This window comes from Pteropus medius, unplaced genomic scaffold (genome assembly GCF_902729225.1).
Source record: "Pteropus medius unplaced genomic scaffold, Ma_sr-lr_union100, whole genome shotgun sequence".
Lineage (NCBI taxonomy): Eukaryota > Metazoa > Chordata > Mammalia > Chiroptera > Pteropodidae > Pteropus > Pteropus medius.
In genome coordinates, this window is record NW_024349140.1 from 417,720 (window position 1) to 489,808 (window position 72,089).

General features: G+C 40.9%; 1 protein-coding gene and 2 pseudogenes across 1 annotated transcript; 2 read left to right on the top strand and 1 right to left on the bottom strand.

The window, feature by feature from the left end:
* Window positions 1–6,987: 6,987 nt before the first annotated feature.
* Window positions 6,988–48,382, bottom strand: LOC120616947 (zinc finger protein 709-like). The gene is given in 5 exon segments (XM_039880496.1): window positions 6,988–9,716; window positions 9,718–10,618; window positions 11,023–11,083; window positions 11,281–11,407; window positions 48,059–48,382. Coding segments are annotated over 5 exon segments (2,238 nt in total). The 5' UTR covers window positions 48,368–48,382; the 3' UTR covers window positions 6,988–8,876.
* On the top strand, window positions 15,527–15,999 carry LOC120616956 (protein max-like; annotated as a pseudogene).
* On the top strand, window positions 45,097–45,215 carry LOC120616973 (uncharacterized; annotated as a pseudogene).
* Window positions 48,383–72,089: the final 23,707 nt, after the last annotated feature.

Here is a 72,089-nt window from a genome sequence, read left to right on the forward strand (position 1 = left end):
AAAAGAACAAAGCTCCAGAAGAAAATCTTAAACAAAATGGAGACAAGAAATCTACCCAATGCAGAGTTTAAAATACTTGCTATAAGGATGCTCGATGAACTTAGGGGAAGAGTAGATAAACTCAGTGAGAACTTCAATAAAGAGAGAAAAAAAACATAAAATTGGAGATAGAAACATTAAAAAAAACAGCTAGAAATGAAAAATACTATATTTGAGATGAAGAGTACGTTAGAGGGAATCAACAGAATGGATGAAGCAGAGGGTCAAATCAGTGACACAGAAAATGAGGTTACAGAGGACATCCAATCAGAACAGCAACAATAAAAGAGAGTCCAAAAAAAAAATGAAGATAGTTTAAGGAGCCTCTGGAGCAACATCAAGCATAACAACATTTGCATTACAGGGGTACTAGAAGGAGAAGAGAGAAAGCCTATCTGAAGAAATAATGACTGAAAACTTTCCTAACCTGGTAAAGGAAATAGACATACAACCCCAAGAAGTTCAGAGAGTCCCAAACAAGATGAAGCCAAAGAGGCCCACACCAACACACATCATAATTAAAATGCCAAAGGTTAAAGACAAACAGAGAATCTTAAAAGCAGCAAGAGAAAAATAATCAGTTACCTACAAAGGAGCTCCCATAAGACTGTGAGCCGATTTCTCAACAGACACTTTGCAAGCCAGAAGGACTTGGCACAAAATATTAAAAGTGATGAAAACATAGGACCAGCAACTAAAATTACTTTACCTTTTGACAGCAAAATTATAATTTAGAATTGAAGGACTGATAAAGAGCTTCCCAGACAAGAAAAAACTAAAGTTCATCACCACCAAGCCAGTATTATAGGAAATCTTGGAGAGACTCCTTTAAGAAGAAGAAAAAAAATATGTATCAAAAATATGAATAAATAATAGCAATAACTATATATCAACCAAGAAATATTTCAAATGAAAAAGAATTAAATGTTCCAATCAAAAGATAGAGTGCCTGAATGGATAAGAAAACAAGACCCTTACATAGGCTGCCTAGAAGAGACTCACTTCAGATTAAAAGACACACAGAGACAGAATGTAAAGGGATGAAAAAAGATATTTCATGATAGATCTAGAGGGTATTGTGCCAAGTGGAGTAAGTCAGATAGAGAAAGGCAAATGCTATATGATTTCACATATATGTGGAAGCTAAAGAATAAAATTAAAAACACTCTCATAGATACAGAGAATATTTTGAGGGTGACCAGATGAAAAGGGGGTTAGGGGGATTAGTTAAAAAGGGATAAGGGATTAGAAGTAGAAATTGGCAATTACAAAATAGCATAGAGATATAAAGTATACAATATGGAATATAGCCAATAATATTGTAGTAACCATGTACAGTGTCAGAGGGGCACTATATTTGTTAGGTGATCACTTTGTGAGTTATATAGATGTCTAATTACTATTTTGCACACTTGAAACTAATATAATATTATATGTCAACTATAACTAGTTGAAACATAAAAATATTATTATAAAAAAGAAGCAAATATTCCCAATTAATGCTATTTATGTAAAATGCTAAGTAACAAATTTCTTTAAGTTCCCTCCAGGCCATTTTTATCAAAAGAAAAAAAAAAGAGTCTCAAAAACATGAATAAAGAATGGTAATAACTACATTCCTATCAACAAGTACTTCAAATGGAAAAGAATTAAGTGCTCCAACCAAAAGATAGGGTGGCTGAATGGATAAGAAAACAAGACTCCCACATATGCTGCCTACAAGAGACTCACTTCAGATTAAAAGACACACACAGACTAAAAGGAAGGGGATGGAAAAAGATATTGCTTTGATGGACCTAGAGGGTATTGCACTGAATGAAATGGGTCAGATAGAGAAAGACAATTATCGCATTATTTCACGTACATGTGGAATCTAAAGAATAAAATAAACAAGAATAAAAATGGTAATAAATTCATAGATACAGAGAATATTTTGAGAGCTACTAGATGGGAGGGGGCTTGAGGGAGATGGCAAAAAAGGGCAAAAGGATTAAGAAATACAAATGGATAGATACAAAATAGATATGAAGATATAAAGTGTAGCATAAGGAAAATAGTTAATAATGTTGTAATAAACATGTAAGGGGGAAGAAGGGTACTAGATTTAGTGGGATGGTCACTTTGTGAGTTATATAGATCTCTAATCATTATGCTGTGCAACTAAAATGAACATATTATTGTATGCCAACTATAATTGAAAAACAACTTCATTGAATTGAATAATGTAAATACAAACAACTAATTGTCTATGATATTTTAATAAAGCCAGGGGAAAAAAAGTTTTCTTATGTCTAACTGTTGAAATTAAAGTTCATGAGCCACATTTTAATTAACCTTCCTCTATGTGTTGGGCGGGGGGCAGGGAAAGAATGACTAAAGCAGTTTTTCAGGCTGAAAGCAAAGAACTCCCAATGGAAATTCATATCCACATAAAGAAACAAAAACACTTGTATAAGTTATTATGTAATTATGAAAGAATCAATATATATTTTCTCCTTTCTTCTCTTAACTGATGTTAAAGGAATTGTATAAAATAGTAGGTATGTAATGTGCTCTTGGGATTATAATATATAGAAATATATTATATAGAAATATATTATATAGAAATATATTATATAGAAATATATAATATATAGAAATATAATATATAGAAATGTAAAATATGTGCGCTATGTTTGCCATTAAAAGCAAAAAGGACAACGAGAGCAAAGCTGTATTGGGCTAAAGAAATAACTACACATGGTAAATAAGTGTAGTGATATATTATTGGGTTATATCATAAATAGATATAATCTGCATAATAACACAAAACCTGCTAAGGGGAGTAGAGCTATATCAAAGTAACCTTTCCCTTTATCATTAGAATTAGGCTAGTATAAACCTGAGGCTCATTTTTCCAAATTAAGAAGTATATGTTAAACAGAGCAACTTCTAAAAAATGTTTAAATATAAAGTGAAAAAGTCATTTAAAATTTAAAATGCTACACTTAATTCAAAAGAAAGATAATGGAGTAGGGAACTAAAAGCAATATGAGAATTATAGAAAAAAGTAAAATGGCATGTATAATTGCAGCTGTGTCAATATACTATGCATCTGACACAAAAAAGAAATGGGACATGTGTCAACTCTACAAGCTGCTTACGCATTGTGGGCCAGGCAGGGTGAGCAGGCACCTGAAGCTGATAAGAGTCATATATCAGAAATGAGGTCGGTGTCTTTATTAAAGTTCTCTCCTGAGGTTTGTTCACTAAATAAGCCATATCTCATTTAAGTGAATTTAAATATTAACTGAGTAACCATGCCAACTGACCAGTGCAGTTCCATTGACTGGTGTAATTCAAACCCACATTGCTCAAAGGTCAACTGGCAGTTGAGAATCTGCATATGCAGAGGGTCAACTAAGTTATATGTGGATTTTCAACTGTGCAGGAATTGGTGCCCCAAGCCACCATGTTATTCAGGAGTCACCTGTAGTGATTTACATGGTGCACAAACCCTGGGAAGACCTGGGGTTGGGATATAATAGTGGTGGGAGGGTGCTCTACTACAATATACCAGAGACCTATAGGAGTGACCATTCTGACAGAAATGTTTCATATAGGAAGGCTCTATTTATAAAGTGCCAATAAGCCTGATGATCAGAACAACGTAATAGGCCCCAAAGACTGAGAGTTAAATGTAACTAATGCTTCCATCAGCAGAAAGATCTCTGTAAAAGAAGGCACGGTTGGTCTAAATAAGCCACTAGGTAATGCTGTGAGTGTTGTAGTCTGGGATTATAAGAGAGAAACTAGTTTCGTTGCATTCCGTTTTCAAGAGTCCAATGACTTATTATTGAGTTGATTGATAATATCAATAATTTCTAGTATGTCTTGGCGAATCCTTGCATTTTGGCTTCAGCAGGGTCAAGTATGATAGGATAAGTAGTTTGTCTATGTGATTTTCTGCCATAATCCGATCATAGCAAGCAGCCCAGCAGAGGGGGTAAGGGGCCCTACAATGTCAATTTGCCACAAGCGATAGGGACCCGTTCCTTGGCCTGGTATGTGTATTGATTACATTATCAGTGGGGCATTTTTTTTTTTTTTTTTAAATCAGGTGTATTAGTCAGTCACTACGTTAGCCATGGCAGAGGAGGTTAGTCCCATGAATTTTGCCTTAACCTTTAAGTTAGAGGCTTCTAAAGGGTTTCATATTACATGGGACCTCAGGATCAAGGTTAATACCATCAGGTCTGAGGTGCCATTATGTGTCTCAGAAATTTGAGTCAATTTATCACCCTGAACAATGAAATGAGCTTCTGCAAATTGGTTTAATATCTGCAAAGGAAGGAGTGACCTTATTTGAACTTGGGTATTGTGAGGCAAGATAATCTCTAGTTCTTTAGGCCAAATGGGATGACTCTGGATAAAAAGTTATTGGTGGAGCAAGACAGCTAGATCAATGTCCTGGAAAAAGAAACTAACAATGAACAGAAAATTCTCTAGTGCTAACATACTTGCCTAGTGTTTCACTAACGGATCTAATGCTTGGGTCCTCTCTTTGATCAGGAATGGCCTGTTTGAATTAGAAACAGAATGGAAGATCTCTGCAGTGGACTCTATCAGACGTGGTTATGACACACTATCCATAAAAATATGAACTCCTTGGTTATTCATATGCTCCAAAGTGACTCCTCAAGTGGCCAATATGTCTAGAAATGTGACTTTTTCTATAGAATGGATTACATCAATCAGAGAAAAGGGGAACATACTTCCTCCTGTAGTATAGATATACCAGAGGAACCACTTTGGTCTCTATCCTGTTCCAATGTCAGTTCAATGTCAGCCTTGGGTTAGAAAGCCTGAGGGGTCCTGCATTCATGACCAGGGCAAAATAGGAAGCTGGCTGTGAAGGTTCACCAGCTCAGAGCCTAGATAGGCCTCCATTTAAAAAGGATTCTGTCAGTTCCAGCAGTGGATGCTCTGTGTGCTACACTAGCTAAGAATAGTTTCTAGTACAAGAATACGTTAGGCAATTTATGCCCACCATGGGAGATTTAGAGACTTTTCAATGCATAAAACACTGATAAAGTATCTATGAGCAAATAGGTGTGGGAAAACAGATCATAATGGAGGGACTGTTATTTTGACAAATTCTCGAACCATGTTTCCCCCGTTCAAAATCTATTTTTAAATGTGTGAATGTCAGCAAGCATATCTAATAAATATGCAAAATCTGGGATTGCTGCAACCGAGGGAAACGTGCTCATGACATAGATTCTATATCTGCTTCTGTCACCTTCTCAGCACACAGGCCCCTAGTATTGCCTTAGAGAAATTTTCTAGAGTTGGATATGCGTGGATTTCTAAAGAAGTTTCCAAAGAAACAGACACAAGTAGGCTTTAGTTGGGAAAACAAAGAGCTGGAAATGGTCTGTGCAGGAAATGGAAGGAATGATGCTGACACCCATGACTGAGGACATCCCCAGGCAGATCCCACTTGGGATGCACATTTATGTTTCAGAATCACAGTACGTTCAGGGATCTGAGTAAGCTGACTTTAACTCAAAGACACATTCTAGGATCCTTCTCATTTCAATCCTAGATATGTGTGTAAAGACAGGTGCAGCCCTAGAGGGAGTTTTCTCAGAGACAGGGCTGCAAAAAAGGCCTGTTGTGGCCTGTGTCTTCCTCCCCAGTCGTTCAATTCATCCTAATGAGGATCCCACAGTGCTGAAAGGAATCGAACATATAAAAATCAAGGTTCAGGTGAGTTAAATATTATCCTAGCATATAAAAGTGAATGTCATGCATTTTCTAACATATATACATGTATGTATAATGTATTTGTAATTATATATAAACATAATTAAATATACACATACAAATATATATAAATATAATTATTTTAGGTGTACTTTTGAGTCTTCACAAATGTGTAGTAATACTACCATCAAAAGATGAAAAATATTTTATCATCCTAAAGACCACTCCTTTGGTGCCCACTAAAATGAAACCTCTCCTATACATAAGTTACCACTATAAAAAATGAATGATTGAATTTCTGTGCTCTTTATAAAAACTTGTAGCTATTACTTTTGCTTCCCACTCTTTCACATGTGCTAAAAATAAGCATATAAAAACAAAACCTGTGAACAGCAAAATAGGCTACAGGTTCTGTGGATGATGGCCACAAAATACTTTCAGCCAGTCCTGTGATAAAAAGACATTGAAATTTCATCCTATCTGTTTATACTAAACTGCTAATTTTAAACTAAATTGCTGAAAATTTTACCCTTTCTACTGCTCACCTCAATTATTCATTGGATGACTGCTTCTAAATATTCATAGCATTTTGCTGTTTCCATCTTTAGTTTATTCTTTGAGTAGATTGATATCTATGCAAGCCAAAGAGATATCAATCTACTCAAAGAATAAACTCAGGATGGGCCATAATGGTGCAGATGAACATAGGTGTTTTCCTAAATGGGGAGGACTCTATGGTGTAATGGGGTATACATCGTGTCACTCAGTGTGTACAGCAGCAAAATACTATATAAATGGCAAATACTGTAACATTTAAAATTTTTAAGTGAAAATCCTCTCAAATGACATAAACACAAAATGACACAACAAATATCTGTGGCCCAAACCATGAGAAAGTTTCAAGTCTCAAATGACTGTCCAATGTCATAAGTATATAGTCTATAAACAAAATGTTTAACAATTTCAAAAATGAAGATAAACGATATCTAGATCTTTATGTGGACTCTTTCCTGTTAATCACAGACATGCGGGACTTTCTATATTGTTGTGTTGTATTTATTTCGCCCAAGCAGTTCCTAAAACAGTGTTTAGGATGTATTACATGGTAGAAATTCAAGTAATTGATAATGACATTGTCACTCACTGAGACTCCTACCTTCATAGCAAAGATATATACACACACTAGCCTATTAACTCATGGTTTTTTTTTTTTTACATGTCATCATAGCTTTTATTTACATCTTATAACAAAGCTTTACCATTTATTTTTTCCCCAAAAAATATAAGCACCAGGGCTGTAAGAACTTGTTTGATGTATCTATGTCCAAATCCAACGGTGCCTTGATTATTTGTGCTAAATTGGTTGACTGTAAAGTGCATGGCAATGAGAGATTTTGAATCATTATCTTAAAGAGTATAGTTGCTGAGCAAGAAAGGTTTGATTGGACCAGTGGTCCTGTCTTTCTTCCTTGCTAGGCTTCTGTTCTCTCATAATTAATCTATACTTAGAGGCCTCAGTGGAGCCATGAAGTATTAAAAATATTATTACATATGTTAAATATATATGTAGTATATTAAGTCAATTTGTTTTTAACCGAGGTGTTTTATGGTAAATGGTGTCTAATACAGTATAGGAAATACATCAGTGTTTAGACAGTAAATAGAAAAGGCAAAAGCTGTTGCAGAGGACTGGGAGCTGGGTTTGCACTCATTGTAAGACCAAGTCTTATCCTGCAGAAGAGACAATGTCACACACCTCCTTCATCAAAGGCAGTCACTGACCATGATGCATCAAGACATTTACAAGGTATTTTGTGCACATATTTCTAAAAACAGTAAAGGACATAGTTCCAAATCATAACAATGACCAAAAGTCTCCTCTTCACAATAATATCAATGACTGGAGCTTTTTACAAATTTAGTTTAGCTCCACTATATTGATTTTACCTTCTAGAAAACAATGACTAGGATTACCGATGACAGAATGAAGTTTACCTTCTCACAGCATTCATTATAGAAAAAGGTCCTGCTTCTTTGAATAGCAATTAAATCCTCTAACAGAAGTCAAAATCCTTTAAAATGTCCTTTTGGATACCTGTTACTCTTATACCTCAGGATTTTGACTTCTGTTAGAGGATTTGTGGTCATTCTTATTAGAATTTATTGCAACACTGTAATACAGATGTGACTCTGTGGGTCACTGGCAAGAGAGCATTTAAAAAAAAAGAAAAAAACACCATGATTTAAGTTTTTGGTACTAAGAACAAAGAAAAAATTAGTTTCAGGACAAAAATTGTAACTATGAGAGATTAAAATAAACACAGTATTTTTAGGATTTTACAGCTTTAAAAAGTTAATGAAACATTTTTATGTTTTATTAAAAGCAACTACAGAAGTATTAGTTTGACCCCCAAAAATGCACATAGTTTTAATCACATACAAGTGAAAACATTTGAGGGATTACATTCAGCCAAAAGTAATAGGAATTCACCTGAGGACCTAACAGTCTTCAAACTGTAAAGAGACAAATTTTTTTGAAAATGAAAAATGTAGAGACAATATTAACCGATTTAATGAAGTCACTACCTATTAATGTTATTTGTTGAAAGACAACTTGCAGAATAATTTAGCCCCAGGATTTATTTCTAACGGTAGTTCTAGTTGATGCTTGAACAGCACGAATTTGAAATGCACGGGTCCACTTTTATGCGGAATTTAAAACGTGGACCTGTGCAGTATTAAACTTGTACTGTACAAGAGTCAAATATATTTTCGATCTTTGGCTTGATATTCATTTATGCAGAGGGCTGGCTTAAGTTATAAACAAATTTTCGACTGCGTGGGCAGTAGGCGCCCCTAACCCCTGTGTTTTTCAAGGGTCTACTGTAGTAGAAATCCCATGTCCAACTACACACTTAAGGGAAGAAACCCCGTAAATACAACTTATTTACAATTTTAACAATCCTTTAATCTTGAAAGTTTTCTAGAACATTAATTACATCAATCCTTCCCATATTATTTACATTTTTTTTCTTTTCAGTGGGAGTTTTCACATGTATGGATATGAGCCAATCGAAGTCTTTCTCACACTATTTGCATTTAAGAGGTTTAATCCAGTGAGTCCTTTCATGCCTTCGAAAGGAATAGGGATGACTGAAGGCTTTCCCACATTCTTCACATTTATATGGTTTCTCCGCAGTGTGCACTCTCATCATGTGTATTCGAAAAATTTTGTTACAAATGAAGGCTTTTCCACATTCCTTACATTCATAGGGTTTTTCTCCAGTGTGGGTCCTTTCATGTCTTTGTAAGGAACTGTGATCTCTGTAGGCCTTACTGCATTGTTTACATTCATAGGGTTTCTCTCCAGTGTGAGTTCTTTCATGTCGTTGATACAAACTAAGGCAAGTGAATGCTTTCTCACATTCCTTACACTGATAAGGTGTATTTCCAGTATGCATTTTCATGTGTCTTTGAATGGTGGTGCGACAAATGAAGGCTTTACCGCAATGTTTACATTCATAGGGTTTCTCTCCTGTGTGAGTCCTTTCATGTGTTTGTAAGGAACGATAATATCTAAAGGCTTTTCCACACTCCTTACATTCATAGGGTTTCTCTGAAGTGTGAGTTCTTTCATGTATTCGAAGATTACTAGAAGTATTAAATACTTTACTACATTTTCCACATGCATAAGGTTTCTCTCCAGTGTGAGATTTTTTGTGTATTTTTAAGAAACTGTTACATCTGAATGCATTTCCACATTCCTTACATTCATAGGGTTTCTCACCTGTGTGTATTCTTTCATGTATTTGTAAGGAACTATAATATCTCAAGGCTTTTCCACATTGCTTACATTCATAGGGTTTCTCTCCTGTGTGTGTCCTTTCATGGGTTTGTAAGGAACTGCAAAATCTGAAAGCTTTTCCACATTTCCTTACATTCATAGGGTTTCTCTGATGTGTGAATTCTTTCATGTTTTCGAAGACAACTGGGAGCACTGAATGCTTTATTACATTTTTTACACTCATAGGGTTTCTCTCCAGTGTGAGACCTTTCATGTATTTGTAAGGAACTATAATATCTGAATGCTTTTCCACATTCCTTACATTCATAGGGTTTCTCTCCTGTGTGAGTCATTTCGTGTGGTTGTAAGGAACTGTATGATCTGAAGGCTTTTCCACATTCCTTACATTCATAGGGTTTCTCTTCAGTGTGAGTTCTTTCATGTATTTGAAGATGACTGGGATATCTGAATGCTTTACTACATTTTTTACATTCATAGGGCTTCTCTCCAGGATGATTTCTTTCATGTCTTTGAAAACTTTTATAATATCGGAAGGCTTTTCCACATTGTTTACATTGATAGGGCTGCACTCCACTGTGGGTTCTTTCACACATTTGAAGTGAAGTTGAAGAACTAAAAGTTTTCCCACAAACCTTACATTTATAAGGAGCATCTACAGTATGTGTTATGTGTCTTTGAGGGCTTTTGAGCCACAGTAAACCTTTTCCACATTCCTCACATTTATACAATTTTTCTCCATTGGAATTTCTTTCATGTTTTTCAAAACACTGCAGGTAACTGAAGGCTCTCCCACATACATTACATTTATATGGCTTCTCTCCATATTTCTGATACTCAGAGGGCTTGTGTCCAGTGTGACATCTGATGTCTCTATTATAAGATGAATGATGCATGAAGACTTTCTCACACACACTGTATTCCTGTGGTTTTACTCCAGAAAGAGTTTTCTTCTTCAGAATAAGGCTGAAGTTCTCTCCACACTGACTATCTTCTTTCCCTTCACAGAGTCTCTCTACCCTATGACTTCTGTAAAAAACAAAAAGTACATTATAAATGATTTCTTCATTAAAGATTTTATATTTATTAGAATAATATTTGAAGTACATTTTTATGATTTACAGCAAAGTATAGGTTTTCTGCCTCATCCAAACTGTTGGGAATTGAATACACTGAAAGCTCTGAAAGACAATTTTAGCCTTGCTATTATCAAAACAACGACTTCATATATAGGCTTCATTAATGCTATTTCCATGTAAATTATTTTGCAAACATTTTGCATCTATGTCATATATAAGAAAGTAATTTGGTGAAAATTTTCTGTGATGTAATTAATTTGAAGCGGGGGTAGTTTTGGCTGATTCTTTTTAAAATTTTGTAGCATAATAGGTTTCTCACCTGAGACACTACTTTCTATTTTGAGTGTTACTCACCTACATATTCTCTCCTGGTTTTTGTACTGATCATCAATGTCATGATCTTCCCATTTTTTACCTAAAATGTAGACAAAGAAATATGATTCCAAAGTATTAAAAACTGTAGAAAAAGTATTAGATTCTACAATGAGCTGTGACCATGCCTAGTTTATTTACCAATATCCTCTTTTTCCACATTGCACGTCAGAACAATGTTTAAGGGTAAGAAACACTTGTTTTTTAATAAAGCAAGTGAAGGTAATTTGTCATCCTTACCTACTGAGGCCAGGTTTCTGAAGGTTTCCTGCATCACATCTCTATACAATTTCTTCTGTGAAGGATCCAGTAAAGACCACTCCTCCAGACTGAAGTTCACAGACACATCCTCAAAGGTCACTGAGTCCTAAAACACCACAAATATGTGTACAATAAAATTCACAAGACTGTACTGAACATCTATACTCCATTTATAGGAAGGTTACATATAACTCTCATTTCCAAACATTTAGCCTATGACCTGATCATCAGAAACTTACACTCTGTCCACAATTACGTCCTCATAAATTTAACACCATAATGTAACACATGGAAATTATTTGTACATTTTTACCATAATCACACTATATTTTATGTAATTCCTCTAAAGAAGGGATTCACAGCATGTTGGGAATAGACAGAAATGCAATGTAAATTAAACAAATATGATCATTTTAAGATGACCAATTCCATGTGAAAAAAGTTTTTTTCATCTTCTTCCTTATTACTCACCATTTACAGTACTCCATAAGGCAAAGGGTCAAATCTGCATGAGGTTACAGTGAATACATACTAAATACTAGACGCTATTTGTTCTATTACCATCACCAAACATGAAAGTCCAGAAGGCCTATGTAATGTCAGTTTTAGCAAGGTCCAGCTGGCCACTTCATCCTAAAGTTCTCCAAACCATTAAAAAGTCATCAGATGCAGCTGGCTGAATGACAAGGTTCTTATAGACAAGCACTTTTTCTTTCTGGAATATTTATTACTGACTCATTTCATTCTATATCTGTCCAATATGATGGGCTAGAAAGTTGCCATCAGGCGCTAGTTATCTATGGGGATATGTTCTGAGATATGTATTGTTAGGTAATTTCATCATTGTAAGAACACGTAGAATGTTCTTTAACAAACCTAGATGGTATAGCTTACCATATACATAGGCTATATTATATACCTATTTCTTCTAGGCTACAAATCTGTACAGCATGTTACTGTATTGAATACAATAGTATTTGTGTATATATACAATGCCTTCTCCAGGTTAATAGAGACTCAGATATAGCAGGCACCTGCGCCTGCACCTGGGTGGGGGTAGGGCTCAACAAAGGATTTGTGGCCTCCGCCAGCACTCCTGTGGGAAAAAGCTGCCCCCTCCAGCCATTGTCCTAAAGCCAAACAACTCAGTTCCTCCCCATATGTCCCTGGAGCCTTTTGAGCTGCTGCCCCAGAGCTGGAATTCAAAGCAAGTTGGTCAGCAGGACCACTTTCAAGGACGTGAATCCATAAAATCTAGTGATGGTCAACTACCCTTCCCCCATTATAGAAGCTACTGAACTTTTGAATGAGAAGATTCTAGGACATCCCGTTCACTTTTCGTATTTGAAGATGGGGAAACTAAGACCAAGATGATGCGTCTACAAGCCAAGGACACTAAGGATTATTGGCAACCACCAAAAGCCAGGAGGGACGTATGCAACAGATTCTCCCTCAAACTTCCAAGATGAACCATCCCTGCCAACGTCTTGACTTTGGATCTCTGGACTCCAGAATCCTGAGAGAATAAATTTCTGTTGTTTAAAACAACAAGAACAACAACAACAACAACAACAACTTCCCTTCTTCTTTCATTTCCAAGCTCCCCTGTGGAGTAAAGGAGCATGATAGCTCAACCTCTGAGCATAAAAATCCCTCAGCTGATTAATGACACCACACACTGCCAATAAGGTATGAAAATGTTTATTACTTCCATAATTGAGGTCCCGGGAGGGTGAGCAGGCCTCTCACGAAGGGATGAAATAGCTTAAAAAAGCAAAGAAAAGTGCATGAACTTGTTGGGCTAGGGTAAGAGTTTACACACAGGGTCGGAGCATGTGTAGATTCAATCTCTTGCTACCACAAAGGAGAGAGCACTAAGGCTTTCTTATCACTTGTACAGATGTGGGGCAGGGCAAAGAGGAAGGATGAGGCTTTAAAGCTGTCGGCAGTCAATCATCAAAAACTAAAGTCAGGGGTTTCCAATGCCTGGTTTGGAATTTAAGTAACTTTGAAGCTGTCATTTCCGACACTACAATAAAAAAAGCAAAAAACTTGAAATAAATTTCCCTTTTTAGATATATCACATAATTTAGGTCACAGGGTGATTTTGTGTCTCCAAAATTTGGAAAGAGTAAACAGACACGGTATTTTGAAATATGCACCCCCAATATCCTGTCCTTAACATAGTCTATGCTTAAAAAATATATATCTCAGTAAAATTTAATGCAAAGACAAAAAAAGATATAATATCCAAGCCCTACGCCAACCTTCTTTAAACAGAAAACTTAAATACATACCATGGGAAAACCTGAAGGAAAAGAAAGAAAAGGAACAGGAGAAATCAGTGAAGTAACAACCACTCAGATTTTCCTAAAATTATTGACAGACAGCACACTGTAGATCCAGGAAGCTCAGAGAACACTAAAATGAAAATAACAAAAATGCACGACCAAATATCTCATATTCAATGTAGACAAAAATCAAAGACAAAAATAATATATTGAAAGAAGCCAGAGGGGAAAATAACTTAGTTATAGAGAAATAAAGATTAGAATTAAATCAGAGTTTCTATCAGAAATCATGCAATCAAGAGGAAAGCACAATACAATATTTCAGGTTTTAAAAGAAAAACACCACTCTCCTATAATGCCGTGTCAAGCAAAACTGTCCTTTAAAAAAAAAAGGAAAGTAGGACTTTCTTAGACAAAACTGAGGGAATCTGTCACAAGTATACCTACTTTGAAAGAAATGTTCAAAAATGATGAAGGTGGCGGATTAGAAAAAGAATAAAGGTAAAATAACTTTTGTTTCTTATCAAATTAATGTAACAGATGACACTTTGCTTAGAATAATATAACCAATGACGTATTTGGCAATTATATGCTTATAAATAAGTGAAATAAGTAACAGCATTGTCACAGGGACACAGAAGAGACAACTGGGAAGTGTGTTATAAGCTACTTGCACCATCAGTGAAATGGTATAGTGTTACTTGACAGAGGAGGTGACTTAATTGTAAATGTATACTGAAAACTCAATGGCGAGCACCAAAAAAGTTTTAAAAAATATGTGTAATTGATTGCTAACAGCGTAGAAAGTAAAAGAATCAGGGAAAATGCTCAATTAAAGCCAAATAAGGCAGAAAAAAGGTGGAAAGCAAAAAAGGAAATAAACAAAGGCAACAAATAGAAACATATAAAAGTATTGGTAGATATTAGTCCAATAGAAAACATTCTGGGACATAAAACACACTTTAACAATTAAAAAGAACAGAAATCATACAGAATATTCTCTTACATCACACAGGCATTAACCTAAAAATCAGTAACAGAAAGATAGTTGGAAAACCCCCAAATACGTGGACATTCAACAACACACTTCTAAATAATCTATTAAATCTATGAAGTCTCAAGATAATTTTTTTAAAATTTTGAACTACATGAAATAAAAATAAGACTTATCAAATGTTGTGGGCTGCAAACAGTAATGCCCAAAGGAAAATTTATATCATCAAACAAATACACTAAAAAAAAGTAATCTGAAATCATTAATGCAGGCATCCAACTTAAGAAAAAATAAAAAGCTAATTAAACCCAAAATAAGCAAAATAATGGAAATAAAAATTAGAAATCAAGGTAATTATAGGAAATCAATGAAGAAAATTAAAACAAAAAGCTGGTTCTTTGACAAGAGTAATAAAATTGGTAAACAACTAGTCAACATAACTAAGAAGAAACCAAGACAAAAAACACAGCCCAAGGCCATCATGTGCGACTCCAGGACGCATGAGAGGTGGTCAGAGAACCCTTCTGATAAAGGAGTCTCTGGGGACACTACCAGGTGTGTCTGCAGTGTGGCGATTTAAACAGCCTAGAGGCTTCTATGGTAGGCTGGCCCATTCAAGGTGGGGCAATTTGTAAGAAACGGCATAAATATGTTCAAGTAAAATTTGTAAACAAGGAATATGTTACCTCTTGAACACTCAAAGAATCCAGTATTGTGGGTGCTAAGAGGGCCTATAGCTATTTCTTCATGGTGTCAGGAAGGCTGTGTGGCCTTTATTAAAATAATTTTTAAGAAAGAACCAAGGCGAGTAAGGTCTTTCTCGCCCGTGTTGTTGGGGTGGGGGGGGCGGGGGGGAACTCAGATTGTTGTCGCTGACTTCCCCTCTCCCCGCCACCCTTCCCCACCGCCGTTGCAGTGGCCGCTCCCTGGGCTGCAGGAAATGAGCGGGAACGATGACATCGAGGTGGATAGCGACGCTGACAAATGGGCTCATCATAACGCACTGGAACGAAAACGTAGGGACCACATCGAAGACAGCTTTCACAGTTTGCGGGCATCGGTCCCATCACTCCAAGGAGAGAAAGCATCCCGGGCCCAAATCGTAGACAAAGCCAGAGTACACCCAGTACACGCGAAGGAAAAGCCGCACACGCCAGCAAGACACTGACGCCCGCAAGCAGCAGAGCGCTCTTCCCGAGCAGCAAGTCGGTGCGTGCCCAAGGCGAGGGCGAGCGCCCACCTGCAGACCCACTACGCTCCTCCAGCCGCAGCCTCTACGCCAGCGCCCAGGGCAGCGCCCTCCCCGCCTTCCATGGGGGCTCAGGGCTCCATTCGGGGTCGCAGCCCGACGAGCTCCAAGGCAAGAAGAGGCTCCAGATGGCAGCTAAGCTCCGTGGGGCAGGCCAGCAGTAAAACCTGTCTCCTCCATGGTTTCATCCTTTCGGCGGATCCTTAGAACCCTCAGAACCATTTAAGAGACTATCTTTTTTCCCTTGTTTTTTTTTCAATTTTTATTTTACATAGAAGCTCTCGGAAAATAGCTCTCCTTCTCCTTCTCCATTCCCACTTTTTAAATTTTTTTTTGACGTTTCCTTTCAGGGATTCCCTGTCCCCATCAGGAATTTTTAAACCAAAACACCCCAACTTGGCAGCTTTTTCTGTGGAGGACAGACAGCCGGGACCTCTGAGCACATGGTGTCCTGAGCACCCACAGCTCCTCCAGCCCTGCGGGGCACAGGCCCAGGGTACTCCTGTCCCTCCAGGCCTCTCCTCCCCCGCCACCCTCACCTGTTCCATAGATTTTGTGAATCTGTGGGCTGCTCTACTTTGAGAAGAGGATGGGTTAAGAAGTAATCATAATTACCCCCTCTTCCTAAAAAGCTATTTTTTGCTCCTATTGAAAAGGCCAGACCCCCACCAAAGAAGTTTGTGGTATGAAAGAAAGTGGGGACCGATTTACAGAGCAGAGTCTTTGGCCTGTTTCACTCCTGTTTCTCTCAGCCAGCCTTAGAGAAGGCCACGTGACACTCGTGTGGTACGTGTGGGGGACAGCAGCAGTGAAATGGTAGCTGCCAGAGGGTGCTGGGGGGTGGGACAAGGAGGGAGGATGGGCTGGGGTAGAGGTTTCATATAGAGAGCCAGTGATGATATTTTGATATTTATTTCCTACTACTGAAATTGAATCCAAGTTAATTGTCCCTATTTCTGATGTCAATATTGCAAAGCAACAGATTCATAAAGTAATGATCAAATCTTCCTTTCTCTCCATGTGCATTTTTAAGAAATAGAGCCGACTGACTTTGTGTGTAATTTACCAGGTACTAAATCCACACCCCAGTGCGGCCCCTTCCCCACCCTCGCCCCACTCCCTTCCCGGATGTCTCAGAACCCATCCCCATTGTGTGATTCAGCCCTGGTTCTGGCTGCGGTCAGCAGATCCCAGTGAAGGGTCTTGTGTGTTTAGGCCTCATTTTTTTGTCTTTTTCCAACACTGTTCTCGGCATTTGCTGATTTCTAGTGTATACTCTGTAGTCTTAGTCTGTGTTTGATTCCAGCCCATAGAAATAGAAAGTATGTTGTACGTACTGCCAAAGAATTGTCTTCTTGCAAGACCTTTAAGACTGTAAATAAAAACTTATTTTATCCTTAAAAAAAAAAAAATGAAGGAACCAAAGCATTGGGGCCTCACGTTTTGAGCAATGGCCCACCTACATTTGTGAGGCCTTATTTTCAATATATGTATGTCCTAGATATCAAATGAATGTCCACAATGAAGAATTTCATGAACGTAAATGTCTGTCATACCTGTTCTCCACGAGTGAGGTAAAGAGGTAAATACAGTTTAGATCCTACCCAAAGAGAATGTGTGCGGTGTTAATGGTGCTGAGATCCCCTGAGAGGAACCAGGTAAAGGTGTAGCCTGTCCTTTCAGAAGTGAAGGCTGACTGCAGCTAAGAGGCTGGTGACATAGGCACCGAACTTCACTAAACCCAGACTTCACTAAATCCATGATAGCAGGATGTGTATCAGTTGCTGAGTGGATGCAGTCAGTAATTTCCATAATATCGGGGACCGGATATAGGAACATTTTTGGTGTCACCACCGCCTGAAGGTTGCGGTAATCCACTGTGAGATGTTGAGACCCACCCTGATGTTAAGGAGAACTCAGCCCCAGTCACGCCTTCACTCCAAACACACAGGCTCCAACCAAGTCTGTGAACCAAAAACACAGTAAGCAGGGCCCCGTTCCCATACTCCTGCTCCCAGAGCACATGGAATTATCGAAACTGTCAACTCGATTCCTCAGTATACAGACCCCAGGCTCAGTGGGTCCACAACACAGCACGGCCCACAGGAGGGCTCCCCAGCAAGCAGCAGCTCAGTGTGGGGGCCTCCAGGTCCTCATCAGCCTGACAGATACGAAGCATTAGGGGGAAAAGGAGAGCGAGGCTTCAGTTTTCAGTAAACAAACATCAAAAGTGTGGAGCCTGTCACTCATGACAAGAACAAACATGGGTAACAAAAACCTATTTGTACCGGCTTGTTTTTATATAAGAAATACTAACGAGATGATCTAGAAGTGATTACAACTATTGTTTTAAGGGTGGCTAAACTTAGAGCACTGGAATAGACCAGGAAATGCCAGCAGGAAGTCTTAAGTTGGATTCCTATCTTAGGAATTTAATTAACCTTCCAATGCACTATTTACTTAAAATAAGAAAATTTTATACATACCATATTATCTATGCTTAACCATTATTTTAAATTAACTTTTACCCTTTAAAATTAATTTAATTTTAACTTTTCTATACAGGACACCACTCCAAGATTTAATCCTTTAAACACTAAAAAATTATAAAACTGCAGACCATCAAAAATTCCCAAATCCTTTTCTGATAAAAAGGACAAGATGTATTATAACAGTCTGTTCCTCCACTGTATTTCACACCGGGGATATTTTCAGGAATGACAACATATTATAATGCATTAGGGGTTTGCAATTAAGCTCTAAAATGAACTAGAAAACTTAAAGATCTCCCTAAGTTTTGAGCTGTTTTCCTCATATCAATGAAAATAAACATTCAACTGCTTTTTCCTCACATCCATTAAAATAGAGATTCATTTGCCTTAGGAATAGTGTCGACTTTTAAATGTCAAAGTTCTCTAGATTCTACAGCCATGCCACCCTGAACAAGCACAATCCTGTCTGATCTGGGAAAGGCCTGGTTAGTACTGGGATGGGAGATCACCTAGGAAGACCAGGTGCTGTAGGTGTAAAAAATAAGGGATTGTAAGCTGACAAGATCCTTGAAATCCGCGAGGTCAACCAAGGGTTGCCTCGCATAAAAAAAATAAAAATAATGAAAAATAAATTAACTTAAAAAAAAAGTTCCCTAGAGACATGACATACAAAATCTGACCTAAAAAACGAAAAATTCAGCTGAGAACTTAAAAATACCCATCTCACATGTTCAGATTCTCTTCCATAATAAAACCAAAATCCTGTCCGATTCCACAATTATCTTGCCATACTCACATGGTATCCCTCAATCAGCGGACATATTAAAGCCCAAGTGCTAATGAAAACTGGATTCAAAGAGCTGCAATATTCAAGGGAGATCAAAATCCAATGAAAAGAAACACCAATATTGGAATCAAGACAGATAAGCAGCCTGCTTCCCTACAGTTCAGAAGGAGACCCACATTCAGAAAGGTGAACACATTTCCAAACTTGGGGTCAAGAAACCTCCAGCTGAGACAGAACCCCTGGAGTAGGTCAGTCCCTGGGGAAGAAGGGGAGGGACACCTGAGCAGCCCCAGGAATGGACTCTGGGAGCCCAACACGGCCTTCCTGTGAGCATGGAAGCGCTCCCTCCTCCAGGCTTCCATTCATTCGCACAGTGAGGAAACTCAGTCTGATTCGGCTTAAGTTCTGACCCCAAATGAGATCTCCAATTCATAAACCCTTTGGAGACGGAACCCCTGATCTTCACAGACTTTCTCAATGTGCACAAATTATACTTGGAATGCAAACCCCAACATAAAATCGAAAATGTCTAGGCCTAAAGAACTGCAACCACAACCTCGGAAAGGGCATCCGCACCACGGCCACCCAGCCCTGTGCACTTGGGTCCCCATTTCCAGAGCTGTAGCTTTTCTCATGAATCTACTTGAACCATTCTACTCTATAAGGCTAAACCCTGGAATTGTATTTTAAAGCACCCCCAAGTAAAACCAACCTCAGAAACTTCCTACACATGCTCTGAAAGAAACAGTGAAAGAAGAATGCTATAGAAATAAAATGTAATACTGGAATATTTTATTTTTTTCTTAAATTCACCTCTTTCGTGCCTGTTTAGAACTACAGTCTTTCAAGTTCTGCTGATTAAACACATTTTGCCACTATTAAAAACTGAGACTTAAATAAGTCAATACATTTTTTCAATTGACAAAGCCACCGAGGGTAGTGCTGTCAGGAGAGGGTAACAGCCAGGAAAGTTTTTTAAAAGGACCCTACATCACAAGGATTTCTGGGCCCGATGGTTATTCTCCGCTTTCCTTTCACATAAAATTGCCACAGACAAATAAAATCTTTTAAAAAGAGTATTCCATTATTCTGTTTAAAAAATATAAAAATAAAATAAAGAAAATACTGGGTATCTTTGAAATGCACCCCAGAGGACAAATAGTGCATAATGATGCTGTGACTGGGAGAGGGGAGGTTGGCTTTGGGAATTCACGGACAGATCTGGAGATTCACTGCCACTCCTAGGAAGAGCCTATCTGGGAAGAACAGTGTCCTGGATTTGAGACCCTGCTTCCCAAACATCTGGAAAACTCGAGATAAAAATAGGTCCCCCTGAGGAGAAAGGAGGGGCTGGGGACCCCACCTCATCCCATGCAAGAACCCCGTAGACGGAGTCACGACTTCCCCCGAAGACCCTCCCGGTGGTCACCGCATCATGTGGGGAGACTCGGGGCTGCGGGCACAGAGCTGCCCAGAGAGGCTCCGGGACCCCGGCCGAAGTCCCGCGTACCGTGACTGAAGAGGACGCGCAGGGTCCCGGCTGCCGGCCCAGCCCCCAGGCTGCGTGCCAGAGGGGACTGAGGTCCAAGTGACGCCCTTGGGAGACTCCGGTCGGAGGCTCCAGACTTGACCGAGGGGAGGCCGGTCTCATCACAGCCGGTTCCCATCACAACCGGTTCCAGCCGGTTCTAGCCAGTTCCAACAAGCCTCTCGTCCCCGTCTGCGTATCCAGCCCAATACACTCACCATTTTGCTTTCCTGGGTCTCCCTGAGCCCCGTCTAAACTCCCACTGCCCGTGCAGATCACAGCGCCACAGAACCTCCAACAGAGTCACCAGGGACCATTAAGGACCAGCGACGCGTATTCCCTAGCCAGGCCTAAACGTAGTTGGGAAGTCTCGCCCCACCCACCTGCCCCAGCAGCGTTTCTGATTGGACGGTTTCCAATGGCGCGCCCCCTTGAGCCTGAGTGACAGCCCTGGAAGGACCCGAGACTCAGACTTTAAACAGAACTTTTTCCCGGCCTGATGCTGAATGTACTATATTCGTCCAGCTCTGGGTGAACACGTGGGCACAAGTGTGCACAAGGAAGTCTTGATTCACTTTCCAAATGGTGCAAGTAAATACAGAACATGAGGGTGACCCTGGCCAGGCCACACTGAAACAAGAGGGTCTTATATCCTCCAGGGCAGGTTGAGGACCGCTGATCTAGGGGTCAAGGGCTTTGTGTAAGGCTGTCAGGCCACTCATGGAACTGTGATTCTTGTTTAGAAACAAGGACACTTAATGTGGACATGGACACTTATCTGTAATAGAGTCTCGCTCCATTTCAATCTTTGATCCTTGCAAGAACTGAGCCTTCCACCCATCCCTGCCCCGCCCCTACTCATTTGATCCTTAAGTTAAAGCCCGGAGCACTTGGCTCTAGTGGGAAGGTGGAACCCGCAGCCCCAGCCTGGGCTCAGGGACTCTTCTCAGTCTAACCTCAGGAGGTGAGATGTGTTCGTTACATTCTCAGGTGTATATTTTACACTGGAAAGAAATTTAATTGAGATCACTTATTGCATCAGTTCCTAGAGAATTTTGAAATGTAAATCACTGTAATATCCCTAAGAAAACTGATTCCTATTTTTAATAACATAAATTAGATAATTGTGTAAACACAGGATGCACCTGGAAACTTTTCTCCTACTAGTTTTATTGAGGCATAAATGAGTAATAAAATTGTATTTAAAGATTACATGATGATTCGATATACATATATTATATTATATACTTGAAATTTGTTTAGAGTGGTTTAAGCTTTCTTACCACACACACACAAAAAGTAACTACGTGAGGCTGATCGATACGTGAATTACTTTGGAAAACCTAGTACAACTATTTGATTAGACTGTAAAACTTTGAATGTGTCTATTCATTTACATAAATAGCTTTATAGAGATATAATGCACATACTATACAATACAACCCACATAACATACAATTCAACAGTTTGTTCTCAGGTGTGTTCAATCATGCTCACAGTCTCCTTAAAAACAAACTTCTCTACACTTTTACTATCACTCGCAATATTCCCATCTTCCTCGTCCAGTCCATAGCCTCAGGAATCCTTACTTTCTGTCTCTATGTATTACCTTATTTGGAACTCTCAAATGAATGGAATTAAATAATATATGATCTTGTGATTGACTTCATTCACTCAGCATAATTGTTTTCAAGAGACAACGGTGTCGTAGCATGTACCAATACTTCATTCATTTTTATAGCCAAATAATATTCCACATTTTTTGTTTATCTGTTCATCTGTTAAGAGATATTTTGTTTATTTCCATTTTTTAGCTACTATTAATAATGCTGCTATAAATTCAAGTACAAATTTTTGTTTAAACATATGTGTTCATTTTTCTTCAGCATATACTTAGGAGAGGAATTGATGAGTCATATAGTAATTCTAGGTTTAATTTGTGAGGAACTGCCACACTGTTTTTTCAAGTGGTTGCACAATTTAGAGAATTAAATATTTAGAGTGTTCATAGAAAAAAACTAGAATTCTAAAACCTAACTAGAATTCTGTGTTGAGCAAAATTATCCTTCAAAAGTGGAGAAGAATTAAAGACTTTGTAAGATGAGCATATATTGAGGGAACTTGTCACCAGCACAACTGCTTTGCAAGAAATGTTAAAGGCAATTCTTCAAAACGAAGGAAAATAAGGTAGAGTTTGAGAAGGAATCAATGAAAGGAAAGTAATATCACTTAAAATTTTTTAATTCATCTGACAAATAACACTTTTAAAATAATACTAGCGACAATGTATTCAGTAATTCTAGCTTATGAATAAATGAAGTGAATGACAGCACTATTACAAGGCTCAGGGGAGGGAGGAATTGGGAAGACCCCATTATGATGAATTTGTACAACCAGTGAAGTGGTTTAGTGTTATTTCCAAGAGGACTTGGGTTGACTGTTGACTATATACTTCAAATTCAATAGCAAACAATTGAAAACTAAATATAGAAGTACAATTGATATGCTAAGAGAAGAGGAAAAATGGAATCAAGTAAAATGCTCAAAGCCAGAGAAGCCAGGAAGAAGAAAAAAGGTAGAAGACAAATGGAAAACAAAGAGGGCAAGAAAAAAATATAGAAAATAATTATGGCATATATATTAATTCAACTATACCAATAATCACTTTAAAAGTCAATGTTCTAAATACAACAACTGAAAGACAAATACTACCATAGTGGATAAAAGGAAAACAACACCCCATTATATGTTGTCTGTAATAAAGCCATGTAAACAATACAGATAAAGACTAGAGATGGAAAAAGATACCATGTTAACAGTGAAAGATAGCTGGCATATCAATATTAATTTCAGACAAAGCACAGGGATAAAAAGAGGCTTTACAGATGATAAATGGGTCAAGTATCCAAGGAGACGCAGAACTCCTTAGTGCCTATCTGCATAACAATACAGTGGTAAAATACACCAGAGAAAAATGGATAGAACTGCAAGGAGAAACAGATGAATCCACTATTATACTGAAGACTTCGACACCCTCTATTAAAAATGATGAGTACCAGCAGGAAGAAAATAAGAAAAGCCACAAGTGAATTGATGGTGGCATCAAACAACTGGATTTAATTGAAAACCCTGGAATACTTGATCAAACAGCAGGAGAATACACATCCTTCTCCAGTTCACAGGAAAAATTCATTAGAACACATTCTGGGACATAAGACACACCTTAATATGTTTGAAAGTACAGAAATCATATAGAACATGCTCTCAGACCACAAAGGCATTCATCTAGAAATCAATAACAGAAAGATATTGGGGAACCCTCAAATACTTGGGAGATTAAACAACATACTTCTAAGTAACTCATGGATCAAAGTAGAATCTCAAGAGCAATGAAAAGTTAGTTTGAAATAAAAATGAAAACACAATTTACCAAAATTTGTGGGATGGAGCAAAACCTGTGCCTAGAGGGGAATTCTTTGTAGGCATACACTTGAAAAAAAGAGATCTGTAAAAAAAAAAAAAAAAAAAGCAAGCATGCAAGCAAGAAAAGGAAGGAAGATCTATAATCAGTAATCTAAGCCTCTATCTTAGGAAACTAAAAAAAGAGAGAGAAGAGCCAATTAAATCTAAAGCAAGCATAAGAACAGAAGTAATACAAATTAGAGAAGAAATCAATAAAATTACTGGAAATCAATTGAGAAAAATCAACATAACCAAACACTGGTTCTTTGAAAAGATTAATGAAGTTGAGAAACATCTATACAAGATGAGAATAAAAAAGACAGGAATTATTCATATCAGAAATGAAAGGGGAGAAAAAGAAAATGTAAAAGCATTAAAAAAAAATCCAAAATCTATTTATGATAACAAGCTAGGAATAGAAGGAAACTTCCTCCTTTTGAGAAATACAATTACAAGAAACCTGCAGTTCACATCATACTTAGGTGAGAATCTAGATGCTTTCCCGGTAAGATCAGGGAGAAGGCAATGATGTGCTTGCTCTCTTACCAGTCCAAGTCAAAATTGTCCTGGATGTCCAAAGAAATTTCTGGAAAGGACAAAACAATGAGACAGTGAAAGATCTTTGGTTGTCAGGGATTTGGGGGGCGAGAGGGAAGATTGAATGAATAGGTGGAGCACAGGGGCTTTTTAGGGCAGTGAAAATATTCTACACAAAACAGAAAAGATGGATGCATGTCATTTTACATGAGCCAAAGCCCTGAGATCGCATAACACAAAGAATCAAAACTACTGTAAGTGTCCCAGTGAGACCTCGTATTGTGGCCTTAGTATGTGCAGAGACAGTGATTACCTTGATTTATATTTTGGGTAACTGTGAAGCAAGACAGTCCTAGAATTCTTTTACCACAACAGAGAAACTCTTAGACAATCATCCAAAAGTCTGTAAACATGGCTGACGAAGCCAAATGTTGGCCAGTGCTAAGATGACTGCCTGATGTTAGGTCAGTCGTGTGGACCCTTGAGTCCCTATTAAGGGATGAAAGCGGAAACTCTGCCTGAGCTCCACCATGTACAAATGAGGCGATGTCATCCCTCGAGTCTATGAACTTGCAATGCTCAGGGAATCCTAAGGCGCTCCCCAGGGAGTCTAGGGGTTCTGAGAAAGGGGTGACCTCCTTCAGCGCATGGCAAGGTAGGTGCTGCAGGTAGGACATGCCAGCGGGCCCAGGTTTAGCTACATCTTGTCTCGACGGGTCTCGCTAGCTGAGCTCTTGGGGGTGCTATTTACATGTCCCAAGGCATAATGAGCAGCTCCCTAAGGGGTCACATGCTCAGGGATATTTTTAGGACAGCTCTATAAGCAGTGACAACTGCAGCTCCAATGGCATACAGTTTGGGGCCTGGGGCAGTTTCTTGCATCAGAAGCTTATGGAGAACTTAAGGCCATTATGGGTCACTCTGGGAGGCATGAGAGGAGCTCACTGAAGCCCTTATTGTGAAACAGAGTCTGACAGCACCGTGGGAGCCTGTTGCCTGGTAATTTGACCAAGTCCAGAGTCTTTTGGTTTTCTCGTTGGGGTACCTATTAGAGATGGGCCAGTTTGCAAGTAACAGCATAAACAGACTCAAGTACAATGTGTAAACAAGGAACATGCTGCCTCCAGAACACCAAAAGATCCAGATAATGTTGTGGGTGCTGAGAGGAACAACAGCTATTTCTTCACCACGACAAGGAGGGAACAGGGCCCAGATTACCAAATACTTTTTAGGAATCTAAACAAGGCGCCAGGGCCCCGCATGATATATGTGGCAATGGCCTCTCTCCTTTTTATGAGCTTTTCGTCAATATTTTATGTTCCAAATACCCTCAGAGGAGGATGTCATCAGTATAACATCATACCTGTGCCCCCAGAGCAAGGTGGATACAGTCCAGATCCTGCCTGCAGAGACTGTGTATGCTGGCAGTGGTGCTGAGGTTCCCCGAGGGGAAGCAGGTAAAGGTGTCTCATGTCCCTTCAGAGGTGAAGGCACAGGTGTTCTGACACAGGCACCGAACAGAATAAACATAGTCAAATCTGTGATGACAGGATGTTTACCAGTCGTTGAGTAGATGGGGTCAGTAATTTCCATCATGTTGAGGACAGAGAGTAGGGGCTGATTTGGTACAAACACAGACTCAAGTTTGCGGTAATGCACTGTGAGGTGTCACCCATTCTCTCCAGGTTTAAGATCTGGACAAATTCAGCTGTTATAAGGAGAAGCAGAGGGGATAATCACCTCTTCATTAAGTAGATGTCGTTCAATAGTTTTTGATCCTTCAAGGCCTTGTTCAATTTATATTGGGTCATATGAAGTAATTCAACTGGGGGGTAAAGACTGTGGGGCCCCATGTTGTCAATATAATTTGAATGTGCAAAAGACTACACTAACATTTATTTTGATAACTCGTTGGTTCAAATCACTGCTGTTCTATGTGAGATAGTTTCAGACAATGGGTGCTATGACCATGGGGAGTTGATGGAAGGCCGTACTGCTTATGGTTAATGTAAAACATCCCTACTTCTCCTCCATATTATAGTCAATACCTCCTCTAAGGTGATTGGGGTATTTTGCTTAGATTCGGCGAGATCCCAGGTGTATACAATTGGGAGTCCTAGTACTGTTTATTTGCATGAGGGTTTGCGAATTATATCAGATAATAAAATTAATTCAAGACCTCACACGTCGGCTCCCAAAGGCCTAGGAATTGGAAACTGCACACTCTTGCGGGCTGCACACAGAACTAGGGTCTGGCAGGGTCAACGCTGCCACACGGGGTGGCACAGATCACAGCCCCAGCTCCCCAGCACCTATGTGATAGAGGTGCAAAAGCCAAGTAGTTCCCTTTCATACCTTTTCTTTTTTAAAAATTTTTCATTTCATCTTTTTTGTCATGTAAATTCTTTTGGTATATTTTGTATTTCCAATTAGGTCAAATTGTGGACCTCTGTTTCAGTATTTTTTTTTTTCTTTTATTCTCTCCTCCCATCTTTCCCTGTTTTATTTTTATATTTTAGTCACAAGATATACTTCAGGGAAGGGCATATCTTATGTATTTATCAATCTTTTTATAAACTATAAGTTTTATAAATAAATACCCTGGAACTTATTAATTTTTTCCACTAGAGAATCACAAGACAGTGCCATTGTGGTTAGGGTCCTCTCTGTTGACAACTCGGTGCTTTAGAAAGTTTAAGGACTCTGGGCCTAAGCTGAATTTGAACCAGTCCCTTGGCTGTGTCACAGTGAAGCCATTGTTCTTATCCTTACAAGATAAGGCCAGTATCCTTGTTGCAGTAGAGACAGGGGCAGCAGCAGCAGGGGCACTTAAGGGTCCTCTGGTGTTAGGTGTTAGGGGTGTGGACTTGGTGGGGCATCTAATGACAGCCTTCCCTCCGCCCCACCACTCAGTTCTTTTTCTCTCTCTTTTTAAATAATTGCTCTTTCAGGAGCTACCAAGCAATGGGCCTACCTCTTGCACAGGGTATCATCCCCGTCTCCCACCTGCACGACATCTATATGGGACCAACCTAGCCTCTGTCACAGCTTCACTCAAACACACAGATTAATCCCACCAAGACATCCACCCAGGACCACCTGTAGGAGGGCCCCACAGCACACGCTTGTGCCCAAATGCCTAGGAATTCTCAAAAATGCACTCTCTGGCCACTGCACACAGAACTGGGGTTTGACAGGGTCAATGCTGCCACATGGGGCGGCACAGCTCACAGCCCCAGCTCCCCAGCACTCAGCAGCCCACAGTGTGGCCGCCAACCGGCAGGCGAGCAGGTCAGAGCAAGAAGATAGACCCGCAGGGTGGTCACATCGGGACATGCTGCTCGCAGAGCCAACTGTATGGTCACCTGCAGAGCCGTGGTTCCCAGGTTGAAAATGATGCTGTGTGTCCCCCCACCCACCCACCCACACACACACACACACTGAGGGTAGGAAAAGTCTTATAACTCACATAATTGAGTTCTCAGGGGAGGACAAAGTGGCCTCTCAAAGCAGCTCAGAAAGGGCTTCAGGGAGCAAGAAAAGGAACTTGGCCTGGGGGTCCACTGTGGTGGGAGCAGGCGGGGCAAGAATCCTCGCCCAAGGGCAGGGGCTTGTGTGATTTGAATCTCCTGCCATCTCTGCAGGAAAAAAACATGCAGACTTTCACAGTAGCTTGTCCAGGTGGGGGCACAGGGGAAGAGAAAGGCGTGAGGTTTCAGCTGCTAGCCGTCAGATGAAAAGTGTGGGATCCGACTGCTCATTGCAAGGACAATAGTGTGTAAGAAAGGTATGGATCTTTAATTGCTTCTTTTTATATAATAAAACAATAATAGGATGTTCAAGAAATTCCACACTGATTACTGGGGATAGCAGAAGACCACTGGAGGGGACCAGGATGTTCTGACAGTGAGTTGACTTTAAACATTATCTTACAGATTTTGGCTAACTGTTCCAAGCGTTGTTATTTAAAATGAACTAGGTAATTTGTGAAAATCAATAGAGTAGACCTCAACTGAGACTGAAATTTGGAGGGGCCTATAGGAGGAGCTCTTGCACGGTTCCTAGATTGAGAAGCCCAACAGGAAGAACTCTGTTTACGATGCCCTCCTAATTTCCCTTTCCCCTAAGTGTCCTCTCCATTATTTTAGTGGACTTGAATGTGGCTCGCCACAGTTGCCTGTTCTGAACTGCAATTCTTTGTTGTTCCCAAACACACCCAGTTTGTTGGAATATGATCTGGCTGACTTTTTGTTTAAGGTCCACATATTTGGTGGCCAGTACGAGTGTCCAGGGAAGACTGGATAACTCTGAGGCTGGTGAACAAACAGGTGTGATGCCTACAGAGCCCACTGAGCTCACTGCTTTCTCACCAACTCTGAATTTTGAGGGTAAGTTTTCTCCTGGATCCAAGCTCCTGCTCTCTTTGTGTTTTAAAGCTCTAGTGACTCTACTCGAGACCTAGTTCAAGACTTTGCCCTTACTGTTTAGGGCCTTATTCGTCTGTGAGTACTCCTTTGGTACCTAAGCTTCACCCCTTCCAAACCAGACTGTTCCTCTAGAATTGTGTTACCTTCGCACTCCATTGGGATCAGACAGCTCCTATGGAAAAGGTGTCGGTACTTGAGGCAAACAAACAATTAAAGAAAAAAAATGGTTTACAAAGCCAACTGTCCCGTTGTTCTCCTCCAGTGCCATTTTGTTTCTCTCCCTCAGCTGCCGTGTCTCAGGCTGTGCCACCAGCACCTTCTTGTCCCTCTCCCTGGATTCCTTTTTTTTTTCAGGCTTCACCTCTGGTGCCATCTTTTACCTCCTGCAAACCTCTCCCCATTCACTCCTCCTCTAAACCTTTTAGTACCTAAAAATTAAGTCTTCTGAGGAACCTAACAAATCCCAGCTTTCTCAAGTTGCCTGGACTAAGGCCGAATTTCGAGCCATAGTTTAAAAATGTCCTAAAGTAACAGAACTCCCTTACATTTGCCGAAGAATTTAACTAGCTATCAAACTCACCAACGTGGTTTCTGAGATTTATATCAGTCCACATGCTTGTTGGTGAGGGTCAAGCCAAATACTGGATGGATGAAGCCTGCCCAAAGATAACATCCACAAAGGGATTTAGAAAAACAAACCCCTAACTTTTGGCAAAATACTAAAGACACTTGCTGGAGAATTCCAATGGGCAATTACAGGAGCCATTCTGAAGCATGTTGACTGGAACAAAATACAGGCTTGTTCACAAAAGTCTGATGAACCTGATAAATGGCATTGAGAAAACTGGACAGATACATGCAAAAAAAAAAAAAAAAAAAATGAAACTAGACCACTGTCTACATCATAAAAAAAAAATAAACTCAAATGGATTAAATATTTAAAATGTAAGATCCCAAATCATAAAAATTTCTGAAGAAAAACCTAGGGTAGTAAACTCTCGATATATTAAGCTTTTGTAGTAATTTTTTTTTTTTTTTTTTTGGCTATATCTCCTCAGGCAAGGAAAACAAAAGAAAAAAAATAAACAAATGGGACTACATCAAACTAAAAAGTTTTTGCACAGCAAAGAAAACCATCAACAAGACAAAAAAACAATCTATTGAACAGGAGAAGGTGTTTGCCAATAATACATCTGATAAGGGGTTAATATCCAAAATATATACAGAATTTATATAACTTAACATACAAAAAAAAAAATCTGATTTAAAAATGGGCAGAGGACTTGAATAGACATTTTTCCAAAGAGGGCATACAGATGGCCAACATACATATGAAAAGATGCTCAGTGTCATTAATCATCAGAGAAATGCAAATTAAAATCACAATGAGATAGCATCTCACACCTGTCAGAATGGCTATCATCAATAAATCAATAAAGAAGTGTTGGCAAGGATTTGGAAAAAGGGAACCCTCGTGCACTGCTGGTGGAATTGCAAATTGGTGCAGCCACTATGGAAAACAATTTGGAAATTCATCAAAAAATTAAAAGTAGAACTACTATATGACCCAGCAATCCCACTTCTGGATATTTATCCGAAGAAATGCAAAACACTAATTCAAAAAGACACAAGCATCCCTATGTTCATTGCAGTATTATTTACAGTAGCCAAGATGTGGAAGCAACCTAGATGTCCATCGATAGATGACTGAATAAAGAAGAAGGAGTACATATATATAATGGAGAATTACTCAGCCAAAAAAATAAATAAATAAATCTTAGTATCTGCAACAACTTGGATGGACCTAGGCTATTATGCTAAGTGAAATAAGTCAGACAGAAAGACAAATACTATATGATTTCACTTATATGTGGAATCTAAAAAATAAAATAAACAAACAAAACAAACAAACTCATAGATACAGAGAACAAACTGATGGTTGCCAGATGGGAGGGGGTTTGAAGAACTGGATTTAAAAAGTGAAGGGATTAAGAAGTACAAATTGACAGTTATAAAATAGTCAAAGGGATGTAAAGTACAGCATAGAGAGTATGGTCAATAATATTGTAATAACTATGTATGGTGCCAAGTGGATACCAGACATATTGAGGGGATCACTTCGAAAGTTATATAAATGTCTAACCACTATGCCGTACACCTGAAACTAACATAATATTCAATGTTGACTGCAATTAAACATTTTCAAAAAGATTTTTTTTAAGTCCGATAAACCTGTTCATGATTATTATATTTGACTTCAGATTGTTTCCAAAGAAAATTCTGGCCTTCCTTCAGATGTTGATTCCACTCAGGTAGCTTTTAATTCTATGTTTATTAATGTACTGAACCAAGACCTTTCCCTTTTAGTCAAAAGGATCAGATGGGCCTTTTGGCTGGAACCACCATCTTCCAGTAATTCACAAAAATAACCAACACAAAGGGAAAAAGGAGAGGTACCCACTATGTGTTCTCTTTTATGGGGGATGTTCCTTTGGCTGCATACATGCGAATCTCCAAGAAAGGTGATACTGTAGACATTGAAGGAATGAGCACTGCTCAGAAAGGAACACGCATGGTTGCAACAAGTACACAAGCCTGCTAGGGCAAATCCCGCTCAGTGGGGTCAGCACCCACACAACAACTCTTACTCTGTGGGTGCAGCCAATTCCCACAATTAGTCAGCCTGAGCATTAATTCCATCCACTGATGTACTAACAAAGATAAAGCCTTGGTGACAACAGAAGATCACACACATCTAACATAAAGATCATGTCTAGAGCTCCTGGCAAAGAGGATCAAGGAGTGTGCACCAGTAGGCCACACAGGACACCTTCCACATTAGGCCATCTGGCCAAGTTTAACAGATTAAACAAATATTCCTGACACATAGAAATGAACACAGAGAGGCTAATAAAATGAAAAAACAAACAAACAAACAAACAAAACAGAGAAACATGCCACAAATGAAACAACAGGAGATAACTCCAGAAAATAAGCAAAATGAAATGGAGGCAAGCAACCTACCAGAGACAGAGTTCAAAATAATGGTTATGAGGATGCTCAACGAACTTAGTAGAAGAATGGATGAACACAATGAAAACCACAATAGATAGTTAGCATAAAAAAAGGACATAGAAACCATAAAAAAAAAAAAACAGATATAAATGAAGAATACAATAACTGAAATGAAGAACACACTAGAAGGACTCAACAGTAGACTGGATGAAGCAAAAGATCGAATCAGCGAACTAGAAGACAAGGTAACAGAAGACACCCAATCAGAACAACAAAAAGAAAAAAGAATTTTAAAAAATGAGGGTAGTTTAAGAGACCTCTGGGACAACATGAAACGTAGCAATATCCAGATCATAGGAATACCTGAAGAAGAGAGACAGCAAGGGATTGAGAATCTATCTGAAGAAATAATGACAGAAAACTTCCCTAACTTGGCAAAGGAATTAGACATACAAGTTCAGGAAGCACAAAGACTCCCAAACAAGAGGAATTCAAACAGACCCACACCAAGACACATCGTAATTAAAATGCCAAAGGTAAAAGACAAAACAGAACACCTCACTAATGCTACCATGGCAAAACTGGAAGAGTTTACAGTGTTACCCAGCATGCGGTTGGCATTGTTGTAAACAACCAAGTTAAGGGAAAGATACTTGCCAAGAAAATTAACGTACACGTTGAACATATTAAGCATTCTGAGAGCCGAGATAGCTTCCTGAAATGTGTGAAGGAAGATGACCCCAAAAAGAAGGGCACCAAAGAGAAAGGTACCTGGGTTCAACTGAAATGCCAGCCTGAGAATTTCCTAATTTCCACCCAGAGAAGCGCACTTTGTGAGACCAGTGGAAAGGAGCCTGAGCTGTGGGAACCCATTCCCTGTGAATTCATGGCATGATAGGTGTAAAAAAAAATAAAAATAAAAACTGAGGGGGAAAAAAAAAAACGACCAGAATGGAATGGGAAACTATGTCTACTCCAGATTTAAGTCATTTGGCAAATCAACTTTCTTGCACTCTAGATGAGTTTCCTAGAAGATGGCTAAAATTCTTAATTTTCAACTCCAGCAAATGAAGGTCATTACACGAAACCAAAAACTTCCTGGTTTCTGCTATTATTGCAAAGAGCCAGTCATTGGAAGAGATTGTTGCAAATGTAAACACTTCAGGCACCTTCAGCCTTCTCACCGGCCTTTCCGATGTCCTCTTATTTCCTGGATTGGATTCTTAGGAAGTACAGGAGCTCCTCCTAGTCCTCCTTCCGCGTCATTCATGGTATAAATTTTGTTCTTGCAAGATAACTACCATTTCTCTCATAAAACAAGATCAGTTTAGCAAATGATATAAAATCTTCATTGTTTTTTGTTTTTCAAGACCAAGGCAGGCTTCCCTAAGCTTGAATTTATAGTTCAAGAAAAAAAATATATCCTTGGCATAAAAAAATTATTTAGGAAAAAAAAAACCAAACTTTTGGTTTTACAAGGATATAAAATTTCCAAAGAAAAGTTGTAGTTTGCCTAAACCCAGGTTCAATGTTCAGGACATCTGATATCAGAACAAAAGCTGTGCCTAGATCCAGGTAGGCTTCACAGTGTCCTAAGTTTCCCCAAACCCAAAACTAGACGTCGACTGCAAGGTTTTCTTGGGCTGGTTGGTTACTTTGGAAATTGGATCCCAAATCTCTTATGGCCAAACCTCTGTATGCTTTACTGACAAAAACTCTGACTTAATTTAATGGGAAGAACAGGGTGACATCATCTTTAAAGTCTTAAAGGAGAGTTTAATGAACCCACCTGTTCTTGGGCACTCTGACTATCAGATTCCCTTTTTCCTTTTTGTATATGAAGAGGCACCTTCCCCAGAAACATGGGGACCACTGCAACCCACAGGTATTGCAACCAGCAACTGCACTCTGCGGCACAGGGATGCCCCCCTTGCCTTAGAGCCATTACTGCCACTGCCCTTTTGGTTAAGGCCACCAAGGAAATCATTGTAAGGTCCCCTCTAACCATCTCTGCACCCCATGCACTCCTGAATTCTCATCAGACTCAACATTTTTCAGTCAGTTGCCTCACATCCTAGGCAATCTTTCTGTAAACTGCTCTTCACACAACTCTTTCACGTTGTGATAATTTTAACCCTGCTAACTTTTCTTCCCTCCATTACCGACGAAGCCCCTCACGACTGACTGACCCCTTGTGATGATCTGCAGCAAACTTTTCTAGGTAACCCAACTTCTCATGGTTCACTGAGGGTTCTTATTTAAAAGGTGCCAATGGCAATATTGGGCTGGATACCAATATCAACACCCTCTGATGTAACCAAAGTGGCAGCTTTGCCTTGGTACTACAGCCCAATAAGCCAAATTCTGTGCCCTCACATGAGCCTGCGTCCTAGCCAAGGGCAAGACTGCCAATATTTATACTAACAGTAGATATGCTTTCAGAGTAGCTCATGATTTTGGAATGCTATAGAAGCAAACATGGCTTCCTCACTTCCACTGGAAACAAATTTAAAATGGCCTGTATATTCAGGAATTACTGGATGCTATACTTTTACCTGCTGTTTTAGCTAGTATTAAGATCCCAGGGCATTCTAAACTTGCCTCTCTGGAAGCGAAGGGAAATCACTTTGCTGACATTTCCACAAGGAAAGCTGCCCTTAAAGAAGCCAACAGCAGTCAAAACTGTCATAGTCCAAAAAGATATTTCACCTACTGGTAACTTAGAAAAACTGGACACAGAAACCCAACATTAGCCTCAAAAAGGGAAAAACAAGATTGGAAACCCAAGAATTGTTTCAGAAAAAGAGAAAGCTCTTGTTCTGATCAAATAACAACCCTGTCGTAGCAGAGACTCTAAAGTTTCCACTCCCGACCACTGTACGTGCATTTAACCATTGGTCCATTGAAAACGAGAGCGTTCATGAATCAGGTGGGTGCTATTAGCAAGGCCACAAAAGGCACGTACCTCACTTGTCTCACTTGTCGAAAGTACAACCCAAAGAAGTCTGTTCGCACTGCCCTTAGGCATTTTAAATTGTCCAATAAACCATTTTGAGTTTTGGCAAATGGATTTCATACAGCTTTCCCCATCTCGTGGATACAAATATGTTTTAGTTATGATATCTATGTTTTCTCACCGGACTAAAGCTTTTCCTTATAGACAGGCTACTGCCACTTGTGAGGCTAAATTCCTTTCGGAAAAGATTATGCCTACCTGGAGAATCTCTTTCCAACTGTATAGTAATCAGGGACCCATTTTGCAGGCCAGTGTGTGTTGTTTGGCTGGTCTTACAACACCTTCACTGTGCTTACCGCCCTCCATCCTCAGGTTTAGTCAAACGCACTAGTGGCATTATTAAGACTCAACTGGCTCCCCAGGAAGAACCAGCTGAGCCTTCAAGTATTTCCAACCACAGGCTTCTGCTTCCACCGAGTTGCTCTGGACCACCACAGAAAGTTTTAAAGTGACAAACACAGCATTTGAACAATACAGCAAGGTCACTCAAACACAGTAGTTATGGGTAAAGGAAGGAAGAAAAATGTAAGGCGTTTTTCTAATTCAGTAGGAAAACCCACAGATGCGTATTCCTATCAGAAAATAAATGTCAGTTAATTATTATTTCCATGGCAAAAAAAAAGTTGTTTGGAAAACAATAATAATTGAACACACTTCCAGGTATTGCACGTCTAAGCCCTGATATTGCATTTGAAATCACCCGAAAGAAGAAAACTAATCTCAAATGTTACTATACCCGCTCATGGGAAATAAAAGGAAGCAAAAATTTTAACAAATGTTATGTAATCATGAAATTTTTTTTTTTCTTAAATTCACATCTTACTTGTCTCTTTGGAAATATTTTATACACTCAAGACCTATTTATTAAATATATTTTATATTTACTGAAGCACGGAGATTTATATAGAAAGTGAACAAAGTTAAGGAGGGCCAGTTCTGATCTAGAACTGTGGAGAAAGGATAGCTCACCCAGCAAAGTCTCCACAGAGGAACCTGCATCCACAGAACTGTCCAGGGGACGTCTGTGCCCAGATAAGATCCTGGGGCGAGAGGCGCAAGGCTCTTTATACAAAATAGTTCCATCTGGTTACTCTCTGCTTTCCTCTCATGTAAAACATCCACAGGCGAAAAATAAATAAATCATTAAGTCTTTAAAGAAATCACCTATGGCCGTGTGCAGAAATGATCATTAAAATACTGCATAGTTTGAAATTCAAAGTGAAGGACAAATGGTTAATGACGCTATGAACTGGAAAGGATAACATGGTATTTGAAAATGCGAGGAAAATTTTCAAATTTAGCCATCTATTTACCAGCCCTACAAAGAGCTAGGCTGGGGAGACAGGGTGGTGGATTTGAGAACCGGCTTGGAAAATTTTGGAAAAGTGAGGAAAAAAACAAGTGCCCTGGGGAGAAAGGAGGGACTGGGGATCCGACAGGCTACAGCTCCTCCCACACACGAACCTGAGAGACTAAGTCACATTTGTCCCCTTGTGACACTTTCCGTGGTCACCGCACATTCTAGGGCAGACGCAGATGCGCAGAGAGGACGCCTGAGGTCTCGGCTGCGGGTTGAGACCCCACGCTGCGTGCGGAGCAACTGACAGACTCGGGGTGACCGCCGGGAAGGCCCAGATCCTGCCTGGGCTGGTTCCAAGCGGTCCGTTCGCCCTTTTCCTGACATCTGCCATTTTTTGATTTGGAGAATACATGGTTGTCCACCCTACCACAGACGGGACCAGCGCAGGTCACAGAGACAATGCGGCCGGCAGTGGCATCCGAGCCTTTTGAGGGGAGCGAGCAGCAAAGAGCACTCCGCTCCGCCCCCAGCCGCATAGCCCCAGGGACCGGTACCAGCGTCTCCCCTGATTGGACAGTTCGCAAGGCCCCGCCCTCTCCTGCCTGAGTGACAGCATACCGGAGGTCGAGTCTTCGAGCAAACGTTATGTTGGCAGTGGCCCTGAACCTGTCTTCTCCAATGACACTGCTTTTAACCATAAGGCCACCAGGCCAATTACGGAACTGTGACCCCTCTTCACAAATACGGACACTTAAAAGTGACCTCACCATAGGTAATAAGTCTGGCTCCATTTTAATTTTTGACCAATTCCAGCAGGGAGACGTTGCCCTTCTCCACGGTCATCTGGTACTTTAAAGAATCCTGTGGTCTCAGGGGCACTTGGCCGTGGTGGGAAGTTTGAACCCCACAGTCCTAGTCCAGGCCCAGCATCAAAGGTACCAGCGTGTGTGAAATATATGAGGCAAAGTAACCACTGGAAAACTTTTTCAAGGAACTCCGTTAATATGGCAAAACTGAAAGAACACTGCCTAGTGAAAAATAACAGATGGCAAAGGTATGAAGAAATAAAGAGTCAGGACAGTAGTCATCTATGGGGCAGGACACAGATGAAACATCAGGACACCCTCGCCACTGCCAACAGGCCATTTATGAATGTCGATGATGATGCCAAGGGCGTTCACACCGTTATTACTTAAGTCTTCCCACCGCGCAGTTTGTACAATCTTTCCAGAAGTAATTAAGGCTGGAAAAGAACATAATTTGTATGTCTGTTTGTCCAGTACTTGGCAATCTGAGTTTTCATTCATGGTTTTGGCAGCAAAAATTGGTAACAAGTCATGTGTCTATTTAGAAAGAACAGGTTACATAAATTCATCATTATATGTATCTTTCCAAAAACAAAGATTTTTGATACGAAAAGATCTGGAGACTTTATAAAGAACAAACAGGCAAAATTTTTTGCAATATATACATCATGTTACCTTTCCTATACCCTGCAGACAAGTGGACCCTCGATGCCACCCAAGGTTTGGTTGAATACTGGAGACTAACGCACCTACTAGGAATGTATGAAAGGGTTTATGACTTCCATAATGCAAGTGTCTGGGGAGGGCAGGCCAGGCCTTTCAAGCAGGTGTGAAATGGCTGAGAAAGCAAAGCAAGGAGGCTGGCCTGGATTTTTTATTGAGGTTACGGGGTGGGCTAGGGTGAGAGTTCACACACAGAAGGGGTTTTAATGGATTTAATCTCTTGACAATGACAAAGGAGTGAGCAGCCAGGCTTTTATTTATTTATTTTTTTATCACTTTGTATAGGTGTGGGGCTCATGGGGAAGAAGGAGGGCTAGACTTTGCTTGGTTTATCTCTTCAACTGGCTATTTATCTGTATTCTTTATCATGTCCTCTAATAAACTGGTAAATGTAAGTGAGTATTTCCCTAAGTTCTGTGAATTAATCAAACCCAAAGAGGAGATTGTGGGAACCTCCGATCTGCACAGAAGTTGGACAGAAGTTGAGAGAAACCTGAAATCTTACTACCTGAGATTGGCATTGGAATAACCAATGGGCTAGGACATTATGTCCAGGTGGATAGTGGTAGAATTGAGTTAAGTTCTAGGACACCAGCTGGTGTCGCAGAGAATTGTTGTGGGGGAAAACCCTCACACATTTGGTGACCAAAAGTGTCAGAAGTGAAGTGTTCTGGGTGAAAGTGAAGGAGACAAACTGGAGAGAACTGGGTTTTTCCCTATTCAGGAAGAATACTGGGTTTTTCCAACACATCAGCAATCAAACATTAAAACATGGAGTTAGAGACCTCTGGTTTCCTTTCTGGCAACTAAGGAGCTTGGAAGGTGACATTCCATCCTGACCACAAAAAAGCAAAAAACTTAAACAATGTCAAATGACTGTCCTCAGAGGAGAATGTTACTAATGTAAGGTCATACCCGTGGCTCCTGGATGCAGGTCAGATCTTGCCTGCAGAGACTGCATGTGCTGGCAACAATGTTGAGATCCCCTGAGGGAAATCAGGTAAAGGTGTTTCATGTCCCTTCACAGATGAAGGCCAACTGCAGCTGAGAGGCTGTCGACACAGGAGCTGAGCAGAACAGACTAAATCTATGATAGCAAAAATATTTACCAATTGCTGAATGGATGGGGTCGGTAATTTCTATAATGTTGGAGACTGGGAACAGAGGCTTATTTGGTGTGACCACAGCCTCCAGGTTGTGCTCATCCACTGTGAAGTGTTGTTCATTCTTTCCAGGTTGAAGATCAGGACATATTGGTCTATTAAAGGAGAAACACTAGAGATAATCACTTCTTCCTACAAAGATTTCTTATAAGAGTTTTCAGTCCTTCCAGGCCCTGTTTACTTCACACTGGGCCATACTAAGTAATTTAACTAGGGGGTAAATTCTCTGGGTCCCTTTTTGTGAAGTGAGTTTGGAAGTGCAAAGAGTTAATATAAGTTTAGTTTATGAATCACTGGTTGAGGGCCTCCCTGCTCACTATGTGATACTTTATGACAATAGGTGCTATGACTACGGGAAATTTAGGCAAGACCATAATTCTCAAGGTTAAGGTAAAACATGCCTATTTTTATCCCTTTTATATTCAGAAACTCCCCAAGATTATGGGGTACCTTGCTTAAATTTAGTGGGCTCCCACATGTAACTGCAATTTGAGTCCTAGAATGGATTACTTGTATGAAGGTTTGTGAATAAATGCAGTACAGCAGATGGCAGAATTAATGCAGAACATAAGTTGTAGAGGTTCAAAAGCCAGGCAGTAACCTTTTTTTATGTTTTTATCTGTGTGAACTCTTTTAATAGAAATCTGCGGATTTCTAATTGCTGAAATTGTAAACCTTAGTTTCAGTATGTTTTTCTTTTGTTTCCTCCCTCCTGTTCTTCATTCTGTTTTACAGTTGTTTTTTTGTTTGTTTGTTTGTTTTTTCCTGTTCACTAGATATACTTCTTGGAAGAAGGTGTCCTCTCTACCCTGGTATTTATATATTTTTCCCTCCAGAGGGCCTCAAATTATTGACATCAGGTTAGGAGCCTCCCCATGACAACTGGTTGCTTTATAGAGTTTAAGAACCTAGGCTGAAGTTAAGTTTCAACTAATCCCCTTGCTATGCCACAGCGAGGCCATGGGTGTTGTCCCCTTGACCCCGAGGGTCAGGATCTGTGTTGCAATAGAGGCAGGAGCAGCAGCAACAGAGTTACTTAAGGGTCCCTGAGAGCCTTCTGATGTTAGGGGTGTGGACTCAGCCCACCACCTGCTGGCTGCCTTTCCGCGTCTTCTCTCTCTCTCTTTTTAAACAACTGCTCTTTCAGGAGTGACCACCTGATGAGTCCACCTCTTGCACAGGCTGTAGTCCCCATCTCTTACGCACATCCTCAGGATATGTCAGAGTCAACCCAGCCTCTGTCACAGCTTCCCTCTAACACACAGATTAATGCCAGCAAAGACATCCATTGGTAGGAGGGCCCCACCCCCTACGCCTGCTCCCAAATGCCTAGGAATTCAAAACTGCACAAAAAATTGGGGTTTGGCAGGGTCAACACTGCCACATGGGGTGGCAGAGCTCACAGCCCCAGCTCCCCAGGACCCAGCAGCCCACAGTGCGGCCACCACCAGGCAGCAGAGCAGGCGAGCAGGTCAGAGGGAGAAGACAGACCCATGGGGTGGTCACGTTGGGACATGTTGCTCATGGCACCAAGTATTGTGGTCACCTGCAGAGGAGTGGTTCCTATGCTGAGACTGACGGTGGTGTACTCCCCCTCCCTCCCCCTCACCCCACACACACAAAGAGAGGGTAGGAGAAGGCCTCTAACTCACGTAATTGAGGTCTCTGGGGAGGGCGGCTCTGACATGGCTTGAGAGCAAGGAAAGGAGCCTGGTCTGAATTTTTATCATGGTGAAGGGGTTTTAAAGAAAAAATGTTCAGTGATGATTGTCAAAGATAACAAGGCAGGTTTAATTCAGAACCATTGCAACCAGTATAGAGGCCATTGTCACAGGACTTCAAAGAAGGGAGAAATGGGATCGGGCTCCACTCCCAGCACAGCAAGGGCAAGTGGGGATCACAGCCAGAGAGCAGGGTGGGCGTCAGTGGATGGAAAATCACTGAGAGAAAATCAGGGTTAGGGGTTTCTGCTAAACCAGCCGACAGGATTCTGACTGCAGACAGGCCAGGGTGCTCAGACGTCACCTGATGGTGCAGGAAACAGAACTGACCAGATATGGAGGGGATCAGATAGGAGGGGGCTCTGGTTCATGTGACTTCAGGTTCCTGCTGAAACTGGATTTCACAAGGACACGCAACGATAGGCCCGGGAGAAGGTTCAGGAGCCTGAGTAAAGTTATTCACGCAAAGAATCCTTGTCAGGGGCAGGTAAGGGCCGGAGTTCTGCTCACAGATGGGGGAGTGTGTACGGTTGGAACCTGAAGCCAGTGCAGAGGAGGGCGCCCCGACTTTCTCCTTAGCCTATCCGGGGTTCACACAGGGAAGGGGGAGGGTGCTTAAGCTGCAGCAAACAACAAAATCATGGAGTCTGATGGCTTATTACAAGGACAAATATGAGTAAGAAAAACAGGCATTATCAATCACTTGTTTTTATATAAAGAAACACTAACGGGAAGCTCAGTAAATGATCAAACCTATGTATTTGGGGGTGGCTAGACTAACAGTGCTGGAGAAACCAGGGTACGCGGGCAGTCAGTAGTCTTCAATCAGACTTTTCTGTCTTCTAGATTTATTTTAAATAAACACAGAAATACATATACACTATGTTTTACTATCTACTAGTATTTCTTTAACTTTTGTACATAGTAACCCACTCTAAGATTTAAACACTAACGGTTACAAAAGTGTAAACCATACAAAATGAAAAATTTCAAATCTCTTGCTAACTAAGGGACAAGTTGCATCCCAGTTTGTCCTTCCCCTGTATCTCACAGAGTGGGGGTAATTTAGGAATAAGTAGCATATTATGATGCAATAGGCATTTGGGTTAAGCTCCCTAAACATATTAGAAATTTCAAAGGTTTACAGAAGGTTTGATTTCAATTAAAATAGAAATTCAATCACTTTAGCCTTTTAAATTTCAGTATTCTCCAGAGACAAGCACATACAAACACTGATGTTAAAGTGAAAAATGGGCCTTAGAGCTTAAACACATTCATCTCACATCCTGAGGTTCTCTTGCCTAAAAGGGACAAAAATGCTATTTAGTTCCACTATTTACTTGCCTTATTGACATCATCTCTCTCCATCAACTTACATTTTTAAGCCCAATAAACTAAAAATGCTATTTCTCACACAGGGAATGGAAAGGACAAAATGCTCAGGGACCTGGAGGCAAAGGGCTGCACTGCTCAGTCGATAAAGGAGCCAAAGGAAAGAATCAGCTCAGATGAGCAGCCTGCTTCCCACGGGACAGAAGGAAAGCCACCTGCAGAAGGTTCCATATTCCAGACTCTTCTGTTGAGACAGAATCCCCAAAGTGGGTGAAGTGGGTCAGTCCCAAGGGATGAAGGGGAGGAGCACCTGAGCCACTGCAGCAATGAACTCTAGGAGCCGAGCACCCTCCTCTTCCTGGGGAATAACAGAAACCCTTCCTCTCTGTCTTCATCTCACAGTGAGGAAATGCTCAGCTGGATTCAGTGTAAGGTTCTGACCCAAATGAACTTCCAGTTCACAAACCACGTAACCCAGGACACAGACTTCTAACTTTCACAGACTTTCTCCATGTGCATGAATTATACTCTAAGTGCACCTACACTATGAATGCAAAACTCCTACCTCTGTCTAGAGACACAGACAGGCCCAAGGGAACCGCGACTAAAACCTGAGAAAGGGCGTCATCCCCAAACTCCCATGTGCACGTGCACCCCAGCTTTCCAGGGCTGTGGCTTCTCTCGGTGTGAAGGCTTTTTCCATGGTGGGTGTGAGCAGGAAGGACACCTGCAGGGGGAGGCTCCCCAGGGAGAACCTCTGGGCCTTCAATTGCTTCCCTTTGCAGGTCAAGGGGCCTTGGCTTGGGTCACTGACCACAGGCCTCTGATCCCAGTCAAGTTGCTTTGGAACACATGGATATTTTAAATGACACAAATCCAGTGTTTGAAGAACCCAGCAAAATCACACAAACACGATGTTTATGTGTAAAAGAGTGAAGAAACTTTTAAGATGTAAGCCATCTTTCTAGTTCAATAATAATAACCACTGTATTTATTACTTTCAGAAAATAATGTTATTTAATTATTATTTGCATGGCAAGAAATTGTTTTTCAAACAATCATACTCGAACACTTCCGATGTTCAAGTCTGAGCCCTAATACTCCCATTTAGAAGCACCCTACCCCCACGCAAAAAAGAACAGACCACAGAATATTACTACACAGGCTCAGGGCAGAAAAAAATGAAATAAGAATTTTTAACACATGCAAAATAACACTATTTTCTTTTTTCTAAAATTCACTTACTTCTTTCTTTTTGAAATATTTTATTCTGAATTTCAAGCTCTTTTATTTACATAAATTTTAAATATTGGAAAACCTTAGGCTCAAATAAGTGAGAAAATGTTTGCAAATTGACCCACCCAGGGACAGACAGTGCTGACGGGAGAGATCACCCAGCAAATCCACTGGGAGGCGTCATTCATCCTTTCCAGGGTGAGAACAGGCCAAATTCAGCTGTTCCAGGGAGAAGCACCTGGGTTTTTCATAACAGTTTTCAATCTTTAGAGGCCCCATATAATTTACACTAGACCGTATCAATTAATTTTAGTAAGGGATACAAACCATAGAATCCCATTTTGTGAAGTCAATTAGGAAGTAATGGAGACTTAAATTAGATTCAGTAATTCCTGGTTCAGAGCTGTCCTACTCACTATGGAATATTTTAAGACAACGGGTGCTATGAAAAGTGTGAGAAAAGGCAAAGATTTCTGATGCTTCAGGCCAAATATACCACTTTACCTCTTTATTATATTCAGTAACTCCCCTGAGATCATGAGAGACCTTGCTTAAATTTACTGAGAGCCCAGGTATAATGGTAATTTAACCTAGCATTGAGTAATTGTGTGAACATTTGTGAATTACTGCATTACAGGAGGTGGTCACATTAATTCAGAACTTATGTTTTAGAGGCTTAAAAGCCATGGAGTCTCCATTTATCTTTTCTGTTTTTAAATTCTCTTAGTATATTTTGGATTTCCAACTGGGTCGAATTGTGGGCTTCTTTTCAAACATTTTCCCTTTGCTTTCTTCTCTTGTTTCCTTCCCTGATTTATATTTTAGGTCACTGGATAAACTTTGGGAGACTGGGTGTCCTCTCTACCCTGGTATCTATCATTTTTTTTTTTTTACCCAGAGGGCCTCAAATCAGTGTCATCAGGGTTGGAGGCCTCCCCCATGGAAATGGTCTCTGTGTAGGATTTAAGGACCCAGGGCTTAAATCATGTTTGTACTTGTCCCTTTGCTGTGCCACAGTGAGGCTGTGTGTTGTCCCCAGTAGCCTCAGGGCCAGGATCTGCACTGCCCCAGAGGCAGGGGCAGCAGCAGCAGAGACACATAAGGAACGTGAGGAGCCCTCTGCTATCAGGAGAGAGGACCCAGTCCACCAGCTATGGGCTGCCTAACCTGTCTCCTCTCTCTCTCTGTCTGAAATACCTGCTCTTTAAGGAGTGACCATGTGATCACTCACCTCATTCACTGGTACAATCATCATCGAATCCCCCTTAGACTCCTCTAACATCTAGATGAACCCAACCTCGCCCACAACTTCACTCAAAACACAGCTTGAGGGCAAAACAACATTCTAAGCAGGACCCCACTCCCATACTCCTGCTCCCTAAGGACAAGGAATTATGAAACTGTCAACTCAGAGTCCCCGCTATAGAGACCTCAGGCTCAGTGAGTCCACGACACACCACGGGGCAGCACAGTCCACAGGAGGACTCCTCAGCAAGCAGCAGCTCAGTGTGGGGGCCTCCAGGTCCTCATCAGCCTGATAGATAAGAAGCACGAGGGGAAAAGAGAGGGTCGGGGGCTACGTTGGCAGGAGTCAAACATCAAAAGTGTGGAGCCTGTCACTCATGACAAGAACAAACATGAGTAAGAAAAACAAGCATTCGTACTGGCTTGTTTTTATACAAAGAAACTCTAACAGGATGATCAAGAAGTAATTACATCTACGTCCATGCCACCCTGAACAAACCTGATCCCGTCTGATCTCAGAAGCTAAGCAGGGTTGGGCCTGGTTAGTACTTGGATGGGAGACCACCTAGGAAGACCAGATGCTGTAGGCGTAAAAAATAAAAAATAAGAGATTGTAAGCTGACCAGGTCCTTGCAATCTGTAAGGTCAACCAAGGGTTGCCTCGCCTAAAAAAAAAAAAAAGTAATCACACCTAGTTATTGGAGGGAGGATGGAGTCAGAGCACAGACTGGGGCAGGATATGTCTGCAGGGCATATCTTTCAGGTTTTAGAAATTTTTTTTTACATTCCAATGTGTTATTTATTTAAAATAAAGAGAGAAACTTATATATCATATTTTCCTATGCTTAATCATAATAGAATTAACTTTTGCTCTTTAAAATTAATTTAATTTTAATTTTTCTACATAGAAAACCACTGCAAGTTTTAATCCTTTAAACACTAAGGATGTGAAACTGCAAATCATCAAACATTTGTAAATCCTTTCCCAACTAAAAGGGCAAGAGGCAGAACAGCCTGTCCTTCCACTATATTTCCCACTGTGGATTTGAGATGAGTTTCAGAAATGAGTAGCATATTATAATGCATTAGGGGTTTGCGACTTATCCCTAAAATGAACTAAAAAGCTGAAAGATTTGCCTCAGCTTTGAGGCTTTTACCTCATGTCAGTGGAAATAGAAAATCAATTGCTTTTTCCTCATATGCATTAAAATAGGTAATTATTTTTCTTAGGAATAGCACCCTCTTTCAAATGTCAAATTTCTCTAGAAACAGGGACATACAAAAGCTGACCTAAAAATGAAAAATGCACCTCAAAACTTAAATACACCCATCTCCCATCCTGAGTCTCTAGTGGCTATATGAAACCAAAATTCGATTTGGTTCCACAATTATCTCGCCTTAGTCATATCTTACCTCTCGATCAACTTACATATTAAAAGCCCAAGTTAATGGAAACTAGAATTAAAGGGCTGCAATATTCAAGGGAGAAAGGAATGCAATGGAAAAAATCTCTACAAATATTGGAATGAAAACAGATACGCAGCTGGTTTCCCTACAATTTAGAAGGACACCCACACTCAGAAAGTTGAACATATTTCCAGACTTAGGACCTAGACACCCCTGGCTGAGACAGAACCCCTGTAGTGGGTCAGTCCCCAGGGAAGGAGGGTGAGATGCCTGAGCAGCCCCAGAAATGAACTCTGGGAGCCCAACACCTCGCCTCCTGTGAGCGTGGAAGCCCTCCCTCCACCAGGCTTCCATTTTCAGTGAGGAAACTCAGCCTGATTCAGCTTGAGTTCTGATCCAAACGAACTCCCCAACTCACACACCCTTTGTCCACAAAACGGAATCCCAGATTATCACAGACTTTCTCACTGTGCACAAATTTCTCACTGAGCACACCTACACTGTGGATGGAAAACTCAAACAAAATGTCTACAAATGTCTAGACTTAAGAAATCACAACCTCAGAAAGGGTGTCACACCCTCTCTCCCTCCACGTGCACGTGCACCCCAGCTGTCCAGGGCTGCAGCTTCTCTCAATATAAAGGCTCCTCCACGGTGCCTGTGAGCAGGAAGGACACCTGCAGGGAGAGCCTCCCCAGGGAGAACCAGTGGGCCTCTAAGAGCTTCCCTTTGCAGGTCAAGGGGGCTTTAGCTCGGGTCACTGACCTCAGGCCTCTGCTCCCACTAGAGTTGCTTTGGAACACTACTGATTTTTTAGATGACACAAATCCAGTTTTTAAACAACTCAGCAAAATCACTTAAAAGCCAGCATTTATGTAGAAAGAAAGAAAATCATAAGGTTGTTTTACTAATTCAACTAAAAATAATCCCAAATACCCATTCCTTTTGGAAAATAGGATGTCGGTTAATTATTATCTCTAGAGAAAGAATTTAGTTTGTAAATAATTAATCATACTGGAACACTTCTGCTCTGCAAGTCCAAGACCTGGAATTTTATTTGAAGATACCCAAAAGTCAAGAGCGGACCTCAGAAACTTATTACGTATGCTCAGAGGGGAAAAAGAGTGAAAGAATTCTGCGTAAATGAAATGTACTACTGGAATATTTTCTTTGTCCTGAAATTCACCTCCTTCTGGGGTGTTTGGAACGATTTTATACTGTCTTTCAAACTCTGGCAGTTAAACATATTTTACCCCTGTTTAAAAAAAAAAAAAAGAATCTTAAATACATAAATAAATCAAGGTGACACCAAAGGAGGGGCAGTGCTGACAAGACGCAACACCATGGAATGTTTCCCAAGAGGAACCTCCACCCAAAGGACTTCCCACAGGATGTCTGCTCTGGGGGGACAGGGACACAGATTTCTTACAAGGTATTCTCTGCTTTCCTCTCATGTAAAATATCTACAACGGATATAAGTCGCTACAAAAGAGCCATCCATGACGCTGTAGGAAAAGCATAAAAAAGTAAAATATTGGGTCTCTTCGGAATGAATCTAGAAGGACAGATAGATGATAATGATGCTGTGAATAGCGGAGGGGAAGTTACCTTGGGAATTCGAAGAGAATTTGTCAATTTAGGGACTTGCTACCAGTCTCAGGAAGAGCTAGGCTGAAGGGACAGAGTCGTGGATTTGAGAGCCTGCTGCCAAAATATTTAGAAAACTCAGGAGAAAACAGGACCCCTGGGGAGATAAAAGGGGCTGGAGACATCACAGACCTCAGCTACTCCCACACACGAACGCCAGACACCGAGTCACGAAAGTCTCCTACGACCCTCTCTGTGGTCACCGCACAATCTGGGAGAACCGAAGCCGCGGATCCCGGCAGCTGGCCCAGCCCCTACGGTTCCTGCAAGAGGGGACTGAGGTCCGCAGTTTCCAGAGTTGACAGCTGGGAGGCCGGGTCCCGCCACAGCGGGTTCGACCACGCCTCGTCCCGTCTCCACACTCGCCTAGCACACTTACCATTTCTAGGTCTCCTGGGTCTCCCTGAATCCTGTCTTCACTCCCACGACCAGTGCAGATCACAGGACAACAGAGACTGCGACAGAGCCTCCAGGGACCATTAGGGACAGGCAACTGGCATTCCCAGAGAGACCAGATAAGGTAGGGATGTCCCCGCCTTAGCATGCGTCGCCCTACCCACATGCCCCAGAGGCGCCCTGATTGGACAAACTGCAAGGCTCCTGCGTGAACGACACCCGGAGGGAGGATGTGTTGCTCAGCAGAATCAGCCAGGGTTGGTGGGCGGGAAGGCCACCCAGCCAGGCACATTTGAATTTAAACAGAAGTTTTTCTTGGCCTGAGGCTCCGTGTGTTGTTTTTCCCAGCTTTGTCGAGGCCGGGGCATCGGGGGCACATGGAATTCCTGATTCAGTTTCCAGATGCAGCAAGTAGAGAGACAAGAGGGTGGTCAGGCCAGGACTGATTGGAACAGGAAAAGAGTGAAGATAGGGAAAATACAAATTGGAGCCATTGCTAAATTATTAACATTAAGAAGGTTAAGGCATGAGGAAAGGATTTCTTTTCCTGTCTTAACTAGCCTGGGAATTTAAACTTTTGAACTTTCCAGTCCTGTGTCAATGCCCGGACATTCACTTACTGGCAGATAACCCTCAGACCAACCCCTAAAGGACTCCAGACGTCAGCAGACCGCCTGGCGCCCATCCTCCCGCCCACCTGGCATCCATCACCTAGAGCGCCTGACAGCTGACTGATAACCATCTGGGCCCAATCCTAGCGTTGGGAATGCAGGATCGATTTTTCTCCAGGTTGTGACTTTAAGAACTCTTTTATTTCTTCTTCTAAAAGCTTCTGGGATTTTGCTTAGCTGTGTTTCTAGTTTGCAAACTAAGATCCTTGAATAAATCTTTATCATTTATTTCTAGCCAAAGCTTCCTTACTCATTTGTGCTTGGTTAACAGAACAAGAAGGTCTCACGTGTCCTAGGGATCAAGGCCTTGGCATAAGGGTGCAAGTCCACTCTTGGAACTGTGACACTTAGTGTGACCTCACCATCTGTAGTGATGAGTCTGGCTCTATTTCAAACTTTGATGCTTCCCAGCCTTGAGCCTTCCACCCAACCCTGCCCCACCCCCACTCATTTGGTCCTTAGGAGAAAGAAGCCCAGAGCACTTGGCTCTGGTGGGAAGTTGGAAGCTGGCAGCCCCAGCCTGGGCTCAGGGACTCTTCTCAAGGGATGAGATGTGTTCATTACGTTCTCAGGTGTACATTTTACAATGGATGGAAATTTAATTTAGATCGCTTTTTGCATCACTCCTTAGAGAACTTTGAAATGTCAATTTCTATGATATACATAAGGTACTTGAATTCTTATTTTTAATAATATAAGAAAAATGATGAACCGTTGTGTAAATTTGAGATGCACCTGGAAACTTCTCCCAGCTTTGCTGACATATAATTGACTAATAAAATTGTATTTAAAGATTACCATGTGCAGTGTGATAATTTGATATACATATACTGCACCGTATAATTGAAATTTGCTAACAGAGTGGGTCTTAAGCAGTCTCAACACAAACACGGACACGCACACACACATGATAATGTGAGGTGAAGAGGTGAATGTGTGTTAACCTGGAAACACTTAGATGCCTAAGAGCCTGAATTGCAAAGCTCACATTGTGTGTTGCTATTGAAATTTTGATGCCTATTTTTCAGGACGTTTTTGGAATATTACCACTCCTTATTGCCTCCCTTTTACTAATTGCCCTACTGAAATCTGTTCACCTTATTAATTAGTAGTTTTGGAATGTATCCCAAGAACCCTTCCTTTGCAGAATACATTGCAACCACAGTGTTAGTTATTGGACTTCTTTGCTTTCTGTGTATATTTTGATCAATCCCTTTTTGTCACGCAAATTGAGGAATATAAAAGGTATTAATATGGGAGGTCAAACACCTACTACAATAGTTACTGTTTCCTTTTTCTCTTAGTTTCTCCTGAAGGATAGCTGCCTAGTCAGCATATCCCAATCCCTTACATACAGAGGAATTTTGACAAACTGTTGGGTTTGCCATCAGAAACCTCTCTCTGTACAGGAACGCACAGATCCTTTAGATTAGAACACTGAATTACCAATTTCTCCGCCATTTCTCCCATGTACTAACTGCACTGTTGAACCTTTGTATTAGTGAGACTCCCCTAGGACCCCTTCTACAATTCCTTGCCCAATCCATCAAACCTCCGGAGACCTAGGAGGTAACATGTGTAATATGGAACAGGAAGCCTGCCAAGCATCTCAGGTTTCAACAGTTGTTCCTCTGCAACGTGTACTTCTTATGCCAATATAATTTTACTCTACCCGCAGATGACCTTCTTAACTGCCCACATCCTTCAGATCCTTGGGTCAATCAATCTTGTTGTCATAACTCCATGATCTGTGTCCCACTAGGATTTATTTTTTCTTACTCTTGGTGGAAAAGTCTATGGGGAACACATTACTTAAATCCTTATCAACTTGGAAGGCACTGCACAGTCAGATAATAAGTTACACCTAATTCTTTACACATTCAGTCAGACACTCAGCATTGGATATCACTGTTAAATTTACATCACAGATTACAACAAGAATTGCCTGGTGGTGTTTCCAACAATGAAGGAATGAGATTTGGGGGCATTTTATTTCCATATAATAAATAGGGAGGGTGTAGGTGCAAATAAATATATGTTCAGAAATTTGTCTAGAACTTTAGGAAGGGTTGCTGAATCTACTGCCGAAGCAATAGCTGCTCAAGGAAAATCTTTAAATTCACTTGCTCAGGTTGTTTTAGAATACGGAATTGCTCTTGACAATAAATTAACAGAGCACAGAAAGCTGATGTCTGTGCCATCACTAGTACCACCTGTTGTCCTTGGATAAATGTTTCAGGATTAACTGGAACACAATTACACAAAATCCGAGAACAGGCCCACTGATTACAACAGGGGCCTCTAGATGCTCTTGGTCTCTTGACCTGTGTAGTTGGTCACCCTCAAGTCTAACCTTATGGTTTAGATCTAGTGTATACTTCGGAATTGGTGACCTGCTTTGAAATTTAGGAATAATTGTTATTATTAAACTATGCTTCTACTTTGTTTCCACAGTGCTATGACAATCCATGCAAATAATGGCAGCCTGACATTTAGAATTGATTTCTAAAAATTATGGGACCTCAGATGGACAATAAAATATAACATAGAAAAAGAACTTCACGGTGCTGAACTCCACTAACCTTTATTTTGTAGGACTTGATGACAAACATTTTCCCCTTTGGGAGTTCTTGTGACTCAAATGTGACTTTAAGGCTCCCAAGAACGCCACTTTCCCTCCTACATAGGACATGATATATCAGAGATGAGCCTTCCTGGCAATGAGCGATCACAATGTGACCAACAACAAAAGATCCCACCCCAGTGGTTATCAATGATGCTTTCAAAGAAAGATCTTGAACGAAAGTGAGAAATGAGAAAGTTGACATGAGTGGAACCATTTTTAAATAAAGCTAGAATAGCCCTTTCAGAGAAACTACCTTACGCATCTTGTTCTTTGAACTTTTAGACTGGGCCAACATTCACTGTTTTGACAAGTTAGCTATAAACGAACATCCTGATCATAAGGACTGATGATTATAGACTTTTACCTAGAGATAGAATCAATAACCAAGCTTAGCTTAAGTTTGTCTGCACCAACAAGAAATTTTTATAAACAACTTAAGTAACTTCTCTTTTTTCCATTAAAACCCCTTGCTTTTACCCTATAATCAAGACATGTTTGGGGTTTTTGCCTATATCTGGGGCATGAGTCACCACCCTTAGTTTCCCATAGGGGGCCCATCAATGCGAGCAGGTACCTAAAACTCATTAACAGTCAAACATCAAAATGGAGTCAGTGTCTTCATTTAAATTAACTCCTAATGTTTGTTGAGGGAATGATCCTGTCTTATTTAAATGAAATTGAATTGGAATATTCAATTGTTTGAATATGAATTTTCAAGGCCATGTGAACATCACAACCAACTTGCAATGAAGATGGAGAAACCCCAAATAAAATTGAATCTGGCCACCCCAGGAAAATATGACGGTAGGGATCTGGAGTTCTGTTCAATTATTTTAGTAATGTCATTGTTTATGCTGTTGTTAAATTTATTTCATTTGTGGTTCATTTCTAATTAGTTGTCTCACTGTGGAGTTATTGGTGGCACCTTATCAGTGTTTACCCACAAAGCAGCAACGACCATAGCTGCCAGGGGATTTTCCTTCAGAGAAAACATCTAAAACATTAGCTGTCTGCTGCATGAGTTTTGAGTGTTTAGACATTTTTCGATTGGCATTAATGATGTGAGTTTGTTGAATGACATCGTGTGTGCCCTGTGACTCTAACCACAATGAGAATGTGAATGCAGTAGGCAGGACAACGGCACCCTTGTGTTGAGATGGACCAGAGGGTGTTTGCACTCAAAATAAAATATTGACATCCAGGGTATCAACTACAGGTGATATTGGGAGGCAGACCCAGGAGTTGGATACAAGAGTGGTGGGTCGTGAGCACTATTACACTGAACCAAGGACCTGGGTAGGTGACCATTTGGAAAGAAATGAAAAGGCCTCCACTTATAAACTGCCAGCTAGCCTCATGGTCAGAACGAAGAAATGGGCCCTAAACACCAGCAGTTGAATCTGTGTTTTGAACAGCCAAAGACCCACTTAGAAGGTAGCGAGATGTGTCTAAGTCAGCCATTTTGGCTTCTAATAGGGCTATAGCCTGGGGTCCTAAAAGAAGTAAATGCTTGGTTACACGCTTTTGTGAAGAGCCAGTAATGTACACTTGGAGAAGTGAGTTGATCACGTCATAATGTCATGAAGAGTCCTGCATTTTGGCTTCAGATACAATAAGTAATGTGTCTGCGTGAGTAACATGATGCGGCCATAGCATGTAGCCCATAGAGGGGGTAAGGGGTCCTATAAAAACTATTTGCCATCAGCTGTAGGGACTCCTTTCATATCCTGGGATTTAAGTTAATCAATTGTATTACCAGAGGTGTGTTTTCACATATCAGGAGCACTGGTCAGTCACTAAATTAGCCATGAGTATGAGGAAATTCCTTTGCTTCTGCCTAGACCTTTAGGGCAGAGGCTCCTCGATGGTTTTATATTACATGGGCTTACAGGGCCAAAGTTATCCCATCAGGTTTCATTATGAGTCTCGGAAATTCAAATCAGTTTATCACACTGAGGCCTGAAATACACCTCTGCAGATTGAGGTGTATTATGTGAAGTTAGGAGTGGCAAAGGTTTGTAATTGGTCAATTGTGAGCAAGACAATCAGATAATTATTTATCCCAAAGGGAGCAACCTTGGATTAGGAGTGTTGGGGTGGGGGTGAGGGGTTCCCACCAAGAAATCACACTGGATATGCATAATTATCACCCTACTCAGACAATGAACTCAGAATGATACAGATAAACATAATTTGCTCTCATGGAAGGAACCGCATGGTTGAATGAGGTATAAATTATATCAATCTGAATAGCAGCACACAAAAAAGTATCCATTACATTAAAATTTAAACTATTTAAATGTATATTAAAATCCTCTCAAGTGATATTAAATATAAAAAGACACCAGAAATAACAGTGGCTCAAATCAGTGGGAGATCTCGAGTCTCAGATACCCATGTTAAAACTCATGACCCCATATTACACATAGAAAAGACTTAACAACCGTAAAATCGCACCATGTGTGTATCTCCACCTTTATGGGGAATCTTCACTGTTAACCACAGGAGAGGAGGACTTCGACGTTCCTGCCTTCTGATTGTAGCCACACTCAAGCAGTTCCTGAGAGTATTTAACACGGGTTAGACTGAGGAGAAAACAGCTGTTTCGAGTGCTGCCCAGACATGTTACAGTGGACACCCTGCTCACACTCACAGTCTCCATGCTTAGATCAGGACCTTGTTGTGGCCTGTATAGAATAGACCAAACCAAGTATGCTCTCAAAGGCTGTTTATTAGCCGGCGGCTGTCCTATACAAAGGAGCAGCCCCGAAATGCCAAGATACAAGGTTTTTAAGCCCTAAATCCCATTCTTCATTCTATCTTAAACACAAAGGTCTATTTCTCTCCTATTCACTACCTGTCAACCCACTGGTCAGGTGTGCAAGCGGGGAGTACAGAAGCAGAAAGCTTGTTGTTAGAATATTATGTTCCTATGGGTGATTGCCTATGTTCCCATGGGCAATAGCCAGTGTTCCCATGGGCGATGGCCAAACAGCAATTTTCAGCTTATATACAATTAATTATTTTTCATGCCATGCAAGCAAGCAGGATTACACAGGCTAAAATTGGCAGTTAGCGTATGAGCTCATTGTTACAAGTTTCATGATTAACAGAAAGCGGTTAGGGATTCCAGAAACTAGGCCTAAGGTATAGACTTCCTTTGTCCAGTTTCAGGTTTTAATTATCCTTTAACCCTTTCACATTTCCGCAGGCTATCACAACCTAAGCTTAGGTTCCCACCAGGTTCCCACTTTGCTTCTCCCTGGGCGCTAATAGATGCTTGCTGTCCTTCTCTCTATCTCCTGCTGACGTGTGACCTGGGACAGAGACTGGCCTTATCGCAGCTCAAATCATGCCCCTCCCCCTCACTTTTTGGATCTATAAGTAATAAATCTTGTGACTCTGCTTCATTTGTATCAGTGTATTGAAACTGGTCATTAATCAAACGACCCTGGTGTTTTCACTTCCTCGAAGTGGGAGCCGAGACGCTCAGGGAGCTACCTGTTACCCATCTGTGGCTGGCTTGTGCCCCCCTCTTTCAGCAGGTCATAATCTGGCTACTTTCAGTTTAATACATCAGCTCTGACTTCTCAACACAGGGCAAAAAGACCTCACTGAAATAATTCAGGCAGTCACTGAACAAATAAATAAGCAAATTACAATAAAAGCCACAGAAGAAAGGAGCCCCGTACCCGGATTTGATACATATACTTTACCTAAAGTGTCTAGTTTTTTGTAAAGATGAGACATACAAAAAAATAAAAAAGTAAAACCTTATAGTGGGGGGAAAAAATGGCAACTGGAAAATAACTCAACTCTTAAGGAAACTGCAGTAAAATTAACAGGTAACATCTCAGGGGGATAAAACGCAGTCAGAAGGCAGAGGGACGACATATTCAACGTGCACTGTAGAAAGAAATTGTCTACAAACAATTCTATATTCACCGAAACTACCTTGTAAAAACTGAAGATCTTCCCAGACCAACAAAAACTGAGAGGATATATTGACAGTCCACTGTCTTACAAAAATTACAGGGCTGAAAGCAAAGGATTCCAGATGGAAATTTATATCCAGTCAGGGAAGATGTGCAGCTGGACCCCACAGGACACCTACTATATAAGGCCACTCTACTAAGACCAGAAGACATAGCAGCTCTAGCTAACACAGAGAAAAAAATACAGTGAGGCAGCCAAAATGGGGAGACAAAGAAACATGTCCTGCATGAAAGAACAGAACAAAGCTCCAGAAAAATTCCTATACAAAATGGAGACAAGCAATCTATCATATGCAGAGTTCAAAACACTCATTATAAGGATGCTCAGTTAATTTAGGGTAGAGTAGATAAACTCAGTGAGAACTTTAACAAAGAGACAGAAAACATAAAAATGGAGGTAAAAAAAACAAGTCAAATGAAGACTATAATAACTAAAACGAGGAATACATAAAAGGGAATCAACAATAGATTAGATGTTGCAGACGATCGAATCAGTGACTTAGAAGATATGGTAGCAGAAAATACCCAATCATAACAGCAACAACAAAAAAATTTTTAAATGAGGATAGTTTAAGGGGCCTCTGGGACAACATCAAGCATATCAACATTTGTATCTAAGGGTACCAGAAAGAGAAGAGAGGCAGAGCAAGAAATTAAAAACCTATTTCAAGAAATAATGATGGAAAACTTCCCTAACCTGCCAAAAGAAATAGACTTACTAGCCCAAGAAGTGCAGAGAGTCTCAAACAAGATGAAACCAAAGAGGCCCATATCAAGACACATCATAATTGAAATGCCAATGGTTAAAGACAAAGAGAGAATTTTAAAGCAGCAAGAGAAAAACGATTAGTTACCTACAAGGGAGCTCCCCCTAAGACTGTCAGCTGATTTCTCAACAGAAACTTTTCAGGCCAGAAGAGATTGGCATGAAATATTCAAAGTGATGAAAAGCAAGGACCTACATCCAAGACTATTCTACCCCACAAAGTTATCATTTAGAATCTAAGAACAGATAAAGAGCTTTCCAGACAAGAAAAAGCTAAACCATTATCAACACCAAACCAGTATTACAGGAAATGCTAGAGGGACTTCTTTAAAAAGAAGAAGAAAACATCAAAAATATGAATAATAAAATGACATTAACTACATATCTATCAATAATTACTTTAAATGTAAATGGATTAAATGTTCCAATCAAAAGATAGGGTGACTGAATGAACAAGACAACAAGCCCCTTACATATGCTGCCTATGAGAGACTCATTTACAGTATGTGTATATCATCGATATTAAAAGGAAAAATTTTAAGGCAAGTGTTAAAGAACAAAATATCAACCAGATAAATTTAAAGATCTAATTGCCATCATTAAATAATAAATAAATAGGCTGCATCCCACCTGGTAAATAGAAAAAAATGCTCTTAGGGAATGTACAATACAGAAGGCTTTTACAGACACAAGCTAGGCTGGACAAGAAGGTTATTAGCAAAAGAAAAGAAAAGATTATTTTAGGTAAGATCAATTTTCTTTGGGGAAAGGGCACCAGGGGTCTTAATCGAGTAGATTACCTTGCTAGTGTTGATCAGGAAATTCCAAGCCAATTGATCTAAAGTCACATTCCTGGGAGAGGCTGAAACTTCCATTAAGTCTTGGTTTGCTGTTCTGGGAGCAAAAGACTTGGGACTGTTATTTCTTTTATTTAACAGAAGTATTAATTCATGCTATAACACGGTTGTCCCATGAAAAAATTACGCCATGTGACTGAAGTCAATCACAAGGACCATATATTATTTAATTCCATTTATATGCGAGACTCGAATAGGGAAATCTAGAGATAGAAAGTTGATTAGTGGTTGCCTGGGGCTGGAGAATGGAGGAGGAAATTGGGAAGATTGGAAGTCTTAGCTAAAGGGCAGAGGACTTACTTTTTGAGGTGATAAAAATTTTCAAAAATTTGCTGTAGTGATGATTGCACATATCTACAAATATACTGAATACCATTAAAACATACACTTTAATGAAGTGCACTGTACATTATGTGCATTACATCTCAATAAAGGTGTTTAAATAGGTAGGTAGGTAGGTAGGTAGATAGATAGATAGATAGATAGATAGATAGATAGATAGATAGATAGATGTATCGTTTTACAATGCAAAAGAGATTTACAATCCAATCTCCTAGGCAACTAAGAGTTTTCAGGTTAAGCATCCTCACAGTTACCTTGGGAGGGGGGCGCGACCTTGGGAACTGTCCGATCAAGGGCGCCTCTGGCGCAGGTGGATGCGACGACGCTAAACAGCATTGCGGACGTTCCTACTGGATTTGGCGGAGCTGGGGATTATGAGCGGCCTTGTGGTTCATGGTTCTTGCTGGCTCTGCTGCAGCCTCTATCGCGCCGTGTTCTGCACTGATCTGCTCTGGTCGTTGGAGACTAGGAAGGACTCAAGGAGATCTAGGAAACCTAGAAATGGTGAGAGTGCGGGGCCCCGGGGTGTGGAGACCGGGACGAGGGGCTGGCTGGAACCTGCTGTGTCGAACCCGGATTGCCCGCGGTCAAGTTCGGAGTTCGCGGATCCAAGTTCTCCGGGAGCTCCGCTCGGACCTTAGTCCCCTCCAGCAAGCAGCGTGGGGGCTGGACCGGTAGCCGGAACCCCAAGCGTCCTGTCCTGTCACCGCGCGCGGCGACTTCGGCACCCAGAACCTCGCTGAACAATTCTGCGCCCGCAGCCCTGCATCTCCCCAGATGGTGCGGTGACCACGGGGACAGTCGTGATTTGGCCTCTGGGGGTTCGTGCGTGAGAGCAGCTGTAGTCTGTGGGGTGCCTAGTTCCTTCTTCTTCTTCTTTTTTTTCTTTTTTTTACATGGGGCACTTTTTTTAAAAGTAATTTTTTAATTACTGTTGACACACTTATTAGTGTCAACCTAGTGATTAGACGTTTATATAATTTACAGAGAGATCCTCCCCATAGGTCTAGTACTGACCTGGCACCGTACACTGTTATTACAATATTATTGACCACATTTCTTATGCAGTGCTTTACATCGCTGTGACTGTTTCTTGTGTGTGTGGGGGTTGTGTTTGGCTTTTGTTTTGTTTTGTTTTGTTTTTTATTTTTTTGTCGCTGGCAATTTGTACTTGTTAGTTCACCGAAGGAGGAACGCAGAAGGTCAAAGAGGTTAAGCAAGGTTTATCGTAGCAGAGGGACAGCTGAGCTGAGCCGAAGATGGCGTCAGCCCCGAATGCGAGAGGACCTGAAACTTATACGGGGCTTGAGGCAGGCTTTTCCAGTGGGACCATTTCAGGCGGGAAAATTGGCGGGGAAAGGAGGAAAGTTCAGTGAAACGCGAGGTGAGCAAGTAGCAGTCGCCAACCCAAATATTGTACGGTCCGGTTCCCACACGAAAAATAAGGGAGGAGACTGGTTCCCACACGACGAGGGTAAGGGCTAGGGCCTCGTGTACCTAACATTTCAGCCTTTTTGTTTTATGGAATAGGGACGGCAACTTGGTCTTCTGTAGCTTTTTCCTGCTGAACAGGGGTGGCAAGATCTGTTGGACAGGGGTTCACTAATGGATAGTCGACTGGAGTGTGGCCTTGTCTGGTAGGTTCTGCTGGCGGTAGGGCTTGATGGTGTGGCACGGAGTGAAGTAGCATGACACTGCGATAGACTGGTTGGCAAACTGCGAAAATGGCCCTGGAGGAGGGAAGAAATTTGGCGCAGTGTGCAAGGCCAAAAAGCCAAAATGAGAAAAATGAAGGTTAGAGGCCCTATGATGGGTAAGAGCCAGGTAATCCAGGTGGTTTTTAGCCAGGTGTCCCGAGAATTTGGCGCTCTCTTTTCTTATTGGCTGTGTATTTTAGCTTTTTAGCTATATCTCTTACTAGTCCTGATTGGTTAACATAGAAACAACATTCTTCTTCTAGAAAGAGACAGAGACCTCCTTTTTCAGCCGTTAGTAAATCTAGCCCTCATCTGTTTTATAACGTGATGGCTGCTAGGGAGTTAATTTGATCCTGTAATTGAACTATACTTTTTGCAATCTCATCTAGGCTTTCTTGTAGGTCATTGGACAATGCTTCAAAATAGGATAGAAAGGTGGCAAGTCTCCCATGCCTGTGCCTAATCCAGCAGTGACCCCCAGTGTAACTAAGTGGAGTAACACAAATAACCCTTTATGTTTCGCGTATTGTGTGATGGGAATTGGTAAGGACTGGTTATTGGGGGCTATATGTATATTTGGAGAGAGATAGACTAGAGTACGAATTTCAGTCCATTTAGCCCACTAGAGATTAGAAGGCAGAGATAAGTGCTAGTTCCACGTAGAAAGAAGACCCCTCTGTCAGGTATACAAGTGGAATGTGTATGGAGAACAAATGAATAAGAGGATAGATAGTTCCAGCGCGTCCTCTCTGAGGCTCAGAACTCCAGGACATAAGGATTGTAGCCATAGCAGCTCTAATCAAGGGGGATGGCTGAGAAGGGGGATTAGCGGGTCTGCAATAAAAGTGCTGGGGAACTGCAGAGACGGTTGTAACCCAAGGAAAGAAGGAGGGGGGTATGGAACGGTCGTAAGAGGTTGCAAGGACTGTAGGGCAACCTGTGAAGCAGACAGGTTGTAGAAAGAGGCCATGAGCCTCTGGAGAGACTTGGTAGTCTATCCATTGAGTCCATTGTCCGTTAGGTAGTTGGATCGTGACTGTCTGATCGCATAGATTGGAGGGTAGATGTCCTACAGATATGTTGCTACCGGTTCTTGTGAAACAAAGGGGAGCCTTGGAAATTAAAGGGGTGGGTATGAAGGGTAGTGTGTCCTATTACTGGTATGGAGGGATGTGCTACCTTTGCAAGGGGGGTATAGGCGTGGAAGAGATTAGAAGCTCGATTAGCCTGTGCTGTGGAGTAACTTCCAAGGAAAGTACGTGCCCTTTCAAGGAAAATGGAGCCCTTTTCTTTTCTATCTGAAAGGGTTATTTGTACGTGGTCCCATTTAGCGGGGGGAATGGAGAGGGCAGAGTATGCTGAGGAAGAGAGGGCAAGGCAGAGCCAGCAGCCCTTGGCTAACATAGGATAGAACTTATTGAGGAAAGAATGGGTGAGATTGAAAGAAGTTGGGAGGGAGAATTTATCCAATTCAGGTTTACTGAGAAGGAGGGTTGGGTCTGAATTAGAGGTGGGATAGAGAAGCATAAGGGAGGCTCTGAATTTTGATAAAATGTCTCTACCAGGGATTGGGGTTGGGCACTTAGGGAGGACTAGGAACGAGTGATGAAAAGTGTTCTCAATAAGAGACAAGGAGGGCGTGGCTAAAGGCTTGGGGATGAGACCATCGACCCCCATAATGGAGACGTGGGAGGGGCAGGCAGGACCTGGAAATTCAGGTAAGGCAGGGTAAGTGTCCCCGTATCAATAAGAAAGGAGATTGGCTTACCTGCTACAAGCAGAGTTACCCAGGGCTTTGAAGGAGTGATAGGCGTGGGGGTCGCGGGGCCCAGGCACCCTCAGTCTTCAGTGGCAAGGCCTAGAAGCCTGGGCAGGCTGAGGTCCAGTTGTTCCGACTTTTCAGAGGGAAGAGATGTGACCCTGCCTTGAGGGGGTAGGTCACAGTCGACTTTTCAGTGACCCTTCTTGCCCCATGAACAAGGGCCTGGAGGAGGAGGAGGATTAAGGCAACCTTTGGCCCAGTCGCTCCTTGCCACACTTAAAGCAGGGGTCCAGAGGGGCCTTGACGGTTCTGCCCTTAGGGGTTTGCTTATTTCCCTGTGAGCCCTGGATAGCTGCTGCCAGCATCTGGCATTTAGCCTGATCTCTTTTAATTGTTCATTTCTTGTTTCCTGGTCTCCATTATTGAAAACTTTAAAGGCAGCACTTAAGGGGCCCCTTTGTGGGGTTCGAGGGCCTTCCTCTAGCCTTTGTAATTTGCCTCCGATGTCAGGAGCTGATTGAGAAATGAAATGAGTATGTGGGAAGAGGAAGCCTTTTGCTGAGGAAGGGTCTAATTTAGTGTATTTTTAGAGAGCCGCCATTAGGCGAGACAGAAAAAGGGCGGGATTTTCGTTTGGACCTTGGCTAATTTCTTTGAGTTTTTCATAGTGAACTGCCTTGTGTGCCGCTTTTTGAAGCCCTGCCAGGAGGCAAGTTAACATATGATTTCGGTGTCTGTGGCCTGGGGAATCTGATAGTTCCAGTTGGGATCCTGTCTGGGGACTGCTACTGCCTGCCACCGGCTATTGATTATCTTGCCGGTGAAGGTTATCAGCCTGACCCTGAGCAGCTAGCCAGAATCTCTTTTTCTTTGCGGATAGAGGCAGGTAGAGATCATGCCAGGTAAGATCAAAAGATTGAGTTAGGTATTCAAATTCCTTGACATAAGTGGTAGGGTCAGTGGAGAAGGACCCTACCTCTTTCTCAATTTGAGAGAGATCGGCCAGAGAGAAGGGGACATGAACGCAGACTATACTTCAGCTCCTGCAACTTCCTTTAAAGGGAAAACAGTAGCAGGCTACTGGGAGGTGAGTCCAAGAACATGTGGGGTGGGGTGGGAGGAGGGTTCTGTGGGATCTGAGCTGGACTCATCGGGGAGTGGAGGGGTTAAGGGAAAAGGGATTGGGGGAGTCGTCTGGGAGGTCAGCTGAAAGAGGAGCATGGTGGGGGCGGGGGTGGTCTGTGGTCAGTGGGTTCAAAAGAGGAAGTGTCAGTTTCAGGGTTAAGGGAAGTTGACTGTTTGGAGTGAAGAAGTAAAATCTGATAAGTAGAGCAAGGTTTACAGAGAGAGGTTCTGGAGCGAAGAGTAAAGAAGGCCTGGACATAGGGAACTTCAGACCACTTTCCATTGCAGTGACAGAAGTTGTCAAGGTCTCATAATGGGTTATAATCATAGGTGCTGTTCTCAGGCCATTGAGAATCATTATCCAATTTATACTGCGGCCAAGCAGTGTTACAATAGAAAATGAGACGCTTTGGTCTGACATCACCCTCGAGGCTGAGGTTGTGTAGATTCTTTAAAAGGCAGCCAAGGGGCCTGGTTTTGGAGGGTTGTATAGGGTGTGTTCCCCACGATGAAGTGGAAGAGAATGACAGGGAAGTGAAGAGGGCGACCAGAAAACCACAAGGGAGGGAGTGGATCTTTGGGTGGGCGTCCCCACTGACAAACAGTCCACCAGATAGAGCAGAGGTGTCCTTTCTGAGCCCAGCATCCCCAGTTCAGAAGGACCTGGGGCCAGGAGGCCGAGGAGTCTTCTGACCTAATGCTAGGATTTGTCAGAGAATGGGAGACTGAAGACCCGAGCAAAGGTGTATAACCACTCGCCCGAAAATTAAGTGACTGATGTGGACTGGCAGGTCAGCAATGAAAAGGTAAAGCTCCTGACCCGGCATCCTCCTTGGCTGAGTTCAAGGAGGATTTGGATGGTTAGGGCTAAACCCCTTAGAACCCAAGGAACAGGTAGGATCCAGAGGTTAGCCTGGGCGAGCTGTCGCAGCCCACAGCTCGCCGAGTTGCAAACCAATAACCTCAGGGCTCAGATGAATGGCCTCCCGGGTTTCCTCATCAGATGTTAGGTCTGATGAAGGAGGAACTCAGAAGGCCAAAGGGGTTAAGCAAGATTTTTTGTAGCAGAGTGACAGCCAGGCTGAGCCGAAGATTGTGTCAGCCCTGAATGTGAGGGAACCTGGAAATTATATGGGGTTTGAGGCAGGCTTTTTCAGTGGGAATATTTCCCGCAGGTAAATTGGCGGAGAATGGAGGAAATTCCAGTGAAATGAGAGGTGATCATATAGCATTGCTAACCTGGACGTTGCAAGGTTCGGTTCCTACACAAAAGGTAAGGGAGGAGTGTGGTTCCCACGCCACGGGGGGAAGGGATAGGCCCCCCTTGGACCTAACAGTACTTCTTAATCCCTTCCCCTTTTTCAGCCCCCAATCTGGCAACCATCAAAATGTTCTCCCTATCTATGACTTTATTTTATTTGTTCGTTTATTTGTTTGTTTCTTAGATGACACATATAAGTGAAATCATGTAGTATTTATCTTTCTCCATCTGACTTATTTCACTTAGCATAATACCTTCTATATCCATCGCAATGGAAAAATTTCATTCTTTTTTATGGCTGAGTAATATTTTGTTGTATATACCTACCACTTCTTTATTCATTCATCAATCGATGGAATGAGGTGCCTTTTTTCTCCTGAGTTTTCAAAATGTTTGGGGAGCAGACTCTCAAATCCATGACCCTATCCCTCAGCCTAGCTCTTCCTGGGACTGGCAATAAGTCCCTAAATTTCCAGTTCTCTCTTCTCATTCTCTAAGCCAACTTTCCCTCTTTGATTCACAGAATCATTATCAACCATTTGTCTTCCAGGATGTGTTTTGAACAGACCCAGTATTTTATCTTTTTTCCATAGAGCCATGTATGGCTATTTAAAAAAAAAATTTTTTTTTCCTGTGGATATTTTACAAGAGAGAAAAGCCCTCCTTTCCCAGGGACTGATCCCTTTGAATTTGCAGCTCTTAACGTATTCCTCAAGGGCAGTGAGGCCCAGGGTACCCTGTTATGTTTTGACCGTAAAGAGCTCTTCTGGTCTTTTATCTCACTATATATTCTAAAATTCAGCTGGAAGCAGCCCAGAGGCATATGAGTACAGGGATTTTTCAGTCTTATCATGCCTTCTTCCTCGAGTCTGAGCTCTAAGTTTCAAATAATTTGCTATTATCAAACTTCAGACCTTGATACTTGGAGTTATTCTCGGATTGCTCTCTTCTCTAGATTATATCCATATAAAGTCTAATTTGTATGAGAAATAACTTTGCTGTTAACAGTGCTAGTGAGCATATGTTCCTGATTCACCACGACACCTACAGTGGTGCGTCAAAAAGGATATGAGATGTTTTTTCTCTGCTGCAGTGGCTGCTTTGAGCTGGTCCTTCCTCCTGCAGGAAAACTATAGCTGTTTCCTGTTGCTTGTAGCTGAATATAATCCCTCAATATACTTTCATTTATATTTGATTGTATGTGATTAAAGTGTGTGCATATTTTGATCAAATAAATGCTTCTGTTGTTTCATGAAAATATTTTAATAATGTTTTCGAAGACATCGAATCCTAACAAATATTAAGTCAATTTTCCTGAGAGGATATATTATCCCAATATAATTATCGATGGTCAGATAAACTTGGCAATTTTCTTTATTCATTATACATTGAGTCAATTATATCATCTGCATACATATTCAGGTATTTTTTCCTTGGGCAAATTTAATTTTTTTCTTCTATAGTTAGAATTTTTGTCATGAAACTAATTTCTCATTCATTCTTAAATGACCAGAAAATTTAGTCATGGTTTTTTCAGGGCCCTCTTGCCAGTGATCTCCAGAATTGCACATGTAGTGAAAAAGAGGGATATAATGATTCTAATAAGAATGGCGACAAGCCATAAAGGATTTCGAGGTCTAACAGTAACAGAGTGCTGAAAAGGATTTCTTACAGGATTTTGGCTTCTGTTAGGTGATTTGATTGCTATTTAAGGAAGCAAGGCCTTTTCCTGTATGGAATGCTTGAGGAGGTAAACTTATTCTATCATTGATAATCATGATTATTTCCCGGAAGGCAAAACCGATATAGTAGAGCTAAAGATAATTTGTAAGAAGCTCCAGTCAGTGATATTAGTAAAGGGGATATTGGTCATTTGTATAATTTGGAACTTTATCTTATACCATTTTTAAAGATATAGTTACAAAAACCCTTATCAATATCTTGGTCCATCATGGTCACCAATTTTTCTCTCCAAAAGGAGAAGACTTGGTCTCGCAAGGCCAGCTCCTAGACCCGTGGAACAGCTTTGCCTCTCCTACTTATTGCCTAAACACTAATGTATTTCCTACAGTGTATTAGACACAGTTTGCCATAAAGTGCATCAGTTAAAATATATAAATTTACTTCCTGGTATATCATGTGATATTTTCAATATCTCCCGTATGATTCAACTGGGGCCTATAAATTTAGGTGAGAGAACAGAAACATAGCGAGGGAGAAAGATGGGACCACTGATCCAATCAAGCCTTTCCTGCTCAGAGACTATACTCTCGATGCTAATGTTTCAGCATCCCTCATTGCCATGCACTTCAGAGTCATCGTACCCAATTTAGCACAGATAGTGAAAACACTGTAGGATCTGGAAATACTGACATGAAACAAACAAGTTATTGCAGGCCTGGTGCTTATGTTTTCATGGGAAAAGAGATGGTTAACAAATTGTAAAGCTTTGGTTTATAACATGGAATAAAGGCTTTCATGTAAAAAAAATAACGTGAGATAATAGGGAAGCTGGGTATGTATATAGTTTTCTATGAGATTAGCAGCTGTGATGAATGACAATGTCATTATTGATCACTTGCATTTTCTACCATGTAATACATCTTAAATGGTGTTTCAGGAACTGCTCGAGTGTGGAAGTAAGTAGAGCACAGTAATATGGAAAGTCCTGCTTGTAGATTAACAGTGATGAATCTCAATAAAGATAAGAATTCAGATATAGGTCGTCTTTACTTTTGCAATCATTAATAATTTTGTATAATGAATACATGCTCATGAGTTTGGGCATTGTTTTCTGAGACTTGGGACTTCCTTGGGAGGATTTTAATTTACCTTTAAATGTTTAAAACGTTAACAGTAGTTGGCATTTTCACATGACTGTTGTACAGACCGATGCAATGTCTACCCCATTACACCGTGGAGTCCTCCCAGTAGGGGAAAGAGTTGCATTCATCTGCACCGTTTCAGCCCATCCTGAGTTTATTCTCCCACTAGGGTGACATCTATGCAAGACCACTGTGATTCCCCAGTGGAAACACCAAAAAGAACTGTGGATGTTTGGAGGCAATCTTCCAAGTTATAATTGAGGTGAACTATAGATAGGGTATCATTTTGAGAACTATCCTAATCGAGTATAAAAGGAGAAATTTTCAACATCTTTTTATCACAAGAGTGGCTGGAAGTCTTTTGTGTCCATGACCCACAAACCCCACAGCCCATTTTCCTGTTCAGAGGTTTTATTTCTGTGTGCTTAGATTTCCAGCACACATGGAGGACTGGGAAACAAGACAAATAGCTATGAGTTTGTATAAAGAGTAAAGAAATCAATCATTTTTTAAACTTTTTTATTAATTTATTTTTTATGGTGACATTGGTTAATGAACTCTAGTAAGTTTCATCTGTACACTTTAACAGTAAGGCATATATATATTTACACAGTGTGTTCACCTCCCATGGTTAGATTTCTTTCCGTCACCACAGATTTGACCCCCTTTACCCCGTCTACCTCCCCCGTCCCTACACCTTCTACCCTCTGGTAACCACTAGTCTATAGTCCATGTCCATGAGTCTGTTTGTTTGTCTTTTTTTCTTTTTCTTTTTTAAGTGTAAACATACATATAGGAGGGGTTGTATTCAAATGGGCGCCAAAAGAGTGCTCTCTTTGGGTGATGGCATGTTTTCTTTCTTTCGATGGCAGTATTACAATACATTTGTGCAAACTCACAAGTTACCAAAAATATTTTATAAATATATCTATTCACAAACATAAATATATAATAGAATATATTTAATATATATATTTGATAGAAAGAAAACAGCACAATCACTTTCATGTGCTAGAAGACTGTTAAACTCTCTTGAGCCTTGATTTTCATGTGTTCAGCACTTCTTTCCAGCACTGTGAGATCCTTCTTAGGAAGAATCGAAGGACTGGGGAAGGACATGGGACACAACAGGGCTTTCTTGCAGCCATCTTAATTGAGAAAACACCCTCTAGGGTTACACTGGCCTCATCTCACACATATAACTGGGAGTGAAGTGAGAGGGCTCCCAGAATCTGTCCTGGAGTTGATATTACATTCCCCGCACTGATCTTTGCGATTGCTGTGTTTCTGGAACATTAGTGGTTGTCCTAAGTGGATTTTTCCTCGGGATGTCCTCAGTCATGGGCGTCAGCTTCATTTCCTTCCATTGCCTCCATAGACCATTTCCAGCTCTTTGTTTCTTAATTCAAAGCCCACTCAGTCCTGCTTACATGTTTAGAAATCCATGTATATTCCACTCTGAAAAATATCTCTGAGCAGGGGCCTGTTGAGAGGGTGACGCAAGCACTTGCAGAACCTATGTCTTGAGCACATTCCATTGGCCACAGCATCCACAGCCATCACATATTTATGAGATCTATTTCCTTACTTGTTTACACAATACTTGAAAACTGACTTTGAATGGGGAAACAAATTGCTTTAGAATCTGTCCAATTAAGTCACTCTATTGTTGTCTCCCTTCCCACTCTCCTTTTTACCATAGAGGCTTTAGTAGTTTCCTCTTATGTATCCAATTGTGTCTAAACCACCCGTGGCACTCTGGTACCAGAAATTATTCTCAACTGTGGCTACACATAATTCAAGGAGCCTGAAGTGGAGGCCCTCCCAGAGCTGACCTTCCACAGCCAACTGCCCATTTTGCTCTGGGTAATGAACCCAGCACCCCTCAAGCTTACTAACTAGAGGCTCCTCATTGAAACGTGTTGGTACTGGCAGGATAGAGCATAAATTGGCATAAAGTGTGTTCCCCTCACATTGATGCAATCTATTCTGCAGGAGGTCACCTCTTTTCTAGACACTTGGCCACTTTGGTTATCACTTGGGATCCCATGAGTGACCAGGGAGTTCATATACTTTATAGACAGAGTGCCATCACCACACCTGATGGAGTCCGCTGCAGAGAAATGGCATTCTATCTCTAGATCATTAAAGCCATCCCTGATCAAAGATTGGACCCGAGCATCAGATCCATTAGTTGAACTCTGGGCAATCATGCTGGCACTAGAGAATTCTCTGGCCAAGAACCAAACTTGTCTGCACATTTTTCAGATTTTTTTTTTGGCTATTGCTCATGATTCAACTGAAGCTTCCCGCCAATAAGAACAACTCCTCATTCAAGGTCAGCCTCCTTTGGCCTAAACAATTCAGAGAATAACTTGCCCTAAAATACTCAAGTCCAAATCAAGGTCACGCCTAACTGTACATTAAACCTCCATCTGAAGATCATTTCTATGCTCATGGCGATAAACTAACTCAAATTTCTGAGCACATACTCACACCTGAAATCTGATGATATTAACCTTGGCCCTGTGAGCCCTTGTAACCCATAATTATTTAGAGGTAACTAATCTAAAGGTTAGGTAAAATTTAAGAGACATTTCCTTCCTCTGCCACGGCTAACTTAGTGACAGACCAATGCACCTGATGTGAAAAAACACACCATTGGTAATATAGCCAGCGGATGTCCTTTCCACAGCAAGGAAGGTGACAGATTTTATAGGGCTGCTCACCCCCTCTGCTGGCTACTTGCTCTGCTCTGACCATAGCAGATACAAGTTTCTTATCCTGCCATAATGACCTTGCTTAAAGCAATATGCAAAGATTCACGAAGACATTGCAGAAATTATTGATATTATCAACTCAGTTTTGAAAAATAGAAAACACTGGTCTCTTGAAAAAGATCTTCAGTGGACCTTCTACCCCTATTTTAACCTCAGTCTACAAACCTATTAGGATGTCTTAATGGCTTACTTACTTAAACCTTGCTTTCTTATAGATATTTCTGCCTTGCTTTTCGAGGCATTAGTGAGATTCAATCCTCAGACTTCGGGGCCATTTACACTGTTCTGATCATTAGATTTCCTGGTACCTTACAATATGAGCCTTTCCATACTGGACATTTCTGTGAGAATGGTCACTCTACAGGCCTTTGGTGTATTGTAAATGTAATAAAGGAAACCTCATTTAAAATGGATTTGGGAGGCCACAAGGGGGAGCTCTCACACACTACCACTGTTTGTGAATTATACACATCCCAACAGGACAGTCAATTACCCTTCCCAAGGGGAAGAGATGTATCTTGTATTCCAAGCAGGAAGAAGGAAGATTTCTCCTTGCCCAGCAACAAGCCCAGCCAATTGAAACCACTGCAAATCAACCAATGAGAAGACATCGCCACTGAACTCTGCCTTTTCTCCACCTGACTTTCCTGGAAAATGCCCCCTCCCAGCTTCCTCTTTCTTTTCTATAAAGTAAAGTTCCTTTCCTTTATTTGCTGAACTTGCCTATAGGTTTTGCTATAGCACGCTTGTACTGAATTGTAATTTATGCTATGCCCAAATAAACCCATTTTAATAGTAAAATAACTTTTTTTTTTAAAGTAGCATTGTCTTGGGAGTCACTGATGCTGACCTGGGTACACATGATGTGAGTCAACAAAAACATGATTAATGCCAATCAAGAAATGTCCAAAATATTCAAAATACATGGAGCAGAGAGCTAATGCTTCAGATGTTTTCCTTGAAGAAAAACGCTTTGCATCATGGTAGCTGATGACCACTTGTATTTGGACCATTCCTCAGCCACCCAGGAAGAGTTTTGTTCCCCGAGAAGGGCTGCTTAATGCATGGGGGTAGGCTAGAGTGGCAAGGTTCCATCAATAACACAATAAACGAACAACAAATTAAAATAAACTAACATTATTAGGATATTTTAATAGCATTTCTGAACCATACTGACATTTTCTTAGATCTCTCCAACATTCTGGGAGGACTGGACTCAAATATATTTTTGAGGCTTAACCATTTTCATTCCAACATGTTCTTGTGCTTTTAGCATTATTTTTTTCAATTGATATTCAAGTTAAAATTACAATAAACCTCAAGAATTAACTTTAATAAAGACAACTCGTTTTTCATATTTGACTCCTGCCTGGCCCACAATGGAGAAACAAGATATAAAGGTTGACACTTGCGCCTTTACTTTTGGTGTCAGCAGGTAGGAGGGTCAAATCTTGACAACCTGCAGCCTCTACCCTTACACATATTAAAGAGCCAACTCATCCTTCTCCACACAGGCTACCTGGACCAGCTTACCCTTGTCTTACTCTCCTTATAAAGTGCCTTTGAGTAGTAATCATATTTCATTTACTTGATGTATGTGGTGACATCAGTCTTGATAGCCCATATCATTTTATGTAGGTTGTTAATTTTGCTCCCAAAAGGGCAATGATAAAACAGAAGGTAACCAGTGTAAAATGTCTTTTGGGTGACAAACAGATATTCAGGGCAGAGAATTTTTATAAGTTGAGGAAAAGAAATCCAAATACAGAGATCCCAGCATGATAATGTTTTTAGGTGTATTGGTCACAAAAGAAAAACTCTGAAACCACCCATTTGGACTCTTAACAGTAGAATTAATAAGTGAAAATGATGTCATCTCACAAGGGAAAAATACAGAGCAACACAAGTAAATGGATGGTTTCTGTTCTGATATGTAAAGAGTTCTAAGTGATCATTCTCATCTTCACAACAAGAAAATCCTGAAAAACCTGAAAAGCAACAGCTCTACTTAGATACATGAGAGATTTGAGATCACATGGCAAAACATGATCCCAAAATGAGACAGGCGCATATGGAGTTACCACTTACCTGGAGGAGCTACCACAACTGGAACCAGAAACTTCTAGGAAAACCTAAACTATTAATGATAAATTTTTCTGGAGACACAGGTTGGACTAGCTTGGGAGTCAAAAGCTTTACGGGGCCAGGGGAGGAGCGGGGGAGCGGGGGGGAGTCCAATCATAAGGAATTCCTCAAATTTATGAATATTTCCTACAGGAGTCTAAACAACTTCTCACTACAAACCTAGAAAAAATTGCCTCATGCTCCATGCAGGAAACAGGGGGAACATGTTGATACATACTCCAGGCATTTTGTTCTCTATAACTTAGGCCAAAGAAAACATATTTGCCCAAACCATATCTGATTGTGGAAAGAGTAGTCAAACAACTCCCAGACTCTTCTGGTTTCTCTCTGACAAAGGGGAAAAAAATCCTAAGAATGTATTCTGGAGTTCATTGTGCAGGGTTTTTGTTCCACACAAACATGACAGGTTTAATCATAACATAAGAGAACATTTTCTCACCCAAATAGTGTCCTTTAACCACAACAACAGGGCATCAGAATTAAAACAATAGATTAAAACAGTTGTAACTGAACACCAGTAAAACAACAATCTGATTAAAAATTGGGCAGAGAACCTGAATAGACATCTCTCCACAGAGGACATACAGATGGCCAATAGACATGAAAAGGTCCTCAACGTCACTAATCATCAGAGAAATTCAAATTAAAACCACAGTGAGATATGGCCTCACACCTGTCAGAATGGCTATCATAGGTAAATCAACAAACAAGTGTCGGCGAGGATATATAGAAAAGAGAACCCTTATGCACTGTTGGTAGGATTGCAAATTTTCCAGCTACTATGGAAAACAGTATGGAGGTTCCTCAAAAAATTTAAAATAGAACTACCTTATGATTCAGCAATCTGGGTGTTTATCCAAAGAAATAAAAAATACTAATTCAAAAAATATATGTATCCCTATGTTCACTGCAGCATTATTTACAATAGCCAAATACGGAAGCAATCTAGGTGTCCATTGATAGATGATTGGATATAGCCATAAAAAAGAATGAACCCTTAGCATTTGTAACAACATGGATGGACCTAGATAATGTTTTGCTAAGTGAAATAAATCAGAGAAAGACAAATATCATATGATTTCATTTGTATGTAGAATCTAAAAAACAAAACAAACAAATAAACAAAACAGAAACAAGCTTATAAATACGGAGAACGAACTGG